Source organism: Eublepharis macularius, chromosome 15 (assembly GCF_028583425.1).
Source record: "Eublepharis macularius isolate TG4126 chromosome 15, MPM_Emac_v1.0, whole genome shotgun sequence".
NCBI classification, from domain to species: Eukaryota; Metazoa; Chordata; class Lepidosauria; order Squamata; family Eublepharidae; genus Eublepharis; species Eublepharis macularius.
The window spans coordinates 50,425,270-50,497,358 of NC_072804.1; the positions used below are offsets into that span (position 1 = coordinate 50,425,270).

Genomic DNA, 72,089 nt, shown 5'->3' on the forward strand with positions numbered 1-72,089 from the left:
ACAGCTTTTGTTTTTGGATTTTTCAGTACTCCAAACTGGGGGAGGGGGGAGTAATGCTAGATGTGTTGTTTACTTGTTCATAGAGAAAGACAAGGTGGTAAGAGGTGCCACACAATCTGCTTTAGACTACTCACGGTCCACTGTGCAGTCTGGAGAAACATTGGTTGGGATGGGGCCAGGAAAAGATGCTTGCCACAGTTTCATGGCGTGCTAGAAAAACACATCAGCTGCTTTCCACTTTGGCATGATGACCCTGATCGTGTTCTTTATTTTGATTTCAAGCCGTTCCCGTATCCCACTGAGCCTGTTTCCAGGTGCTGCCCTGGAGCTCCTCTCTTTGGCTTATAAATCTCTCCAGGTCAGCCCCTTGTTCCAGCATCCATCGTCTTGGTGGATTCCTCTCCGATCTCAGTCCGTCTTGCCTCTTTCTCTCTACTATGAAGGCAGTCCTCAGCACATGCTTCCTTTGGGGCCTCTTTTCTCCAGGTAAGTTTAAAAAACAGACGTTATGAACTCTTTATTGTTTCTGGAAAGGGAATAGCAACTTCAAGTTATTTACAGTGAAATTCTAAGCGGGGTTATGTCATCAGAATTTGTTAGTGGGTCAGAACCTTTTTGGCCCATGTTAGAAATAGAGAACCAGCTATAGTTTGGGAAAAAGAAATCTTCGAAAAGCCCTCGTTCTCTCTGCAGAATAAAGTTGCATTTCCTGGGAAGATTTCACCTTCTGTGACAGGGAACAGATAAGGCCATAAAAGTTGTTAATTGTTTGGGACCTTTGAAGGGTCCTCTGGCCTTTTGCATATAAATCACCAAAAGAGCAAGGTGAGAAGGACCAGGACAAACAGCAAACAGCTTATCTCCAGGAAGAACAGGATATCTCAAACCTATAGCTAGTGAGGTGTGAACATTCCTTTGTAATTTGCAATGTAGCCAAATGCATATCAAAGATGCAGTCTATCTTAGAGGTAAAGGATGTATATACTTGTGTTTACAAGAAAGACCCTCAACGGAACTGTCTTTCAAGAACAAAGACAATGTAATTCATTAGGATGTTACTGAAGCAAGCCTTTAATATCTCCCTATAAAAGAAGGACAAACGAGGCACTTGGTACCATTCCCTTGCCAACACGCAGAGGCTAGCTAAGTCTCTCGGCTATGCAACGGGGGGGGGGGGGGGTCCCAGAGCTCTGGAATGGGGGAAAAGGTTTTTGTAGTTGTCTTATAATATTGCTGTGACTTGCATGCTAACTTGTATTCTGTATCTGTCTCTATAGCGCTCTAGAGGTCAGTGGGCTGGGCCCAGGTCTGGTGCCTTGCCCAACTGCTTGTATTCTTTCTTATTCTTTTAAAAAATAAAATTACTAGCTTTGGTTAAGAACTTTTCTGTGCTGTGTACATCACTTTCAGCCAGATACTTAGACCAGCAATAGGGAAAGAGCAGGCAGGCTTTATTCCATCCCAAGCCTTTGGTGAGGGGCTACCCTAGCAAGAACCGAACTCTGCTGGTGGGACCCGATCCCAGCAGAGATTTCCCGCCGCAGGTTACTCCAGTTTAAGGCCCCAGAAATCAATGGGCTTAGGCTGGAGTAATTCTTCTTAGGATTACACTGTTTGTCACACTAAACAAGGTACAATTTTACCAACATCCCTTCAGTTCCTAAACAGCATGACATGGGTTTGTAGGAAATGACCTACAGCTTCCCAGAGTATGATTTGATTTTTAAATTCTTTAATGTCAAATGAAAATGCCTATTAATTTACAGAAAAGGATCTTAGATGGCAGAACCCATTTTAAGGGGTGTTATAGAGTCCCTTCCTTATGAAGAAGGTTGTACTACCTGAAAAACTAATGGATCAGTTCTAGCATAGTTAACTGCTGAGTAAATAAGGATTACTTAGAATTTGACCCTTTCATTAACCAGGTTTTAAACAGAAACAATACATTTCGCACCCATTACTGATGTTGAACCAATTTAAAATAACTACTCTTCTTTGCCTACCTGTGAGAGTTGAAAACTCTGACAAAACTGTAAGAGCTCAAGGCATTTTATAATAAGAATAAAGGAACATAAGAGCCCTATTGGATCAGTCCAGCAGTCCATCTAGTCCAGCCTCCTGTTTCATACAGTGGCCAACCCGTTACTCTCACGAGCCAACTACAGGGCACAGAGACTGGGGCCTTCCCCTGAGGCTACCTCGAGACACTGGGATTCAGAGGTTCGATACCACTGAATTCGGACGTTCCCTTTAGTCACCGTGGCTAGTAGCCACTGATAGACTTTTCCTCCATGACTCTGCCTAATAGCCTCTTTCAGTGCCAACATCCCATTGCATTTATTTCGGAATGGATTTCAAAAAATAACAAAGGTATAGATCATTCCAATTGCATGCTGCACCATCAGAGAGTGTGCCCAGGGAGCGGCATTCCCCTGCTTCCCCCGCCCCAACTGGCCTGGCCCTGCAAGTCTATGGCAGATAGACCTGAGCTCTATGCATCTGGAGACTAGGTCAACTCACCTTGAAAAGCCATGGCAAATAGATCTGGCCTTCGGATGAGTGTAGATCAGGTCTACCTGCTTTGCAATGACATGGTGAGTAGGCCTGGCTTTCAGACATGCAGAAGCCAGGTGTACTCCCCATGCAATGCCATAGCAAGTAGACCTGGCCTTCAGATGAGTGGAGGTCAAGTCTACCCACTAAACAAAGCCATGATGAATAGACCTGGCTTTCAGACTTTTCCAAAGGCCAGGTCTACCTGCCTTGCAATGCTATAGCAGGTTGTTCTGGCCTCTGCCAGTCCAGATGCCAGGTCTACTCTCTATGCAAAGCCATGGTGAGTTGACCTGGACTCTGCAGGTCTGGCATGCAAGTCATGTTGCCCCCACGCTTCTTCTCACTGCAGCAGATTGAGGCTTGGGGGGAAGCCTTGGGAGGTGGTGCACAAGCAAGTCAGGCATGCCCCATGACTGCCTGCCCCAATTGGGGCTGGGGAGGGCAGAGCCAACCACTATGCAAAGCCATAGTGCTTAGAACTGGCCTTCAGACATGCGGAGGCCAGGTCTACTCCCCTGGGCCCTTCTGAGGCCCAGAGGTTTGCTGGGACTGTGCCTGTGCCAGTGAGTCGTTGGAAACCCTCTAAGATAATTATGTTATAGGATTATCCCCACAACAAAACACCCTGTGAGGTGGGTGGGGCTGAGAGAGCTCTGGAAGAGCTGTGACTGACCCAAGGTCACCCAGCTGGCTTCAAGTGGAGGAGTGGGAAATCAAACCCAGCTCTCCAGATTAGAGTCCTGTGCTCTTAATCACTATACCAAACATGAAAACTGGGTGGGCAGAGAATTCTGAGAGTCATGTGAGAACAAACAGGGTGTGTGTCTCTAATGGACATCAGGTGTGAAAGGAAAACTATGGATAACAATGGAGAGAAAACCAATGTCCTTGTTCCCCCATGAATCTTAGGGTCAAAACACATGATATGCATGGGCAAGAGTTGGATCATGCACTGATCCCTGGGAATTGTAGTTTAAAAAACCATCCACTCAATGTGTTTCTTGGCTGGGGAGGGACAGGAGAGTTTCATACACTCTCTCTCTCTTTCAAAAATCCTCTGAGAACTTGGGGTGGAGGTGGGGGGGAATGACAGAGACAGGGAAAAAGCTGAGGAGAGAAACCCGCCCCTCCAATTCTTCTTCTCCCAGCAGGGACTCATAGCTCAGATTCCCCCCACCCCGCCCCGTCTCTGAAGTGAAGCAAAACCAGCTGATTGGATTTTTGAAAGAGAATCAGTCTCTCTTTGAGAGAATCTCTTTGAAAGACAATCTCTTCAGTTGAGCGGCTGTTCTTTGCAAGAAAATCCACTTCCCTCGGAGAGGGGGGGGGTGTTAGACTACCATTCCCAGGAGAGATTGTGAGACCAATCAAGTGCTCTTCACATGAAGTTTGTCTCGTGTGTTCTGACCTTTAGTTGCAAAGGTGATTTCATGCACAATTGCATCAGTATTCTGACTAGACATGGGCACGAACCAAAAAAAATTAATGAACCAGCGGATCGTGGTTCAGTGCAGACGATGATCCCGAATTAGCGAACCACAATGAACATTTCCCGTTGCCGAACCAGTTTGTGGTTCATGGAGGCCAAAGCAGAGCGCGCCGGTGTTCCCATGATACAGGAACGGTGGGTGCCCACTGAGCTTGGCTCCAGAGCCAGGCAGCAGCCCTGGAACCAGAGGAGATAGATCCCTATCCCCCAAAGCCAAGCTCAATTGTACTCTCTCAGTCTCTCTCCCCAAAGGCTAGCAAGTGGCAAGCAAGAGCTCTGTCCCACTCCACTGCTCGCTGAAAGTGAAACCCACCCTGGGAGCCCACTGCTATTTATAAGCACAGGTCCCATTGAGCAATGCAGGAGGTCTGTGTTTGGCCATCAGAGCTGCCTATCAGGGTTGAGATTGTTCCCGAACCGCGCCTGAATGCAATGAACCAGGCCTCTCCCGACCACTGGTTCATTGGCCGTGGACAAGCACAAACCACCGGGTCACGATTGCGCGATCGCCATTTTCGTGGGTTTTTGAGGTTTGTAATGCAGTTCGTGCCCATCTCTAATCCTGACCCCCATGGAAAACCATCCTGGTTTGGAAGCAACCCAAGAATACCTTTCAATCCTCCCCTTAAAAATTCCAATTTCTACACAGCAAAGAAATGTTGTACCACTGGAGTCTCTTAACTGGAAACATTTCTATTATTTGTCAAGTATTTTGTGATTCACATAGGTAGCAGCGAGGTTTCTCAACCAACATTACCATCTCTCTCCTGTCTGCAGTGGCACTACTGCAGTGTTATCACTGTGTGGGAGAAGGTTGTAAAACACCAGAAATTGAGAACTGCGCAGATGACCAAGATACTTGCCTTGAGGTAATATCTGAACTATCATTAGGTAAGTGAGCTTCACCAAGGGGCATGTTCATTATTTGGAGTCATAAAATGGAAAAGCAATGGCTGTACCAGTGGACAGAAGAAGAAACAACCAAGTGCAAGGTGGAATTGTTTCTTAAGGGATCAAAACACCTTAATAAACTCTTCCACCGTGCACCTGGTTGTTGTTTCATTATTTGGACCCTTCAGCATCAAAGGGTATGTTGTAAATATAAACGAGGCACTGAAGACCTTTGATGTCACCTCACGTTAATTGCATCTGCCACTTCCATCGCTGAGCTTTAGCACACCTAACCACAGGATACACAGTTCTTCGGTGGGGTCGAACTCCGTGTAAGGATTGTCCGAAATGCGCTTGCCATTTCTCCACTTGAGTCTCAATTAGACATGGGCATGAACAAACAAAAAAAGAATCATGGGGTTCGTGGTTCGTGGGTTTTCACGAACCATGAACTCCCACGAACTGGTGCAAATTCATGAACCAGTTCGTGGTTCCTGGGGTTTAGCAGCAGATGCTTAGCAGCAGGGAAAGGGGCATTTAATCATTTAAAGGGCTCTTTCCTGGCACTTGCAAGGGGCAGGTCCCTTTGAACTATCAGCTGGCAGGGGGGAATGCCCCCTGCCGCCTGCCAGCTGATAGTTTAAAGGGACCTGCTGACTGCAAGTGGCAGGGCCCTTTAAACAGCCCAAACCGCAGCCCCAGCCCCACACTTACCTTGCTGCTGGGGTGGTGAAAGCTGCGGCCCCGCTGCCCTGTGGGCCCATGGCCTCCTCCTGTGAGGTGCAGGAAGGCCATTTTTGGCCTCCTCTGCTATCCTGCAGGCCCGCGTAGCAACGGAGGAGGCCAAAAATGGCCTTCCTGCCCCTCAAATGGCTGATGTAATGGCCATTTGAAGGATGCATAGGCCGTTTTTGGCCTCCTTCACTGCCCTGTGGGCCCAAGGCGACCATTTGAGGGGCGAGGAGGCCCTTTTCGGCCTCCTCTGCCACTCTGCGGGCCCATGCAGCAGTGGAAGAGACCAAAAATGGCCTTCCCACCCCTTACAGGAGGTGGCCGCAGGCCTACAGGGCAACTCCACCACTCCAGCAGCAAGGTAAGTGTTGGGCTGGGGGGGTGGGCTGGGGCTGAGGGGGGTGGGCTTGGATGGGGCTGGGGGGTGGAGCTTGAGTTGGGGCCATTTAAATGGCCCTGCCGCTTGCAAGCAGCAGGTCCCATTAAACTATCAGCTGGCCATTTAAACTGCCCCTTTAATACGAACCAAATGAACCAGTAGACCAGTTCATGGAAGTTCGTGGAAATGAGCTTCCATGAACCACTGGTTCACGAACCACGAACTGGCCTGGTTCGTGCGATTTTTTGGTTCATATTTAGGTTCGTCCCCATCTCTAGCCTCAATTCCATAACATACAGGGGCTCATTATAGGAATATGGCAGAAAGGGAGAGTTTGCTTATGCCCTTTACCAGTGCTATTTACCTGAACCCTATTTGCCCCAACAATGAAATCTTTGTGTACCCCCCATCAGCTAGGGAATCCTAAGGAAAAAATTGTACTGCTCAGGAGATTTTAGGTCAGGAAAATGGTGTGAGGGAGAAGGAATGGAAAAGCAATGGCCATACCAGTGGGCAGAAGAAACAACCAGGTGCAAGGTGGAAGAGTTTCAAAAAACCTTAATAAATTCTCCCCTCTCCTTGCACACCGAGGTCCCAGGCTGAATTGGGCCCGACACTCATACACATTAAATCCCTAGTAGGGAACTCACAACTCTATGAGCACTGCACAGACTGGAATGAAAGGTGCCGTTCTCAGCCAAGAGTTTTCAAAGGATGATTGATCAATCAGTGTACATGCATAACCACTAAGTACCACCCTCTAATATCTGAATCTGTCTCATTTCATGATCTGTCCTCCACAAGAGAATCTGTAGATCTCTGGGGAAATGCAAATGAATTTGAAAAAGACAACACACCCCAGATCACAACTCCTCCCTCTTCTGCTAATTTCTTGTCAAAGAGCAAAGGTGACACAACATCATCATGCTCGGAAGACCTGCCCCAACCACTCCCAAATTAAGTGGAGTGAAACGGCATCCTGCCACTCAAAAGGTTGCTGGAAATCAGACAGAAGTTGCTGTTCTCAGCTAATAGTTTGGCCCTGATCTTGTGTATGTCCAGCTGTTGCAGCTAAAAGACTTCTTTACCTAGCAGCTTCCTACACTTCTAGTTTGGCCCTTTGTCCATGCCATCCCAGCAAAGCAGAGTAAGTTATACAGATTGACTGCACCATCTCTCTTGGTCACCTGCTTCCACTGATCAATTAGGTATCCCAGGTGTCCGGCGATGTCTGGTGACCTGGGGGAGGTTTTTGGCCGGCTGGAAATCGCCCACCACTGGCAGACAAACTGGGAATACACACAGCATGCTCTTAGTGTACATGACAACATCACTTCCAGAGGTGGTGTTGGCCAGCCAGGGGGGTGCTCTCATGCTTCATTTGGGGGCAATTTCTGCCCCCAAATGGGCCGATTCTCAAAGAATTAGCTCCATGCATAGTGCCAGAGTGCTCCCATGGCTTTCCAAAGTGACATCATCTCCCAAGTACCAGAACCATGCATACTTTTCACACGTGCATGACAAGAAGCATACAACAGACACCAAGTAAGTACCAGGCTTCCCCCCTCCCCATACACATACACCGAGAGGGTATAGGGACCTGGCAACCATAAACTAGCAGGGTCAGCTGTGCACAGGATTGATAATTGCCTGGATGCTTGGTCACACGTCCTCTAAGAGCCAAGCTACAAGTGACAAATGACACTTGCCTGACAAGTGAACAGACTCACGTTTATTCCTTCCAGTTCACTTGCCATTCACAAGTGAATGGCAAGTGAACAGAGAGGAATACACGTGAGTCTGTTCACTTGCCAGGCAAGTGTCATTCGTCACCTGTAGCTTGGCTCTAAGCTTTAATGTGATTGGAGGAAGCCCCAACTCTTCCTCCCATTCCATGCATTCCTGGACAAACACAAGGAAAAGAAAGAAACAACGTGCCCCCAATGGCTCTTCTTTCTCTGTGAAAGTGGGCTGGGTGGAAAGCAGAGACAGATAAAGCTGCTGACGCCTCCAGCAACAGACACCAGAGCACTTTTTCCTTCCCAAACCATTTTGAAGGTGAGTGCGATCACACGTTAAACTTAGGTAGAGTGAGTCCCCCCACCCCATCACACGTAAGTTTAGAGCATGTGTGACCAGGCCTAGGGTTTTGGGGGGCAGAAATTTAAAGCAGCTGCTAAGAAACTGAACAGATCGACAAAAATTCTATTTATGGAATGAACAATCTGGGGAGAAAAGAGGAGATAAACTAGCTGCCTTGCTAGTGGAGGGACTTTGCACATAGTTTTTGAATAGTTTTCTACAGACAGTCAAAGAAAAGCCCCTTTTGAAAGAAAGTACTCGCTTACATTCCTGTCTAACTAAGTCATGCTACTTCTTACATGATCTTCTTTTCTTCTTTGTAAACAAGAGGTTGCTATACCTCAGCAGATTTTACTACCCAGATTTCTGGAGCTTCTTGAGTACTGCAGTATGCTGTCTTGCCATTGCCAAATTAGTGCCCCAAATAGTGTTTTGGCATCACTGATGCCTAGAGTTGCCATTCCCCACCCAGGGTAGGGGATCCCCTGATCCCACCTTTTCCACCCACACCCACTTACCTGGCTGGCAGGGGGGCTTGCTTCCTCGGGTGCCTCCTGCCTGGGTGACGTGGCATGCCCCCATGTAGGGGGCGCGCTTCCACACCATGACTGCAGGTAGCAGTGGTGGCAAGAGCAGGCCGCTCTCACCACCACCACTGCCACTGCTGCAGCCCGCTCTCACCACTGTAGCCCGCTCTTGTTCCATGCACAGGGGCCGCAGCAGTGAGAGTGGGCCACAGCGGCAGGGGGAGCAAGCGGCGGCAAGAGCAGGCTGCTCTTGCCACCACCACCACCTGCTCTTGCATGCCACCTCCCACTCTTGTGCGCCACGTCCCCTGTGCACCATACAAGAGCAGGCCGCAGTCGTAGCGTGAGCAGCCTGGATAGGCTGTGACAAGAGCCTACTTTGACCCAGGGTGCCCTTTGACCCTGCATGATGATGTCACTCCCAGAAGTGACATCATCATGTGAACTGGGGCACCCGCCGCACTATGTGCATGCTCAAAGGACACAGGAGTGAGTACCAGCTTCCAATCCCCCATTGGGGGACTTCACGGACCTGGAGATCCCCCATCAAGGGACCCTAGGTCCCTGGCAACCCTACTGATGCCATTTTCAAATGCTCCACCCACAGGAAGCTGTCAAAGATTGCCAGCCATGGGGTGGCAGTTCTAGATGTAACTGCTGGATAAGATATTCTTGGGGTTGTGATCTGGTGTGGAAATGAAGTTTTGGAAGAGTTCACCATTGAATATATTTTCACAATTCAGAGATGAGTGCCCAAAGATATTTATTAACAATATTGGGTCCAATTTTTTAATGATTATTTTTTCTAAAAGCAAAAACTCTAAGCAACACAATCCACATTCTCAAAACTCTGCCTTAGAAGGGTAAATGAACTTATGACCGGTGCGATTTCTTGTGCATTTTATTTTGATTTTTCTAATTTTGATGCTGGATGTAACTGTTTTTGGATGAACATGTTTTTTAATTTTGTGATGGCCTATGGCTAATGACTAGAGATGGGCACGATCCGCATTATGATAAAAAAAACCCACGATAATGGCGATCGCGTGATCATGACCCGACGGATCGTGATCGGCCACGGCCAACAATCCAGCGATTGGGAGAGGCCTGGATAGGGGCGATCGGGCTTGGATCGGGGATCCAGACACTCAGGCACCAGCAATCTATTCCCCTGGCAACGGAGCCAGGGGAATGCCTGAGCTGTGTTTGCCCTCCTTCTGTCACCCTGGAAACCTGAATGGAAGCCCAGCTTTCCTTGATCAGCAGGGCTTCCTTCCAACCACGGAGCTGCAAAGCAGTTACAAGTTGGGAGAAGACACTCAGGGGAGGGAGGGGGAAGGGGGTGTTCTGTAGCCATGGGCACTCCAATCTCATCCCTGCAAACCCTGATAGGCAGCTCTGGCGGCCAAACACAGACCTCCTGTATTGCTGAATGGGACCCATGCCATGGGCTCCCAGGCTGGGTTTCACTTTCTGTTAGCAGTGGAGTGGGACAGAGCTCTTGCTTGCTACTTGCTAACCTTTGGAGAGAGAGAAAGAGACTGAGAGAGTCAGCCACCGCCACAACCCACCTTCCCACATAGCTAGGAATACCAGCGTGCCCCGCTGTGGCATCCACGATTCACGATCCACGATCCATGATCCACAGCTCGAGAACGGGAGATGATCAGTGTGGATCGTCAATTTGGGATCGTCGCCGGCGCCGATCCATGATCAGCTGGATCGTTAATGTTTTTTGGATCGTGCCCATCTCTACTAATGACAATAAATCTTCTACTACTACTACCATTGGACAGAGATGATAACCTTGAAATGTTGAAATGTTGCTGGTCTAAGAAACTAGAAAGAATGTCTGTGTTTCCTTTTCACAGCCAAGAAATATCTACCAAGTTTCAGTGTTATTAACAAGCAATGTGGTACAGCCCAGAACTGCTTGGAAAACCTATTCACGGTTTCTACAGGAGATGGCGGGAGCTATCGTTCGAATATCAAGTGCTGCTACACTGACCGGTGCAATAACAGGAATATCTCTTGTAAGTTGCTTGGTTTTTCTTCAAAATCTTCTCTGAAAAAGCTCTTCGTTGTATTAAATGGCTTTTGTTCATTCTTACATGCAAAATGAAGGCCTCTACTTGAGGATAATGTTTCTATGGGCTAAGAAAACCCTTTACTCTTGACCGTGATTGAGCCAGCCTTCACTTACAACCTCTAGTCTTGAAATAAAAAAGTCTATTTTTGAAATGACACAGCAGGGCTATCTAACATACTTAAGGGAAGCAAATGTTATTCCTCTTTCTAACAGTAAATCTCACAACCATGCTGTGTGGTAGTTTAGCTGAGAAAGAGTTACTAGAAGAGGGGCCCGTATCATTTTTGAGCCCGTGGGCATCTTTCCAATTCTGACACACGGTGGTGGAAGCCGCCACAAAATGTCTTCCACAACAGGCAGAAGCCCACATCCAGAGGAAGCCCGGATGCAGGAGTAATTTAAAAATACACTTGGAAGGAGGCGAAAGAGAATTAAAAAAACACTGTTGTGGCTGCTACAGCTGAGATAATGTTAGTTTAATCCCCACAGCTCATTTATATTATGCATTTGTTTAAAATATTTTAAAGCTCCCATTCAACGCAAATTGGATCCCGAAAGCGGTGAACACAAAAACATTAGAATATTTGAAAAGTAGAACTTTAAAATAATATATAAAATTAATTTAAAACATCTAATCACCTAAGATATCAGATCTTAAGGACTAAATCTGAAGTCTTGATGGGTAAGAGCTCCCCTTTCACTTTCTCAAAACACTTTGTGGGTGCCATGGTGCTCACGGGCACCGTGTTGGGGACCCTGGCAATAGATCTTCCATGGCCATTTGGGATTTTAAACCTGGATCTTCCAGGTCTTAGTCAATCAATCTGACTTCTACAGTACTTTGGATTATTATTATCCTGCTTCCGTATAAACTTATATATAATTTTCCTTTTAATGTTTCTGTTCAATTTGATTCGTAAATAAAAATTTTCAAAAACAGAAGAAAAAGTACACTGACTGGGTTGATTTTTGCAGTGCCAGAACATACGGTACACCCTCCCAATGGGATAAAATGCCCAGGCTGCTTTTCCATCCATTCCACCGAGTGCCCGGAAGGGGAGAACATCACCTGCACTGGTGATGAGATGAAATGCATTGAGGGAGCCATAGAGGTCTCTACAGGTGAGCAGCATTACTTTGCATGTTCCGAGAGTTGATAGGTGCTTGCAGGGCTTTTTTTCAGAGGGATCTCCCAGGATCTGAGATCTGGCACGTCTGGGAAAAAAAATCACTTTACTGGTGGCCCCACTCCCAGCACCCAAAAACCCGTGGGCCATCTCCCCGGGTGGAGCTTCTCCGGGGCTGCCTGCTTCCCCGGCCTCTTCCCCAGGCCTTCCCTCTCTCCCTCCCTCCCTCTCTCCCTCCCTTTCTCTTTCTTTCCTTCTTTCCTTGCTTCCTTCTTTCTTTTCCTCCTTTCTCTTTCTTTACCTTCCTTCCTGAGCCTGGCTGGCTGAGGGCCAAGCTACAAGTGATGAATGACACTTGAACGGCAAGTGTATTTCTCCCTGTTCACTTGCCCGCCACTCAATCCACTTGCTGTTCAAGTGTCATTCGTCACTTGTAGCTTGGCCCTCAGAGGCAGACCAGGAGGCAAAAAGAAGGAAGAGAACGCCGCCCTCCTGTGACGTCGTCATGCATTTCTGGTGGCGTGCGCATGCTTTGCGCACGCACATGTAATAACAGAGAGATCCACTACCTCTTTTCCCAGGAAAAAAAAGCCCTGGGTGCATGTTTGTGTTTTTGTCTGAGAGGCACAATGGTTTGTATGTGCCCTACCTGTTGCATATGACAATATAAGTCAATTGGGTTGTGCTCCTCCTGCAGGGCTATTCTAGGCTATGCACCTCCAGGTACTGAGTAAAGAAAGGGGAAGCAAATGTCTTGTGAACATATGCACCTGCCTTATACAGAGTCAGGCCAGTAGTTTATTGAGACCAGGGTTGTCTACTCTGAATGGCTTTCCAGTGTCTCCAATTAAAACCTTTAAAATCACTGACAGCCATGAGCTTGAAGTCGAGTCCATAAAACAACAGCTGTTTCACTCCAACTGAATATGTCGGGGACTGAATCTTGGACCTTCTGCCAGCAAAGCAAGTGCTGTATCACTGGCTCGTGGCCTTACCTTCAAAATAAACGGAAGACGAAATTTTCCCTTAGCAAGATGAAATACCACTGTGTCCCACAAACCACCCCCAAACACTCTTTCTTAGGGGTAGGTGGGATTGCTGAACCTCCAGATGGGGGTCTGGAAATCTCTTGGAATTCCAACTAACCTCCAGACTACAGAGCTTAGTTCCCCTGTTGACAATGGTTGCTTTGGAGGATGGACTCTATAATGTTAAACCTATTGAAGTCCCTTCCTTCCGCAAACCTTGCCAATGTCAGGCTCCGTCCCCAAATCTCCAGAATTTACCTACCCAGAGTTGACAACCCTAGGAATAGGGAACCCTGAGAAATGTCATGAGGTGAGGCAGTTGCAGGAAAGAGGAATCAGCAGAAATTAGCAGATTCGTCCGGACCAAATCAATTTTTTTAAAAAAGTTGATACGAATTTCTTATCCGACCACATCTGCACAATCTGAATCTCTCACGGCATGCCCAGAAAAGCATCCCAACTGAGTGCCATCTCCAGATTCAGAGGTCTGTACCTAGGGTTGCCAGTTTCCTGGAGATTTGAGGGTGGAGCCAGGAGTGAACTGGGCTTAGGGAGGGGAAGGACCTCAGTGGGGTATAATGTAGAGTTTCCCTTCCAAAGCACCCATTTTCTGCAGGGGAACTAATCTGTGTAGTTTGGAGACCTGAGTCTAGTTCCCTGCTGGTCTGATTGGAAAGGATCCATTTCTTGAGTCCCGATAACTTCTCTAGGGGCCTGGGCTTTGATCAAACTCGTACAAAGGATGCAAAAGATAGGAAATTCACTGGAGGCCTGGAAGTATAGGACTGAAGTATTGTGCAGGAGAAAATTCCCCTCCTGAGTGGGAAATTTTTGACTTTGGGGTTTGTTAGATACATCATTCCTATTCTGCTCAATGCTATCCTCAAGGCTTTGGGGGAAAGAGACTGAAGTTAATGTGTTTTTTTCTGTCACAGGTATAACAGATGAGGTAATAGACATATCATTCCAAGGCTGCACAACACCAAACATGTGTTACCTTCCACTTCCAGAGACAGGTGTATCCGCTCATCAAATGCAATTCACCATCAAACGACTGCAGTGCATGAAAGGCTACCAAGTCTTGACGGGGTAGATGGGAGACTCCAAATCCCTCCCTTCTTAAGGGTCCACAATTTTTGGAGACAAAGAGGATATAGCGGGGGTGGGGCAAGTGATTGACACACAGAAGGGATGGAACTCAGGACTCCTGGGCTGTCTTTTCTGTAACAGGTGGAGGTGTGGGACACAAAGGGGAAGGGGGAAAGACTTTGGGGTTTGGAGGCTGAAGCTAAGCGCAAGCTGATGTGTGGGATTAGTTTCCACTGAATCATAATCAAAATAAATTGGCATGTCATATACAGCATGTTCCGAGTGTGTGCTTCTGAGATGGTTCATGTGTCAGGGGACAGAAAGGGGGGCAGAAAAACGGGAATATGAGCATTATTGCATACCCAGTCCAGCTTCATGCAAATAATGGGTGAGTGAACAAGCCACTTAACTGATCCCCTCTCTGTGAGGAAGCACCAGAAGATCCCTCACCAGCTTTAAGCAGACTTTCAAGGGATTATCAGGGAGAACCATAGAGGTGTGACACAATAGTTTTATTTATTTATTTATTTCACACTTCTATTCTGCCCTCCCCGCAAGTAGGCTCAGGGAGGATTACAACCCACTAAAATACAGTAAAATTCCACCTCCATAAAACATTTAAAACGTCATTAAAATAAAAGCATATTTCTAATTATACAGCAATCAGCCTTACAAATTAAAACAGGATGGTGGACATACTTCACAGAGAAAGTTAGATTTTATACACCCCTTGGTTCAGACCAGCAGAAGCCCAGACCTCAGCCATGTGCCTGGAGGAACAGCTCCGTCTTACAGGCTTGGTGAAAAGATAGTAGGTCTTGCTGGGCCCTGGGCCATTTCCACACGTCTCACCTTCTGCCGGAACATTGTGGAAGACAGTGTCTTCTCGTGCGAAATCATACCAGGAAGACGCAATTTCGTACAAAAGTCCCGGTCGACAGCTTCTTCCTGGTGCCATTTCGTGCGAGAAGACGCTGTCTTCTGCGATGTTCCGGCAGAAGGTAAGACGTGTGGAAACGGCCCTGGTCTCAGTAGACAGAGCGTTCCATCAGGTGGGAGCCAGGACCGAGAAGGCCATGTCTCTGGTCAAGGCTAAGTGGGCTTCCTTAGGGCCAGGGACCACCAATAGCTGTTTGTCCCCTGATTGTAGTGTCCTCCAGGGAATATATGGGGAGAAACAGTCCCGCAGATATGCTGGTCGCAGTCCACATAGGGCCTTACAGGTCAGTACCAAAACCTTGAATCTGCTCCACTGGAAACCAATGCAGCTCATGTTATATCGGTGTTATATGTGCCCCACTTGGCACTTGAGGGGATCAAGGACCACAGAATCCTTTGCTATATTTCTATTTGGGGTACATTTTTATCCTGCTCTTATTCCAAGGAGCGCATGGCCATAGATATCATAGTCCTCTCCTCCATTTCATCCTCAGAAAAACAACCCTGTGAGGGAGGATAGGAGAGAATGCCTGGCACGAGGTCGCCCTGCCCTTTGTAAGGTCACCAGAAAAGAAGACTCCCAGAATGAGGAATGCTTTAAAAAACTTTATTATGAAGAGCAATTCACAGTGCAGTTCTAAGCAGAGTTACACGCACCTGATCCCATTGACTCTGCTTAAAGTTAGGATTGCACTGAAAGCCAACTTTAGAAAAGCTGCCGCACGGATTTTGTGGTTGAATTTTGCTGTACGCCAAACCTGGGGGCAGGGGTGGGGGGGAGGGTAATGCTAGACATGTGTTGTTTACTTGCCCATAGAGAAAAGCAAAGATTGTATAAAGTAAACCTACTTCAGAAAAGCTACTCCAAGGCTTTTGGGTTTGGATTTTGCTGTAGCTCAAATGGGGAAGGGGGGTAGTTCTAGGCATGCGTCATTTACTTGCCTCTATGGAAAGAGAAGATTATATGAGGTGCCATGCAATCTGCTTCAGATTGCTTACCCTGCAGAGTTTGGAGGACTGAACGGATTCGAGGAAGGATGCTTGCCAAATTTTCACGGAGTGCTGGATAAACCTATCAGCTGCTTTCAGCACTGGCATAATGATTATGGTAATAAACTCGGTTATGAGCCTTTCCCGTATCACATTGGGCTAATTTCCAGGTATTGCCCTTGGGTGCTTTTTCTTGGCTTATAAATCTCTCCAGGTGAGCCCCTTGGTCCAACATTCACTGCCTTGGTTCATTCTCTCTGATCCGAGTCCTCCTTGGCTCTTCAGTCCTCCTTGGCTCTACCATGAAGGTGGCCCTCAGCATATGTTTCTTTTTGGGCCTCCTTTCTCCAGGTGAGTTTAAAAAACAGACATCCGGGGATCTTTATTGTCTCTGGGAAGGGAATGGGCCACATCTAATCTGATGCATTTAGTCACCCTAAAGAGGGTACAGTTTTACCCTCATCCCTTCCATTCCTAAACGGCATGATATGGGCTCCTGGAAAACAACCTACCATTTCCCAGAGCATGATTTTTAAATTCTTTAATGGAAAAAGAAAATGCCTATTAATTTGCAGGAAAGGATCATAGTTAGATGGCAGAACCCATTTTAAGGAGTGTTGCAATAGAGTGCCTTCCTTATAAAGGGGTTTGTGGCACCTGAAAAAGTAACTGATTGATCAAAAACAACAACAGCATTCGATTTATATGCCACCCTTCAGGACAACTAATGTCCACTCAGAGCAGTTTACAAAGTGTGTTGCTCTTATCCTCACAACAATTACCCTGTGCGGTGGGTGGGGCTGAGAGAGCTCCGAGAAGCTGTGACTGTCCCAAGGTCACCCAGTTGGCTTCAAGTGGAGGAGTGGGGAATTCAACCTGGCTCTCCAGATTAGAGTCCTGCCGCTCTTAACCACTATACAAAACTGCTGTATAAACAACAATGATTCAGAATCTGACCATTTTATTATCCTAGATTTAAATAGAAAGAATGCATTTCTTGCCCATTATTGATATTAAACTAATTTAAAATAACTAGCGGTCCTGTGGGAATGGTCAATGTGTTTTCCTTAAAGATTTTTGAGAAACATCTCAAACTATATCTGAAAAATATATTTTTCTTAAGTCTTCTTTGCCTTTCTGTGAGTGTTGATTGTCTGGATTGTAAGAGGCCAGGGCGTTTTATAATAAAAATAAAAGAAAATAAGGAGAGCTCCGCCAGGTCAGTGGTCCATCTACTCCAGTATCCTGTCTCACACAGTGACCAACCAGTTATTCTAGAGGGCCTCAGAGGTTCACTGCCTCTGAATGAAGACCCCTTTAGTCACCATGTCTATTAGCCTCTGATAAACCTATCCTCCATGACTTTTTTAAATAGTGTCTTTTAGTGTCAACATTCCATTGCATTTATTTAGGAATGTATTTCAAAAAATAACAAAGGTAGAGATCATTCCTGATTAATTACAGTTCAATATTTATAACAGTGTATTTATTGTTCAAATGATGCACCCTCAAGCAATAGCTTCCTCACGAAACCTGAATCGCCCCATTCAGAGAGAGAAAATCTGTCGTAATGGGCAAGTTGGTTCTTCTGGCACTTCGAAATTCTTCTGTCTGCTTTCCTCAGCGACTCTCGCAACACTGGTTGGCCTTTTCAAAGGACTATCTTTTGATTCCCTCTCTGGTTTTCTCCTATACTTTGCTGTGGGTTATCCAGCTCACAAGGCTGACATTTTACTGTCTGGGATGTGGTGGGATTTTTGATATCTTTCTAGTCCCTTCACAGTTTCCTCTCGTCTACAGCATCCTTATTCCTCCCCTTCCCTACAACTTTTCCCCCAGAGTTCCCCTCCCTTTCCTGTCCACACACCTCCCTGGTATGCTCCCACCCCCCACCCCCCACTTCTTGTTTCATTCTCCTCTGGCCATTTCCTATTCAAAGTTCACTACCCATCTAATTTCCATGGAACAGGGAAGCAGGGAGGGAGCCAGGGGCCTCCTGCCAATTCTCTTAAATGAATTTATTGTAGGGTTGTTGCCTTGCTTGTCTCAGTAACTGATACGATCAATATTTATACAGGGAGGGCAAATGAGGGCATGTTTTTTGGTGTTTATATGGAACTGTGTCTTTTCAAGTGGGTAGTTGTGTTCATTTGTAGTGGAAGAATAATATACATGAAAGTATTTTTTTAAGTATTGCGTTATTCCTATGATAAGCTCATGTGGTGTTTTTTTTAACAAAACAGAAATGCCCACATCTTAGAGCCAAGCTACAAGTGACACCTGACACAGGTTGGACACTTGTCAGCTTCCTTCAAGATTTGATGGGAAATATAGGCATCCTGGTCTTGCAGCTTGGCTCTCCATTTAATTGAAGTTTACAGAAACCCTCCCGCCTCACACCCAGCGGAGGGGAAGGGGGGTGCCCGGTGAGAGCTCGATGCCTGCACTCCCCTCCCGACCGCATGTTCTTCCTCCCATAAACTGCCACTCTGTAAACTTCAATTAAATGGAGAGCCAAGCTGCAAGACCAGGACGCCTACATTTCCCATCAAAACTTGAGGGAAACTGACAAGTGTCCAACCTGTGTCAGGCATTACTCATAGCTTGGCTCTCAGCCTACTCTTTAGGCATTGGGAAATGAATTGTGTGGTGGTATGTCTGTAAACTCATGGAGGCTTTTTCCCTACAGTTTTAAAGAGTTATTGCATTATTCATAAGCAATGTGACCCATGGTCCTCAAAATGAGAAAAAATAAAACTGGGTGGGCAGAGAATCCTGGGAGTTACACGAGAACAGAGTATAGGGGATGTCTCCAATGCACATCAGGTATGAAAAGAAAACCCTGGATAACAATGGAGAGAAAACCGATTTCCCTGTTCCCTCTAGAATCTTGGTTGCAAGGGAAATTTCATGCACACTTGCATCGGCAACTTGACCACCATGGAAAACAACCCTGGTTTCGAAGTAGCCCAAGAATACCTTTCGACCCTCCCTTTGAAAGTTCCTATTTCTGCGCAGCAAAGAAATTTTTGTACCGCTGGAGTCTCTTAACTGGAAATGTTCCTCTTCTTTGTCAAGCATGGGGGGGAAGTGAGGTTTCACAACCAACATTATCGTCTCTCTCCTGTCTGCAGTGGCACTGCGGCAATGTTATCACTGTGAGGGAGAAGAAGACTGTCAAAATCCAAAAATTCAGAACTGCACAGCTGAGCAAGATGTCTGCTCTTCGGCACTTACTATAAACTCACAAGGTAAGTGAGAGGAACTTCACCAGGGACAAGTTCATCATTTGGACCCTTCAGCATCAAAGATATATTGTAAATATAAATGAGACAGTGCAGAACTTTGATCTCAACTCATATTTGTTCCAATCTGTCTCTTCCAATACAGAGTCTTAGCTCATTTAGGGTCTAATCACAGAAAATACAGTTTTGGGGCGGGGCCCAAATTTGATAAGGACAGTAGCCCAGCCACAAATAGAAGCATGAATAAAGTTCAGAGTATATAGCTGAAAGGTACAAATACTGCACTGTTAAAACAATTTGTCCACTTGTGAAATAAATACAAAGGTTCCCCTCCTCAAAAATAACATATCAAGTATGGAAAATTCACATATTTCTTCCAGTGGGAATGAAACTCAAGGCAGTAACAATTCCAGTTCATAACTCTTCTTACAACAATAACAATTCAGTATACAACTCTTATAACCACAAATCTTCTTTCAGCAGTAAAAAATCAGTTCACAATGGGTTGTTAATTTCATTCCCATTTTGAGTTGATCTTCAGCAGCGTTTCCCTTATCTTCAAACAAAATATACTGCCAAAAAACAATCCCAGAACTATAAAGTTTATATGTAATAGCAAAGAATAGCAAAAACACTAACCCTACAATTCCAAGTGTACCAGTTCCATGCTTGGGAACTGCAGATAGATCCAGGAGGAACAACAAACATGGCCTGCAAGTATTCAGAACTCAGTTCCCAAAGACGTTAACAATACTGCATAAAACATGTTTACAGTTTTTTCCAAAAGCAAAAAGTTTAAGCAACAAAGTCCATATTTTTATCCCAAACAACAACAACAATCGATTTTTGTGTGTGTGTTATGTGCCATCAAATTGCCTCTGACCTATGGTGACTAGACATGGGCACGAACAGCATTACGAACGAAAAAACCCACAAGCCGTTCGTGAGGCTCCATTCTAAATGAACAAGTGGTCGTTGCAAGCCTCGTTCGTTGCCTTGGTCAGCCGTTCGTCAAGCCAGACAGTCTGGGGCCTTTCAATCAATTCCCCTGGCAACGGCAGGGACTGAACTCTGTCTGAACTCCTTCTGGCTTTCCTTCTGGCTTTAACTCTTCAAAGTACTTCCAGCAGAGAGTCCCGATTTTGCTACTGTGAAGAGAAAATAACAACAAAGGGGGAGACCCATGCATCATGCCTTTCCTGGGGTGCAATATCTCTGAAACCTGGGGGGGGGGGGGTCTTTGGAGGACAGTGAGGACTATGTCCCCTGCAAATTTGGTGGGTATTGGACATTGGGAAGGTCAGTTTGTGGGGTGTTCGAAGGGTTCTGCCCATTGCACATGGCAGGAAAGGGCCCTTTAAACTATCAGCTGGCAGGCGGCAGGGGGGGAATGCCCCCTGCCACCTGCCAGCTGATAGTTTAAAGGGATCTTTAAGGGGCCACAAACAATGAACATATTTGTGAACAGGGTCATGTTAGTTACTGTTTGTTGTTCATTGTTCGTGGATGGCAACGAACAACTAACAGCTTGTTCGGTTTTTTTTCTGGTTCATGCCCATGTCTAATGGCGACCCTGTGAATGAAAGACCTCCAAAACATCCTCTCATTAACAGACTTGCTCAGATCCTGCAAACTGGAGGACGTGGCTTCTTTTATTGTTTCCAGCTATCTTGTCTTAGGTCTTCCTCTTTTCCTACTGCCTTCTACTTTTCCAAGCATTATTGACTTTTCCAGAGAATCTTGTCTTCTCATGATGTCACCAAAGTACGATGGCCTCAGTTTTGTCACTTTAGCTTCTAGGGAGAATTCAGGCTTGATTTGATCTAGTACCCATTTATTTGTCTTTTTGGCCATCCATGGTATCCACAAAACTCTTCTCTAGCACCACATTTCAAATGAATCCATTTATTCCTGTCAGCTTTTTTCACTGTCCAGCGTTCACATCCATACATAGCTATGAGGAAAAGCACAGTTTGGATTATCTTGATCTTGGTTGCCAGAGAGACATCTTTATCTTTCAGGATCTTCTCTAGCTCCCTCACAGCTGCTCTTAAGAGTCTCAGTCTTCTTCTGATTTCTTCATTGCACTCTCCCTTTGGGTTGATGATTGAGCCAAGGAAGAGAAAATTTTGAACACTTTCAATTTCCTCATTGTCAACTTTAAAATTGTGTTGTTCTTCAGTTGTCGTTACTTTTGTCTTCTTGACATCCTGCTTTGGCGCTTTCTTCTATAACTTTTTAAAACTTGTATAATTGTAATTGCCTGATAAAATTTAAATAAGAGAGATTATTGCCTGGAAATGTTGCTGGTCTAAGATATTAAGAAGGATATCTGCTTTTCCCCCTCACAGAGAACTCCGATAGTTTGGGCTTCCCTATTGCTGTCAAAAAATGTAGTAAATCTCAGGAATGCATGAACAACTACTACAGCATTTCTACATCAGATGGTAACAACCTTCGTTCGAATGTCATGTGCTGCCACACCGACCTCTGCAATCATGAGCAACTCAATTGTACGTAGCTGGATTGTTCTTCAAAACCTTCTGTGTCTATGGAAAAGCTCATCTTTATATTAAATGGTTGCTGTTCATTCTTACAGGGAAATGAAACTCTGTGTTTGGAGGACACTTGCATTGGGACAGGAAAGTGCCTGAAACTGGTTGAGCTAGCCTCCATTTATAAGCTTTAGCATGGAATCAAAATTATCTAGTTATTTCTGAAAGAGAACACTTAAAGGAAGCAAACATGACCCTTCCTCCAGTTAATCTCACAACAACCCTGTGTGAGGCTGAAATAGAGGATGGAGGAATGGAGAAAATAGAGGATGGAGAAATAGAGGATTCTTTTGAAGCCTGTGAGGTTCTTTGGAATCCTGACACAGGGTGTTGGAGGCCACCACTCAATGACAACCACAGGCGGGGGAGCCAACACAAAATTACCACCATAGGAGGCAAAGCCACACACCCAAAGGAAGCCCACATGCAGGAGAGAAGAGGGGTAATTGAAAAATATACTTGGGGACAGGACAAAAGAGAAAAAAAACCCTAAGACTGGTGTGATAGCTGCCACTGAAAGTATTTTAAACTGAATAGGCAATCAAGTTGATTTAAAATAATACTGACAATAATTCACTAAAGACATGGAACTGCTTAAAAAACCAGATCTTCAATGCCAAATAAGAAGCACTTGCCCCACCCACTTCATAGAAACATTGGTGGGCAACAAGAAATGTATTGAGAGGCTCCATGGCACCATGGGTATTATATTGAGAACTGCTGTACTAGATCGTCTATGGCCCTGAGCGATTTTATTTATGCCTCCTTCGTCCTAGTCCATTGCTCTGATTACCACCTTTCACTGGACTATGGGGAGTCTACTGTGTCTGTCTTACCTTGTCTTTCGGTTTGTTCCTTCTTATGTTTGTGTTCATTTGAATTTGTAAATAAATTTCTTAAAAACAGAAGATTAAAGACTAGTTCAGTGGCACCTTTAAGAGTAATCAACTTTATTTTAGCATAAGCTTTCGAGAACCACAGCTCTTTTCATCAGATGCATCTGACAAAAAGAGCTGTGGTTCTCGAAAGCTTATGCTACAATAAAGTTGGTTAGTCTTAAAGGTGCTACTGGCCTCTTTACTATTTTGCGACTACAGACTAACATGGCTAACTCCTGTAGATTAAAAACAGAAGAAACCGTGTGCTGACTGGATTGATTTTTGCAGTGCCAGACCGTGGGGGAAATCCCAACGGTGTGATATGCCCAGCCTGTTTTGCTGTTGACGAAGAGTGCAACGCAGTGAAGATCAGCTGTACAGGCGAGGAAACTCAATGCCTTAAAGGAACTGCCAACATTGCTATAGGTGAGTTGCATTACTTTGCATGTTGCAGAGTCTGTGAGTTTGCATGCGAGAGACAGAACAGCTTTGTATGTGCCCTACTTTCTGTGTATGACCATGTTAGTCAATTGGATTCAGCACTTCCTGGAGGGCTACTCTAAGTAGGGATTCCATTCCCCCAGTGGGGGGGGCAGAGATCCCGTTTCCACCTTTCGCTCCTTGCCACTGCTTACCTGGCCAGTGGAGGGACAGGTGGGGAACGGACCTCCCAGGTGTGCTCCTGAGACCAGTGAAACGATGTCACTAATGTCATCGCAGCACCCTGAGAGTGCTCCTGCACTTCACAACAGGCTGATTCCAGGCCAAACGGGCCCGGAAGTGATGTCATTGCACCCAGCATGCGGGGAAAAAGAAGAAGGGAATCCCCAGGTCCCCCTCCCTCTGAGAGGGTAAAGGGACCTGGTAACCCTAACCCTAAGCTATGCATGTCCAGGAACTGAGCATAGAAAGAGCAGGACAAAATTCTCATGAAGAGCAACTTTATACTGAGTCAGACCAATGGTTTCTCTAAGCCAATTTTGTCTGCTTTGACCAGAAGCAACTCTCCAGGGTCTCAGGTTAGGGCTGCTAATCCCCCAGTCAAGGCAACAGATCCCCCACTCAAAGTCTCTGCCCCCCCACACCACTCACCTGGCTGGTGGGGGAGAAAGGCATAGAGAATGTGCCCAAGGGGCAAAATACCTCAGTGGGCATGCTCCCAGCACGTCATGATGACATCACTTCCAGGAGTGACGTCATCGTGCTGGCTGCAGGAACGTTCCTGCGCTTTGTTTGGGGGTAATTCTTTATTCGGCCCTGTGAGTATCAGGTTCTCCCCTGTTCCCACTGGGAGGATGAGGGGACCTGACAACTCTGTTCCAGATTAAAGGCTTTCACATCACCCACAATTTACGGCCTGCTTGAAAGACAAAGGCTGACTATAAGTAAAGAAATAGAGAGGTGCTTAGGTTCAGCTGAATATGCAGGGGGCTGAATATAGGGCCTTATCTGTGCAAAACAGATGCTCTGTCACTCACCTTCAATTATATGGATGGCAAAATTGTCCATTAGCAAAAGGGAACTGTCCTGGCTCAACTCTGCCACTGTATCCCACTGACCCCCATAAAATCTTCTTTCTTGGGGGTAGGGAACCCTGAGAGATGACATGAGGTGCAGCCACAACAGGAAAGGGGAATTGGCAGGAATTGCCAGTTTAGTCTGAATCCAACCAATTATTCTCCTCCCCCCCTCAAATAAAAGTCATATGCATTTCCTATCTTTCCATATCTGTACAATTTGATTTTTCATTTCATGTTCAAAACAAGCATCCCTAATGACTGTTAGCTCCAGGTTCTGAGGTCTGTACTAGAGATGGGAATGAACCGGAAAAAAACCGAACCGTGAGGTTCGTGGTTCATCACATTTCATGAGCCACGAACTTTCACGAACCTGCCCCGGTTCACGAATTGGTTCGTTTTGGTTTGTGACAATGTGACTTCTGAGCCAGCAAATCACAACTTCCAGGCCAGCAAAAGGCCACTTCTGAGTCAGCAGAAGGTGCAAGGAGTCCATCCCCTGTTGCCTAGGAAACTGATTAATTGGTGCCAGGCTGTTAGCAGTGATGAATGAAAAAATGAACCAAACGAACCAGCCTAAAGTTCATGGTGATTCATCAGAAATGGGCTCTGACAGACCGCTGGTTTGCGAACCATGAACCAGTGCAGTTCATGCTGAATTTTGGTTCGTATTTCGGTTCACGCCCATCTCTAGTCCGTACCTATGGAGGGCCCCCTTGGCATGGTGACAGCTCTTTTGGCAGCAGCTTTTGTTTCTCCCTGCCAGTTGCTCCACTATAAGCTTCTCCTCCCTGGGAGAAAAAGAGAGAGACTGTACAAGTGTGCATGGAGCATGAGGAACAGATGCCTAAGAAGGGTCATATTTGGTGGGGAGTCTTGAAAGACATGATTCTGCCAGGCAAGGGGCCACTGCTCAGGAGCTGTTGATGCTGGAGTTTCCACGAGGTGTTTGTACCAACTCTAGCCCTCGATCCAAGCCAATATTTTAGACCCCCTCAGGATTCAGCACATGTTAACTTAGTCTATAATTTACACCGGGCTTGAAGGATGAAAAAGAAAGTTCAGTTAGTTATTGCTGTAGGGCTGTATAGATAAGGAACACCTGGATAAAATCTCTGCATCAGTTTCCAGCTGTGCTGCCTCCCAATGTTCATACCTGATCTTCTGGATAAAGGCCAGAGTTTGGTCCAGAAAGCCAGTCTGGTGTAGTGGTTACGAGTGTGGGACTCTAATCTGGAGAACCGGGTTTGATTCCCCCCTCCTCCACTTGAAGGCAGTTGGGTGACCTGTAGTCACTCACAGCTTCTTGGAGCTCTCTCAGCCCCACCCACCTCACAGGGTGTTTGCTGTTGTGGAGATAATAACATACTTCATAAACCACTCTGAGTGGGTGTTAAGTTGTCCAGAAGGGCGGTATACAAATCGAATGTTGTTGTTGTTGTTGCTGCTGCTGCTGTTGTTGTTATTATAAATCCCAAATACATGGGAACAAGGTGTGCTAGACTCGAGATTGGTTCCCTGCCTGTCTGCTTGGACAGGAACCATTTCTTGAGTTCCAACTGGCCTCTGCCTTCTAGCATTGCCAAACTTGGGGAACAGGAACAGGGGCTGGAGTTCTCCCAGGATTATAACTGATTTCCAAACTACAGGGATCAGTTCCCCATGAGAAAATAGCTGCTTTGGAGAGTGGACTGTATGGCATCACATCATCAAATGCCACCCTCCTCAGGCTCTACTGCCAAATCTTCAGGAATTTCCCAACCCAGAGTTGCCCTCTCCTGTATGGCAGCATGCCTCCATATTGGTCTCAGCTTGTATTACACTCATACAAAAGAAACAAACAGTACAAAATTCACTGGAGTCCTGGAAGAATAGGTCTCAGCTACTAAGCGGGAGCGGGAGGGAAGGCAGCATGGGATAGCCTGATCTCGTCAGATCTTGGAAACTAAGAGCCAAGCTACAAGTGACGCCTTACACAGGTTGGACACTTGTCAGCTTCCCTCAAGTTTTGATGGGAAATGTAGGCATCCTCAGGGGCGGCGCAAGGGTTTGCCACGCTCATGGCTGGCCGGCCAGGCACCCCCGCACGCGCACAAGCACACGCGTGCACCAGCCTGTGTGATGACGTCACGCATGCCGTCATCACAGGAGCGCGTGCGCCGCCACCGGCCGGATTGCTGCGGCGGGCGGCCTCCGAGCTCTCCCGCTCAGTTGTCTACATCGCCGCAGATGCCTGCCCGCGGTGGCTGCACCTGGCTGGGGACTTGTGCTGGCGGCGGCAGCGGCACGGGGTGGGAGGGATAGGAGGCTGGTGCTTTGTGGCACGCGCTCCCACCCGCCGTGTCTCCTCCGGCGCTCCCTCCGGCACCCTGCGCCTGCAGCCACCGCCGACCTGGCCTTAATAGGTGCGCCAGCCCCGGGCATCCTGGTTTTACAGCTTGGCTCTCCATTCCAGCTGCAAGACCAGGATGCCTACACTTCCCATCAAAACTTGAGGGAAGCTGACAAGTGTCCAACCTGTGTCAGGTGTCACTTGTAGCGTGGCTTTAAGCAGGGCCAGTACTTGGATGGGAAACCACCAAGGAAGCCTCTGCAGAGGAAGGGCCTGTCAAACCACCTCTGCTTCTCTCTTGCTTTGAAAGCCCCAGCAGGGGTTGCCATAAGTCAGTTGTGACTTGATGATACTCTACAAGTAGAGACGGAAAAAATTCTCCATCTGATGTTATATTTTTTACTTCAGAGCTTGCTAGAAACGTATTTCCCATTTGGAGCAATGCTGCCTCTCAGCATTGAAACTGATGCCGACGTTCTTTTCACTTCCACAGATTTACTTGGGGAGGAACTGCCTGTATATTTCCAAGGCTGCACAACGCCAAGCGCGTGTCACGTTCCACTTTCAAAGCTAGATTTAGCCAACGATGATATGACATTTACCGTTGTCGAAAGGCAGTGCTCCAACGGCACTGAAGAATTGATGGTGTAGATGGGAGAGTCCACATCCCTCCCCTTTGCTGAGTCCACTATTCTTGCACAAGGAGAGAGACGCTGGAGGCCAAGTGATTAGAACATGGAAAGTGTAGCAAACAGGATTCTTGGGGTGTCTTCTCTGTAGAGGGTGGAGGTGAGGGGGCAAGCAAGGTGGGTTTGGATGCTGGAACTAAGCACAGGCCGATGTGCAGGATAAATTTTCCCTGAGGCACAAACAAAATAAATCTGCATGTCCAATACAGCACATTCCATGTGTATGTTTCTAAAATGAATCATTCATGAGTTGGGGGCAGAAGGGGGTTTGCGGGTGTGACACAAAATGGGAATCTCATGCCTTTTGCAGGCCACACCCAGCTTCATGAAAATAAGGGTTCTTATCAAAGTCGAATATGTTATTCGGCACCACGCCTGTATAACTTACATCTAAAAACCAACAGGGAGTAATAAAATAGATTAAAAGTATATAGCAAGCTCTGGACCCTTTTCACACTGCATACCTGCTTCCAGAACATCGTGAAACACAGCGCAAAAAACACGAAAGATAGCATCTTCTCGTGAGAGTTTTGTGCGACGTCACGTGAGTTTTGCGTGACATCATGCAAAACTCCGCGTTTTTTGCGCTGTGTTTTGCGATGTTCTGGAAGCAGGTATGTAGTGTGAAAAGGGCCATAAACAGTTAAAATATAGGGTAGGTACATACATGCAAACATGTTAAAATACCTAAGCAGGACTTGCAAACAGGCCTCATTCATTAGCCAACTTGAGGGAATTTTACTGATCTTTTCGGGTGATGTAGCAAGCAGCACAGAATTTGGTAACATTAATGGGAACATTCTGTGATTTGTCAGATGGCAGATAATTGATACGGTTTGATTCTGACCAGTGTGGCAATGCCTTTGTTAGCTGTAAAATATATTTGGCACCTGAAATCAGGTACCAAGGGCATGCCACACCTGACTTCATGCAAACAAGGATTCATTGACAAAGGCAATCAATTGAGGCACCCTCTCTGGTGCAGCCATGGGAGACTCCTCCCTAGTTCTCTAAGCAAACAACCTAGGAATAGATCCAGAGGAGTTAGTCGTGTTAGTCTGTAGTTGCAAAATAGTAAAAAGTCCAATAGCACCTTTAAGACTAACCTACTTTATTGTAACATAAGCTTTTGAGAACCACAGCTATTTTCATCAGATGCATCTGACAAAGAGAGCTGTAGTTCTCAAAAGCTTATGCTACAATAAAGTAGGTTAGTCTTAAAGGTGCTACTGGACTTTTTTTACTATTCTGCAACCTAGGAGTAATTAGGGGAATCAAAGATAAACAATAAAAATGAAATTTGAGGGAAATCAGGGGCCACAGACTCCTTTGCTATGTTTCTTTCTTTTGCAATTTTATCCCATCCTTCCTCCATGGAGCTCAAGTCCATGTGCCATGCTTCTTCCCTCCTCCATTGAATCCTCATAACAATAACCCTGCGAGGTAGGCTAGGATGAGCAAAAGAGACAGGCACAAGCTTATTCAGCCAGGCTTATGGCAGAGCGGAGACATGAACCTGGGTCCTCCAGACACTTTAGCCATCTTCATCTTGCCCTTCTTCGATGAACCTCAGTTAGGATAGCACACATGTTTCTCCTCATCTTGAGGACTAGAGCTGTGGTCATATTTTATCATTTGGGTACGGCATATTGCAACCCCCCCCCCCCACAACTTCCAGCAGAGAGAGGCAAAATGTGGGTGCAGCAGAGAGAGAAGATCCCCTTTACAGTAAAACAGAAATTGGTTGTCACACCAGAAAAATTTCATATTCTTAAAAAAAAGCTCTTACTGTGAAATCCTAAACAGAGTCACTCCAGTTTAAGTCTATTGAAATCAATGGGCTTAGACGGCAGTAACTCTGCTTAGGATTTTACTGTTAGTCTTAATTTTTTATTTTTTTTTTACTGGCAAAGCAAAACCAAAAAAAAATTCATTTTCAAAAACGAAGTTGTCGGTGGGGTGAATCAATGTCCTTATTGGATGGCTTCAGCATTTGCACCCATCACAATGATAAAGCACAGCAAGACCGTTCAGTTCCTGTCACATCTCTTAACCTAAAGAAGAAACAGCTCCCTGGTTTTCCAGATGCTATAAAATAAGCTGGTCTGAAATCTCAGCAGACTTACAGGATAAAGCAAAGGATGGCAGCCATCAACAAGTTGTAATAGTGTGTGTGTGTGTGTGTGTGTGTGAATGTGGGGGAGATTGGATAGTCATCAAATTCCTATTTGTGAAATGTTTGGATGGGCACTTTTCTCTGCCCTACCCAAATGGCTACCAACCCTCCCAAGTGCCCAAAGGTGGTAGTTGCACCATTGCAGCTGCTTCTCCCCTCCTCCTGGGGGAATACCTCCGCCTGTCCAATCCTGTCTCATGTCAGAGATGCATCCACAGGCCTGCACAGATTCCCGCCTGGGCCTGGACTGGCTGCCACCACACTCATCACTGTGTAGGTGTTGAAGGGATAATGCAGGCTCATTCCTGCCACTTCTTTCTCCACCAGGCCTGGGTGAAAGTGTCGCATCATTCTTCGCAGGACCACACTGGTCTTCATGGCCTGCAGCAAGAGGGACTTGGCAATTGCTGGCCAAGTCCTTCTAGTAGTTGCCCTCCACTCAAGAATTGCCTGGGCCATTGGTTATGCAGGATGCATGTCAAGCAGGGAGCCCCTTGGCATCACCGGGCAGCTTAGGGCTGCTGTGCCCCTAAGGGAGAACAGAGTGCCTTTCCCTGGTACCTACTTCCAGTGTCAGCAAAGCACTCCCAGTACATTTGAAATGTGGTGCTGGAAGAGAGTGTTGCAGATACCATGGACAGCCAAAAAGACAAATAAGTGGGCACTAGATCAAATCCAGCCTGAATTCTCTCTAGAAGCTAAAATGACAAAACTGAGGCTATCGTAGTTTGGTGACATCATGACAAGACAAGATTCTCTGGAAAAGTCAATAATGTTATGAAAAGTGGAAGATCCAAAATGAGATGGTTTAACTCAATAAAAGAAGCCACGTCAAGTGCAAGAAGTGCCAACTATTGAGGATTGGATTTACAAATTGCTGTACATGGCGGAACTGTGGCAGTTTGAAAATTACTGAAATACAATAAAAGTAGAGGGAGGTGACTTTACCGGGGGGTGGAGAGTTAAATGAGAATTTCTAAGCAACTATTTTATTTGACTATTATATATAGTATTAAGTATCATAGGTATTATTATAAGAATTATAATGATAGAAATTAATTAATTATAAGAATAGAAACTAATTAATTTCATTTTTGGCAATAATTGTATAATGGAGATATTTTATAATTGCAATGAAGAAACCTAAGCAAAGGGGGGAAATACATAGTAATAGACTATATGTATAGTATAGACTACATGTTAAATTGACTGACTGAGGTATATATGGGTCAAATTGGTTGACTACTTTTGGTGGATAGCTGCATAATGGAGGAATTATATAATTAAAATAGTACGAAGACAAGATGTGCAGAAAAAGTAATATATAGAATATAAGTTAAATTGGTTGACTTATATTGAATGTATTGTTTATAGAAGTACCTAAAATTATGCTAAATGAGGGATAAATTGTTTGTCCCATATTGAAGATGAGATTATAAAATAGAGAATAGGGTACCAAAATTAGTTAAATGACTATTATTAAAAGAATATATGCCAAGAATGTATTATTTAGTTATGCATTATTTAGTTGTTAAAGTAAGTAAGAAGACAGAGGATACACTGTGTTATATAGATAAGCTTAGAAGAAAGTGAAAGTTAATGTTTGACAGATATAATAAATTTGAAATGAGTAAGGGATAAGGGACAAGGGGTTGGAAAACTGTTGGAAGTCAACAAAAGGGGGGGAAAGGGAGGGGGTTAGAACTGGGGAAATTAAAGGAAATTGACTGTAATGTACAATTCAATGATTTCTAATCCAATAAAAAATTTTTTAAAAAAATAAATAAAAGAAGCCATGTCCTCCAGTTTGCAGGATCTGAGCAAGGCTGTTAATGAAAGGACGTTTTGGAGGTCTCTCATTCATAAGCTTTCCATAGGTCAGAGGTGACTTGATGGCACTTAACACACATACACACTTCCAGTATCAGCAAAGCATTCCCAGCCTTGACAAGAACAGAAAAAGGGCAAACAATATATTCCATCAGTCCCCATGCAGACAGACATAAAGGCTATTATCAGCTCTTATATTTTGTGGGTAATAGAACCATTTTATGACTTCTTTCCCGCATGAAAAGCTGGGCATGGGGGGGGGGGTCACTGGATACGAGCATTAGAATTGCATCTGATGTCTAAACACATCACAGACAACATCAGGACTTACACCATCGTTCTTCCCACCCATCCTCCCCCTTTTTTGGGGAAGGGTATAACATACTTCCTGAAGAATAATTCTGGAGAATTCAGACATTGCACATAGTTATGTGTGGGCTTGGAACTGGTTTTAAAAGTCCATGAAATTAAGTCACTGGGCCATCCTGCATACCTCTTCCATTACGTCCCCTGCAGGGTGTTGTGCTCTGCAGACAAGCAACTCTTGGTGATCCCCGGCCCAAAGGACATCTATCTGGCCTCAACCAGGGCCAGGGCTTTTTCTGCCCTGACCCTAGCCTGGTGGAACGCTCTCCCGCTGGGGCCCTGAGGGACCCGTTACAGTTCCGCAGGGCCTGTAAAACGGAGATGTTCCGCCGGGCCTTTGGCTGAGTGCCAGCGGGTATCCTCCTTCTTCCATCTAAGACCACCACTTCTTCTTCAAGGTTTGTCGGGAAGTGTAGGCGTCCTTGCAGCTTAAAGTTTAGCATTTACAGAGCAGCAGGGAGAGAAGTGCAGGTGTCCTTGCAGCTTAAAGTTTAGCATTTACAGAGCAGCAGAGAGGGATGTGCGGGGGTCCTTGCAGCTTAAAGTCTCCCGGTGCAGCCAGGCATCGCTCTGCAGGGCCAGGCCGGGTGAGGGGAAGGGAAAATGCCGTGATGCACCTTGAGAGTGGGAGGAAAGGCGCCCCACGCCTGCACTTCCCTCCCTGCTGCTCTGTAAATGCTAAACTTTAAGCTGCAAGGATGCCTGCACTATAAATGCTAAACTTTAAGCTGCAAGGACAGCTACACTTCCAGACAAATCTTTAGGTAAGAGAACACGAGTTGAATCTAGGTATTTCGTCATGTCTGTTTTGAGTCTTAGTTCACCTATGTTTTATCTTTACAACAACTATCTAAGATAGGTTAGAGCGAGAGACGGCGATTAGCCACACTTATCATGTGCATGTATTGTGGCAAAAATATTTAGCAAGCTGAATAGATTGGGTTATTAAACTACAATGGGAGGAGAATGCACACACATGCAAGTGTGGTTGGTAGGTTCTAACCAGTTGCAGATATCATTTTGATGACATAGACAAAATTTTTGTTATTGTGGGCTAAAACCTTGTGTCGTGCAGCTTATGACAGGTTACAGCCTAAAAGCTCTTTTTGATCATGTCGGCAGAGTTCAAATAAAGCAGAGAAGTTACACTGTGCTGATTAAAGAGGCTAAAGGTTTATTTAAGAAATACATACTTGAGAGTGAAGAAGAGAGATAGAGATAGGGTCCTTGCTATCTGACTAGATCTTGTAGAAGAGTGGATAAGGCAGGAGAGAGAAGAAGCAGGATATTGCCTTGTTTAGCCCAATAGGAGACAAGACAAGGAAATGACCCCCAGGAAACAAGAGAGATGCTGCTCTCACTGGCCTAACTAAGTGATTCTTGCTGCCCCCTGCATAGAAGGCACCTCTTCCCTTATTGCTGCTGCAGTACACCAGACATTGCAATTTCCAACAGATCATGTATGAGGAATAATTCTTGCTTCGAACAATAGCAGCATAGAACACTCTGCTACTTCTTACCATTTCAAGGCTGGTATGCAGTAGCCGGGTAGTTTCTGAGAAGCACATGCAATTAGGCCAACTTCTGAAACAGACTGGAGATACAACATTCCAGCAATCCCTTTTGTCACATACAGGGTCTTCCGACAATGGAATTCTTCTCCCACACAGGTCACATCTGTTCCCCCCCCCTCCACTGGCTAATTCACAAAGCCATATTTTGGGGTATACCTGGAGATACCCCTGAGTATGCACAGACCCCCTACTTGTTCCATTTGCGTGGCTTTGATCATCCATACAGGAGCCAGCCATTTGCTGTTAGGTATAGACACCACTGGAAATAAGGCACATAACAGTTGTTCAAACAAGTATAATTGCAAAGAGAGAGTCTGTCTTTTAAGAGTTCTTCCTTATCACAGTAAACCAACACATCCAAAATGCCTGTTATTGGTTAATAAACCATAAGTGACTGTGATGAGCACTAGCCCCTGGAAACACCCTCAGATTAGTTGTCCTGGACACAGCTAAGGACATAAGACTGGAAAAAGACTATAAGTATAGTTGTCTACCTCCATGTGGAACCTTGAGATCTCCAAAAATAACAACCGATCTCGAAACTACGGAGATCAGTTCCCCTGGATATAATGGTTGCCTCAGAGTATGGGTCCCATTTCCCTGGTGAGGGCAGGGAATTCTCTAACCAGCCTCTACCCCTCCCACCACCATTAACGGTCTGGCGGGGAGGGAGGTGCAAAGAATGGACCTGGGAATTCCTACATGCTTCAGAGGTCTTCCTGGTTGTGCCAGCAAAGATGTCCTTCCTGGCGTGACAAAGAAGTGAAGACCCACACAGGGCCAATTGGATAAAAACCACCCCTCAACATTCGTTTGTGGACTGATTTTTGTCAAATCAGCCTGGTGCAGGGGGTCTCAACTTCCTTGTCATGCCAGGAATGGCATCAAATCCCTACTGAGGTTCCTCCCCTTCCTCAACCCAACCACCTCAGGCTCCATCCCTCCAAAGCTCCAGGAATTTCCCAACACAGAGCTGGCAATTACAACTATAGGCCGCCACCACTGTTTTTAACCCTGTTCTTTCTTGGGCAGGAAGAGGCCACAAGAGGGTTGAAAGGGCTTCTCTTGGAAAAGATTAACCGGGAGAATAGATCTCAGTTGCTGCTGAGTAAGTGCTTCTTTTTCATTAGTATGAGTGAAGCTGGAGGCAACGTAGGGCCAAGCTACACATGACGAATGACACTTGAACGGCAAGTGAACAGGGAGAAATACACTTGCTGTTCAAGTGTCATTCGTCATGTGTAGCTTGGCCCATAGTCTCTCATAAGCTACAAGAGTTCTCAAAAACAGCTGCTGTTTATGAAGCATACTTAAAGATATGGAGAAAAAGGAGAGGCGGGAAGTAAATACAAGCTAAAATGAAAAACATTATGAAGTTTAAAGGCTTATTCATAATTCAATGGGAATGCTTCAAGACATCATTCAAGACATCTGACATCTTGGGGGTAGGTGGCAAAAATCTCACTTTTATGGAATATTGGGGTGGACATTAGGGGGGTTGATCTGGGGTGGCCAACCTCCAGCTAGTGGCTGGAGATCTCCTGGAACCACCTGTGGAATTTCTCCCTGTTCCCTAATGGATAAAGGAGGTCTTGTTTTTTTGTCCTCCCCTTGCAATTGTTAACGACAGCAAACACACACACCCTTGATACACTTACCTGTGGAATTCCAGTTTTGTCTGAAGCAACTTCTTTCGGCTGCGGCTCTTATATTGAAAAAAAACCTTACCTTAGAGTCTGTGGTTTATTACTATATGTAGCTGACACTATCTGGATACGATTTTGTGACGACTATTTTGTATATTGGATTTTATATCTGTATTTATATTTATGAATTATCCCTATTTATATAAGTATTTATGTAAAAACACTAGCATTTTGCACTTGAATACACTTTATAAATTTTGGTTTTTGTATTTCTGTACTGTTTCCCTCTAGTTGTGGTTTATCCACCTAGTTATTGGGCCCCTGGAGAAAATGGCTGTGTTGGAGGGTGGACTCTACGGTCTTATACCCTGCTGAGATCTCTCTCTTCCACAAACCTTTTCCTCACCAAGCTTCACCCTAGAAAACTCCAGGAGTTGGCATCCCTAAAGTGATCAGGATTTCCCTCCAATGAAGGGAGTCGAGAGGAAGTCACCCTAGATTAGGATCAACCAATGGGAGGAGTTATTCTCCTGCCTAGGGGAAAGTAAAACTGTGTCTACATCTTATGCAAAGAGCGGTGGGACCCTTTTGCAAACATGACATTTATACCCACAAAGCTGCAGAACAAAAGAGATGTGATTTCTGAAATCTGGGCAATAGTGCAATGCAGTGCAGTTTTCCTGGGCAGAATGAGCCATTGACTGAAATCCCATCAGAAGTTCATTGGAACGGATCTTGCTAGGAACAGAGCTGGCATCCTTTCCATATCCTCTGGGTGCAAGCATGGCCATGGATCAGGCAAAATAGGCTGGAACTGCATGCCAAAGGACACACCAGGCCTCCAGCCCTCTTCTGCTAGCCCACGTGCCAATGGCTTCTTTTCTTCAGGAAAAGAACAATTATGCTGCCTGGCTGGTTCCTCCCCGCCAGGCTTTCCAATGAACATGGGAATGAAATCTCAGAGCCGAATCATGCAATACAAATTACACAAGACTGAGCGAGTGTCCGGAGTCCTGTCTTACCCCAAATGCCCATGTCCAGCATTCTCTCAATGAGAAAGTGTTCTGGTCCAGGCACGGATTCTTAATGTTATGCTCCAGGGTGGCCACAACAGCTCGTGTTCATAGTCACAACCAGTAAGTCGACAATCCAGAGTGTCCTTTTTTCCTGGATCTTCCACTTCCTATCTGCAGCTCACTCAACCATGCTCTCAGAACTGCAGGTAGGTGGCGCTCATGTCTATGCGCAGAGTGCAGATGCATGATGGGATATCCTTCCTGCGTTTTGGAGGAAAACGGAGAAAACCCGTGCCACCGTGAACACGAGTTCGATGGAGGTCCTGCATTCCTGGTGCATGTAGTTGAAAACAACGTTGGAACACGTGTAAGTGCGTTTTTGTGTCATTCATGTGTAATTCGTATAGTGTGGTTCAGCTCTCAGTAGTTGGCTTTTCCAGCAATTTTGTTTCAAAGCAAAAAACAGAAGAGACATTTCTGGCTCACTGCAGCCCATCCTGGCTAGTATGGTGGGTTTTGGAGGAAGGGATAGCTTTGGGCACATCAACTACAGGCAGCCCCAGATAACTGCCTTCTGCATCAAATCCTACAGTTATGGCGACCGGGAAACTTGTGCATGGAAAAACATGGAAGCAGTGGAGGAGTGTTCAAGAAGAGCCCTAGATGTTTCTTTCATGACAGTTCTGCACATGTGCAACACCCAGGTGGGATTGCACTGTGACCATAACAAAGGCTGTGGGGGGAAAGGCACAGAATAAAAGCCAGGGACAAGATCCTTGGAGTCTGGTCCTTGGCTCATGGTTGCACACCCATCTGTCAAGGCAAGGCTGAAAATGCCTGGAAAAAAATGGAGGCCAGATGCTCTGCTACAGGTGGCCCAGATGTTCCCCATTCACTTCCATCCTTCTATACATTTCTACTATGTCCTCTTGGAACTGAATGGAGTTTTCATACCTTCTTAAAAAATGTATTATCTATGGCTAAAAAATTACACACCCAAAGCAGCCTGACTACAAGGTGATAAAACAGGTTATCAGAGCTCCCAATTGTTGGGAAGAGACAATTATGCAAGGTACATATTGATCTTCTTCAGAATATTTTTAGACTGGTTCTTGCACATTACAATTACAGTGTGACATTATGGGTCTTCTAGGGAAATGCACAGCTTCAATTTTCGGCATTTTCAGCATCTCAGCAAACCAGTTGTTCCCAGCTGTTGCCTGAAGGCTCCAGCCATTGGCTTATAAATGCCTCCAGTCTTTTGCATTGGCATCAGCTGCCTTGGTCGATCTACCTCTGATCCAAGACCTCTCTGGCTCTTCCTTTCTCTACTACTATGAAGGCACTCCTAAGCACATGCCTCCTTTGGGCCCTCTTTTCTCATGGTAAGTAGAAATTCAAAATTCTGGGTTTTTAAAAGCATCTCTGGGAAGGGAATATGCCGTGACCTACAGCATGGAGGCAGAGAAACTCTTGAGTGCTCCAAAGAGGAAAGAGATTGAACTAGATAAGAAGAATGACATCTATGAGGTAGGAATCTGAGCTTCTTGGGTGGGAGATGTAGGCTAAGTAGGAGGCAGAAAGCCAAGGCCATAGGGGTTTTTCAGAGATGGGGAGAGTGTCAAAGGTGGGTGGAAGGAGCCAGGAGTATCCACCTGAAACACAATAACGATGGATTCAATGGACATATTGAGGAGAAGCCATTCCTCTTGATTAGGATCAATAGCATACATGGCGAATTTCCAATCCAAATGGAAAGTTTATTTGCTCTGGGATACCATCCACGGAGACCAGGTGGGGAATCAAGTCTAAGAGTCTCTCTAAACAAGATGAAGAACACGTGGAGGCTCAAGTGAAGAAAGGTGCAATGCGAGCCAGGAAACATAGGAGTTTAAAAGACGGAGCTGAAGGATTTATAAATTTCCCTCTCTACAGAGCCCGCGTAGAAGATTGCTGCTCAGGGGGTCTGTTTATTTCCTCTCTGCCTCTCCAAAGGCTCTGTCAGTTTCACCTCCCCAAGTAAATGATCAGGTGGGAGCTTGGGAGGAAATAAACAAGCTCCCTGAGCAGCCATCTTCTCCAGGGGCTCTGTAGGGAGGGAAATTGACAAATCCTTCTGATCTGTACTTTTAGAACTCATCTTCCCGGCTAGCATTGCACCTCTCCTCACTTGAGCCTCCGCATGTTCTTCATCTTGTTTAGAGAGACTCTAAGCCAGGCTCTTCTAGGGCCCCTTCTCTAAATTTACTCTGAAGGAGTAAAAAGAGTATAGGGTTACCAAACTCAAAGTAAGGCCTAGAGTTCTCAGGGAATTAAACTGCTCTCCAGAGTACAGTGGTTAGTTCCCCTGGAGGGCAGCGTCAAAAGAGTAGACTCCCCTCTCCAAATTCCTCCCTTCCCAATCACTGCTTCCAAGAGCCAAGCTACAAGTGATGCCTGACACAGGTTGGACACTTGTCAGCTTCCCTCAAGTTTTGGTGGGAAATGTTGGTGTCCTGGTTTTACAGCTTGGCTCTCCATTACAATGGCAAGACCAGGATGCCTACATTTCCCATCAAAACTTGAGGGAAGCTGACAAGTGTCCAACCTGTATCAGGAGTCACTTGTAGCTTGGCTCCAAGTCTCCAGGATTTTTTTCAGTCTGAAGTTGGCCATCGTAAGGCAATGTTATACTCCGATTCTCATAAACCTCTCTCAGTTGCCAGTATTGTGGCTAATGAAATGTAAAGGGTGGTTAACATCTAGTTTGTTGCAAATAAATTACTTTTATCCAAATTATGGATTAAATTTAGTACCTTTTAAAATATAGAATCATAGAATCATAGAATCATAGAGTTGGAAGGGGCCATACAGACCATCTAGTCCAACCCTCTGCCCAGTGCAGGATCAGCCTAAAGCATCTCTGACAAGCTTACTAGTGCTTGGGTTTTCACTTTATAATGTGAAATTGTACTCCCCTCTAATGGATCCTTCAATGATGTTCTGCCCAGAGCCAAAAAATTCAGTTCGCAGAAAGATAAAATCCATTGTAATGTGGTGGTTCTAGCTGGAAATACTGGTACTGCTTGTCGAATGTTGGTGAAATTACAAAGGTGGCCCTGATTCTCTCTTTCCTGTTTGCAGTGGCATCATTGAAATGTTTTTCATGCCAGGGCTTCAAAGCACCGTGTACTGATCCTTCAGTTCAGGAATGTGAAGTTGGTGATGTTTGTCTTACCTCCTTTTTAGAAATTCCATTGAGTAAGTAAAACAGTCTATCTGCTTAAGATGTGGCTTGCCTCCCAATTGGTCTGTAGCATGAGCAGACAATTTGCGCATACATATTGGGCATCTCCAGGGCTTTTTTTCTGGGAAAAGAGGTGGTGGAACTCAGTGGGTTGTCAGCACAGGGGTCAACTCTTGGCAGGAGGTGGTGCCCATGATACCACATGTGCGTGTGCAAAGTGCATGCATGCTCCCAGGGCCAATGACATCACTTTGGATCCGCTGGAACAAGGGGGGGGATTTTTAAAAGTTTAAATTGCCCTCAGCGAAAATGGTCACATGGCCAGTGGCCCTGCCCCCTGATCTCCAGACAGAGGGGAGTTTGATTGCCCTCCATGCCACTGGCGCAGAGGGCAATCTAAACTCCCCTCTGTCTGGAGAGCAGAGGGTGGGGCCACCGGCCATGTGACCATTTTCAAGAGGTCCTGGAACTCTGTTCCACCGCGTTCCCACTGAAAAAAAGCCCTGGGGATCTTTGTACAAGGTTGCTGAGAGCTACCCGGGAGGGGGGGAGCCAAATTCAATGCAGAAACTTCTGACACACTGAAAGTGCAATACTGAAAATACTTTCCTGAGAATAAGCACTGCTAAATACAGCTGTCACATAATAGCAAACACTGTCTCCAACTCCATAAGACCATTTTTTACATCTCACTGTGAGATCTCTTCAAGAAAGTGACAACAGCCACTTATATTTCACCCGGGTGTTTCTGACTATTTATGGGACTATGAGGCAGTGGGATTGTCAGCTGCTGCTGAAATTACAGCTAATACTCATTTGAAATGGTCCGAAAAACTCCAACAAAAAGTGCAAAACATGGACCCATTTCTTGGATTTAGGGAAAGGATTCTTACAACTCAAGATGCTACTCCCAGTTGGTCCATTTATGAAAAGACCTAAGTAGGAAATGAAGTAGGTCTGCTTAATATGGTACTTCAGAGGAAGTACCATATTACTAGGGCCCCGTCCAAGATGCAGAATTTAATCTGCTGATTTTGTGCCCCTTTCCCACTGCATACATTCAGCTTTAAGCATTTAGTTCACCAACAGAGGGGAAACACTTCCTCACCAGTAGAACCAACAAAAAAAGGGAAGAAACCCAAGGCATAACGAAAATACAAATTGTAATATAAGAATTAATCCGCAATGGTTACAACTTACAATACTTAATTATCACATTCAAAGGGGACTCCAACAATGTCCAGATATAATTTTTCTAGTCCAATAAGCCTGTAGTAAGTGGCTGGTGTGCCGAGATGATAGTCGTTGATGATAGCTGTAGCTGGCTATAACTCAGCCATGTAGTCCTACAGCGCTAAAGAAATTATTTCAAGATGGTAACAGCCAACCGGCTGTAAGGATCTTCAGCGGCAATGTCGAGAATACAATATCAAAACGGCAATGAGCATAAGCCGGCAATTTTCCACTTTCTCATTTCAGAACTTGTTCCAACTTGTTCCAACTTGTTGCTTATTATTGATAATTAAGTATTGTAACCATTGCAGAATAATTCTTATATTACAATTTGTATTTTCGTTACACCTTGGCTTTCTTCCTTTAAGCATTTAGTTGCCAAATTCAATGCATTCCATTTGTAATATACATTATGGGGAATAATGGCATATACCATTCAATTAAGAGTCAAGGGAACTGAACTTTTGGCGTGCTAAATTTTCTTTCTGATTCCTTTTCACAGTGGGTCTCAGCAGTGTCACTTGGAAATCTTGTGTCCCATCATCAGTTTGTCGTCCAGGCAATTACACTGGCACTACTTTTGACAATACACATGTCAGAGTGGTACTGAAATGTTGCAAAACAGACGGGTGCAACGATGGCCCTGATCATTGTAAGTATCTCCATCTTTTCAAAATCTCTGGGAAACCCAGTTCAGTTTATCATTGTGAATAAGGGCCATGCGTTCCCATGGGGAAAATGAAAGTATTGCAATTCAGGGCTCTCAAGTCATTTCCGACTCATGGCGGCCCTATGAATTAATGACCTCTCAAAGATCCTGTCATTAACAGCAGTGCTCAGTTAGGAACTGAAAATGGCATCCGAGAACCCAAGAACACCCTTCATTCTTCATGTATGATCCTTAGAAGTCTTTTGTTCCTTAAAGTGTTTTTTTCTAAATTATCGGAAGGAGGGGATGAGTGTACCATTTTTGCAAGACACACATTCCTTTTGTTTTCAACACACCTCGTGGTTTATTCTATCGTGCAGGCAGAAACATGTTGTGTGCATTGTCCAAAAGTTAGCGCACTGTGGAATAAATGTGCGGAGGACCAAAGGGGAATCGACTGGGCTTCTGATGCCGCCTGCTCCAAGCTTGCTTCATCTCCTAAAACATAGATGCAGAAATTATTCCAGGCCAGGAAATTAGAAAAATCTGATTTTTTTTTAAGGGGCAGGAAGACTGTTGCCTTTTGCCACATGGGGCAAATCCCTGTGATCTGCAGTACAGTGGGGTGAGGGTGAGTTCCTCAGTTAGGTTTTTTGCAGGGGCAGGCAGTCTCAGCATTCATATAGCATAGACGGTTGTCTTTTGCAGGGGATCCATTCATGGGATCGCCACAAATGGTGAAATGTTGGGAAGCAGGGGTCTGCCACCTCCCAGTAGCAAAACAACCACATTTCCTGCAAAATTTAATAATGTCAAAATTACAATGGGGAGAAAAAACAGGGGCTGGAGACATCGCATGATCAGACCACACCCCTCAAATAAGTGATATCACAAGTCACCAATCCATGAGCTGGATATGTTAACTGGATAAGTTAAGAAAGGGAGATCATCTCATCATCATATAGCTGAGGTGGCTTTCCTCATGCTTCTTCATTCCTTTATTTTTCCTGTTTCCTCTTTTTCTTTCTCAGTTTTCTTGCCAAGTAGGCCCCCTCCCCTGCATTAAGGCCTGCTGTGGACTGTGTCAAAGTTTCCTGCATTGCTGTTTTATTGCTACACAAAGATTGCTTTGCACGTGTGTGTTCTGGTACACGTGTCAGTTTCCTGCCTGCGTGTCAATTACTTTACTGCTGCTATGGACTGTGTAGTTTACTGGCTCCTTGTTTGGTTAACTGCACAAAAGGACTCTCTTCTTGGGCAGCCCTGCCCTGACCTATATCTGGATTTCCCAGTGAGTGTCTGGACTTTATTAAAAGTATGCCCCGTGCATGCAGCGCCATCTGCCACGGACCGTGCCTGTTCCCTGTTTTGGACTGTGTTTTGAGTACTGCTCCCCCTGCCTCCATGGAAGCCTGCCTCATCTGGGCCCAAGCCGCTGTTAGCAGCCGGGCGCCTGCCAGGGAATCCTCCAGTGAGCCTGGCTAGGCGTTCCCTGGTCAGTTCCCGCCTGGAGCCTCCCGCGGGGCGGTCCCCGAGCTTGCCCTCGCTACCGGGCAGCCTGCTAACCAGCCCCAGCTATGTCCCGCCGGCAACCATGCTCTTAGGCAGCCAGAAGACCCAGGGAAGAAGACAGCTTTGAGAAGCCATTTCGGCGAAGCGGGCACACCACGTCCACAGCGAGAGTACCTCGCCCCGCTCTGCATATCTTAGGAGCCGCCCCGGAGAAGGAACTAAGTGCCGACCATCCCAAGCACTTAGAGAATGCATCTCAAAGAAACCTCCGCATTCCAGAGCTGATGACATCAGGACAAGCCCTGTCCGCTGGAACATCCATTCCGCCCACTCGGATTTCCCCCTCCCTCCTTTGTCCCCTTTTCCTGAGGTGTCACTTATCACAATCAGATTACCAAAGTGGCCCATCCAAGCCATTCAGCAACCCATTAGAACCTTTGTTTTAACCTGTGAGAACCACCAAGTTCAGCACCAGCCCCAGGGTATGTTTTGGGGTATTTAAACCGGTCTCCCAGACCGCATTGGGCCATCTCGCTGTTGTGTCTCTGCTTCGCTTCAGGATTGTGAGTATTCCCCACCAACGTTGGGAACCTGCTAATGCGAAAGTCTCTATATTTCCTACTCTGTATTTCCTAGACCTTGTGTGTCCTTTGTATGTATGTGCAAGTTCAGGCTCACACCACACTATTAGTAAATACACGTGTTTGAACCTATTTGTAGTCTGCCTCTTTTTCACTAGGGTGTCTGGAATCGGGAACTCTGTAAACATAGGTCAGATCCGCGCTATTTTTAAGTTACAGACTGCTAAAGCTAATTTCCCCCATTAATAAGAGCAGTTCTGGTAACAGTTTCCCTACCTTCCTCTTTGTTTTTTTCCATTTTGCTTTCTTGCCTGCCCATCAATTCTTCCTTATCACATTTGCTGTTTGTGTTCTCCTTCAGTTTCAAAAAGTTGGAGGGGGGGGGTTGTGGGGAAATGTGCTGAGGCAGAAGGGTATGAAAATTTTCAATAAATATGTAGTAACTAGAAACAAAGCCCGTTGTGGGAAAAAATACAACGAGCCCTAGAAAGGGGAGAGCGGGCAGGCAGGCATTCCCTCCTCCTCTGTCACTGATTCTGGCCGGTGAAGGAAGGGGGTGGGCATTGCCACCTGCTCCATACCTGATCTCAGCAACATGAAGGGGGGGTAGGCTTTGCTACCTGCTCCACTCCTGATCCTAGCTGGGTGAAAGGAAAATGGGCATTGCCTTCTGCTCTGCGCCTGATTATGGCTGGGTGAAGGGGGACAGGCACTGCTGCATGCTCCGCTCATCCCAGCTGGGTGAAGGGGGTGGGCATTGCCACCTTCTCCACTCCTAATACCAGCTGGGTTAAGGTGGGGGGTGGACATTGCAACCTGCTCCACTCCTAACGCCAGTTGTGATAAGGAGGGGGTGGGCATTGCGATCTGCTCCGCTCCTAATACCACCTGAGTTAAGGTGGGGGTGGTCATTGCCACCTCCTCTGCTCCTGATACCAGCTGGGTTAAGGCAGAGGGTGGACATATCTACTTGCTCTGCTCCTGGGTTAAGGTGGGAGGGTGGGCATTGCCACCTGCTCCACCTAATACCAGCCTGGTTAAGGTGTTGGGAGGGCATTGCCACCTTCTCTGCTCCTGTTCCTTGCCTCAGTTTCCCACCACAGCATGTTTTCTGGAGTGATATGGTGAGTTACCTGGGCTTTCCTCTGTGGCAGCGCCCTCTGGTGGTGCACCAGGGTATAAAGTGAGTTGTCTGAAACACGCCTACTCAATTATATAGTAAGATGTGTGAAGGAATGCTTGGCCAATTGTAGGGGTTGCAATTTGCAGTGCTGCAAAATACAAACGTTGCACCAAACGGGCTTCAATGTCCAGCCTGCTATGCCATGAACTCAGATGATTGCCAGGAGAAAGAGATGGTCGCCTGTGTTGGTCAGGAGACGAAATGCATCCACGGAAGTGCTTCCTTCCATCTCAGTAAGTGGAGTTGCTTTCATATTTATTTATTTATTTATTTATTTTCGATTTTTATTCTGCCCTCCCCACATTTCCAGCAGGCTCAGGGCGGATCTACCTCTGACCTCAGTGATAATTAAACTGCACACACACAAAGCCCCAGTTCAGGTTATATCAGTTCCAATACCTGAAAGTATACTCCAAGCCTTCTTATATTGCATATTAGATATCTCCTCCTACTGATTGCCTTGATATATACCGGATTCCCCAGTGTGGATTTGGGACAGGAGCTCTAGAACTTCACAAGGTGTCCACTAAATCTTTTCAGAAAGTAGGCGGAGCCAGGTGGGGTCTTGCCTAACATGGCATCTGATAGGCCAGGGGAGATCTGATTGGCTGTGCAAATTAAAATAACATTGCTTTGCAGCAACGGCCACAGCAGTTCATTTTGTCCTCCCTCGCTCCTCTTTCCCGGTGTATTTCATCATTGTTTAACCCTTCAGCCTCCATTCAATTTGGAAATCAAAACAGAGCTCCCCAGGATGATTTTAATGGGGGGGGGGATGAGTTGTTGAAGGAGAAACAAGTAAATGATCAGGTGAGAGAGGTTGATTTCCCTCCCTGCAAATTGCTATTCCATCACCTGCCAGGTGAGGGAGTCACCCAGTGACAGGTCAGCAATGGACCTCAGGCGAGGCCATGGACCTGAGCCAAGGATGCTGAAAGCTGAATGGACAAATTCCAGATGTTCATAGACAGTATATGCTTTGCTTAGGGCTCCTCTGGCATTTCTACATCCATAGCATCCTACAGACAGGGCTCATTTTGAGGGGAAACATGCAGAAATGCAGTTCCAGCAGTTCCCCAAAGAGATCACATCAGGTGGCCCCACCCACCTGACTCTCGGCCATTTTGGGCCTGTTTCAGCCTGGAATGGGGCCAAAATGGCCTCAATTGGGCCTCTGATGGGTGGTGAATTACTCTCCCACTCAGCAGGAGCCTGATCCTGACCATTTTGGGCCCCTTTTCGGACATTTTCAGCCCCTTTTTGCCATTTTGGGCTCAATTTCAGCCCTGAATGGCCAGGATTGAGTCCAAAACAGCCAGGATAGGTGATGTCAGGGCATGTGGCATATGCAAATCAGTTATGCTAATGACATACTTCTGGTGATGTCAAGAGGTATAGCATTTGCTAATGAATTATGCTAATGAGTTGTGCTAATGTGTTCAGCTCTACGAAATGACCCCACCTACAGATGTAAAAACAGTCTGGATTTACATGGGGTGATGTTCTCTTTTTCAGCCTCTGGAATTTGGAGATGACTTTGTTTAGTGACATGATCTTTTCTAATTGTTCCCTCCCACCTAACACAACTCCATGGTTAATTTGTTGGGGGGGGGGACTGATAAATGGGTGAGGAGTCAGCTGAAGCGTTGATCAGGAAAGGTCAAAGCAAGCACACAAGACAACTCTTCTCCATCACCTCTGGGTCTGAATAAAGTCCTCTAGATTCTAGATGTTACCTAGACTCCTATACACCTGGAGGCCCTATAACAAGCAAAGGCCTAGAACTAACACATGTACAGTCTGCTTTGCTTAGGGCTCCTAAGCACAGTGGGGTAATTAAAACAATATTTTGGGATCCTTAGTAGGAATCCCATTCCCCCAGTGGGGCAGGCGGTTCCCCGCTTTTACCCTTCCCCCCCCAACACCACTCACCTGGTCAGTGGGGGGAAAGGCACAGGAAGGGGCCTCCTGGGCACACTGTTGGGGCAGCATGAAGACGTCATTTGCAGGAGTGATGTCATAGCACTACCCCCAACAGCACGCCTGCGCTTTGCAGCAGGCCAATGTGAACCCCAGTTGTGCCCGTTTAAGGACCATATTGGCCCGCTGTGAAGCATGAGTGCACTCCTGCACCCACACAATGATGTCATGGGAAGTGACATTACTGGAAATTATTTCATCACCACATAGCAGCATGTATGGGACAAACATGAAGGCAGAAAGAAGGAGGTAAGCACCAGTTCTCCCCCGCTCCTGCTGGGAGGGTAAGGGGACCTGGCAGCCCAAATCTTTAACCGGTGTGTACCAAAGTCTAGATCCAGCCCTGAACTCAGAATAATCGGGGAGGGAAGGAGGGAATAAGCACTCTTAAAATGAAAAAGGTTTTTATTGAGATAACATAAGCCAAATTAAACAATTGTTACCCGAAATGAGAAAGAGGGAGAAAGAGATTGCAAAACATCAAACCAAAAGCCTTCCCTTACAGCTACCTGTCTAAAAAGAAAAACAAAAGAGGGTGGGGCAGGGGTGGGAATGAGAGCATATGACCTGTCCTGTTGGGCGTAGAAATCTTTAAAGTCCTGATGTGAAAAGCAGAAGACAGGAGAAGGACTAGATGGGACCATCCATTGCTCATTGTCTCGGAGACTGGGTTGTTCATTAGGGTTAGATTATTCAGGGTGGAGGCTCCAAAGTCCTTGGGGAGGGTGGCCTTCCAATAGGAGTGCTATATCATAGGGAGGTGGTCTCAAAGAGATGCTTCACTAACGAATTAGGTACCGTAGACTTCGCCACTATGTTGCTGTACGTCCTATCTGTTGCTTTTAAGTAGGTGCTCCTATGTACACTACCTATTGCTTTAAGTATGAGCCTACCGGGTAGCTCTATGTTGTTTAATGTCAGTCTTAGAACCGCTTATGCTCTGTTTCAGCATTGCTTCAAATCTATACTGGATTTTTATTAATGTTATGTCTTTTAAACTTGCATTTATTTACCCTACACCATTGATTAAAATGCCCTTGATACTTACTGTACTAATCTCACACTATGTAATCCGCCTTGAGTCTCAGTGAGAAAGGTGGACTATCATTGACACAGACAGACAGACAGACAGACAGACAGACAGACAGACAGACAGACAGACAGACAGACAGACAGACAGACAGACAGACAGACAGACAGACAGACAGACAGACAGACAGACAGACAGATAGATAGATAGATAGATAGATAGATAGATAGATAGATAGATAGATAGATAGATAGATAGATAGATAGATAGATAGATAGTGACGTGATGGTGATAAATTATTCAGCCTGAGGTGAACTTTAGGGAAGAGCAGGTCTACATTCCATTGTTGCTTAATGACTCACCACCTTCTCGATATGGAACATTGCCACGGCTGTTAGCTTAACTTTAGCAGGACTCAGAGCCAAGCTACAAGTGATGCCTGACACAGGTTGGACACTTGTCAGCTTCCCTCAAGTTTGGATGGGAAATGTAGGCATCCTGGTCTTGCAGATGTAATGGAAAGCCAAGCTGTAAAACCAGGATGCCTACATTTCCCATCAAAATTGAGGGAAGCTGACAAGTGTCCAACCTGTGTCAGGCATCACTTGTAGCTTGGCTCTCAGACTCCATTTTCTAATGCAAAGCCCAATTTAGAACCAATGTGAGGGCTCAAAAATCCACCCCCCTCCCCTGGAAGGCTACATAGAAGAGCTCTTCGGCATTGTGTGTACTGTTTTTCAGTTGAATCCTCAGGATGGTGAAGTAAATCCCTTAATCCCTCCCTAAACAATCTATTTTGTGCAGACTCACTGCATAGAAAATTCACTGGAGGAAGGCAATTAGAGGGCTGAACTAGTCAGAAGGAAAAGAATTCACCATTTAAGGAGATACTATGTAGTTCAGAGACTGGTAACATAACTCACACTCTGTTCACCGGTAGGCTCCTAGTACTGAAATTATGAGAATATTCTTGTTGTTTCCCTTTGCAGGTACCGCATTTCTTCCTTTTGGACAAAAGGTGGTTTACCGAGGGTGTGCTACAGCAAATGTGTGTACATTTCCAGCAGGACCAATAGCATTATCCAACAATGAAATAACAATCAACACCACCAAACTGGAATGTAGCGATGGTATCACCACTAATACCCCAGTGACCAACCCCACAACTCCCTTACCAGGAAGATAGGAAACAGCAATGCTGCCCCCCTGAATATCCCCCCATTCATGGGAGTGGGAGAAGAGGCAGGGGACTAAATGATTGGAGCACAGAGGGTCTGGACTCCTGGGTCTCTTGTTAGGAAGGGTAGAGCTGTATGGCTTGCAGGACGGTAAAGGAAACCAGGGCAGAAATTTGGGATTGGGAGCTTTATGGGAAGAAAATCAAGTTATGAGCTGAATTTTCATTGAATTATAACCAAAATAAATTCATATGGAAAACAATATCTGTGTTCTTTTTATGTGTTTACAAAATGAACTACTTGTTGATGGAGACTGCGGTGTTTCCTGGTGGAAGCAATGAGATCTACAGAATATTTGAGTAGGGGGCAAGTTCATTGCCAATATTAGTACAAAAGGTGGAATACCAAAGGACGCCATGAAGTACTTTGGGGCGTTGCCACAGACCTCAGAAATCCTTAAGCAAAAAACAAACCTTCCAGACAGCATAACTTACACAGATATTATTTCATCTCAGATACACAGCACTAAGGAGCTCAGGCATAGAATGCTTTGGGCTGACTGTGACAAACCCTGGAGATGCTATGAATTGTGGGGTGAAGGGGTTCAGATAATCGGTGCTACAGGTTTTGAGTGGGGAACCTCATGCTCTGAGAATGGGGCGGGTGAAATATGAAGAAATGTGCACTCAGGAACCACAGCTAGGGTTGCCAACTCTAAGTTGCGGAATTTCCTGGAGATTTGGTAAAGGAGCCTTGGGATGGTGGGGCCTCAGCAGGGTATAATGCCATAGAGGTCACTTTCCCCTGCTGTCATTTTCTCCAGGGGAATTGATCTCTTGTCTGGAAATTGGATATGGGGGTGCTCACAACACCAGCTGTGGCCCATATATCACTTTGAGTAAAAACCTGGAAGTGACATAGGGTAGCTCTAGGAATCACTGAAAACTCTATCATTTCACTATAGAGTTTCTGGTGATTTCTAGAGCTACCCTGCCTCACTTCTGTTTTTTTTTACCAGAAGTGACATCTTGCCACACATGATGCTTGTTTTGTTTTGTTTTAAAATATATCATTCTTTTATTCTTTAGCTTCACAGTCCATGCTACAGCCCTCAAAGACCAGATTGTGACCCCACAAAGGAAGTCAGCTTTTGGTTTAAGAGCCCTGGATGTTTCTTCCATGGCTGGACTGCATATGCCTAACATCCATGGCTGATTCCGCACACGTTGGATAATGTACTTCCAATTCTCTTTATAGATCATTTGGAACGGATTTTTTTGTTTGCGGAACAAAAAACCCACCTCAAATGATTGATAAAGTGCATTGAAAGTGCATTATCCAACGTGTGTGGAATCAGCCCATGTGGGACTGCACTGTGTGACCATAACAAGGGCTGCTGTCTGCAAGGCACAGAATAAAGGCCAGGGGCAAGGCATGTTTGACTCTGGCTTTCGGCTGTGGCTGCACACCCATTTGTCAAGGCAAGGCTGAAACTGCCTGGAGAAAAGGGACAGCAGGTGCTCTGCCACAGTTCTTCTACAGGAAGCTCAGTTGTCCCTCATCCCCGTCCATCCTTCTGTACATTTGTACTATAGATATGTCCTCTAGGAACAGAATGACGTTTTCCCACCATTTTTTTAATAAAAAACTTCTATCCTTGGGGGTAAAAAATTCTTCACCCAAAGTAGCCTGAATCCAGGATGATAAATGGGTACCAGGGCGCCCAGTTGTCTGGAAGAGACAATTATGGGAGGTACATATAGATGTCTTTTAGAATATTTGTAGACTGGTTCTCCCACATTTCAAGTACAGTGCGACATTATGGGACTTCTAGGGAAATGCACAGCTTCAATTTCTGGCATTTTCTGCATCTCATCAATGCAATTGTTCCCAGCTGTTGCCTGGAGGCTCCAACCCTTGGCTTATAAATGCCTCTGGTCCTTTGCATTGGTATCAGCTGCCTTGGTCAATCCTCCTCTGATCGAAAACCTCTCCGGCTCTTGCTTTCTCCACTACTATGAAGGCACTCCTAAGCACATGTCTCCTTTGGGGCTTCTTTTCTCAAGGTAAGGAGAGTCTCAAAATCCTGTTTTTTTAAAAAGTATCTCTGGGAAGAGAATCTGTTGTGACTTTGAGCATGGGGGCTAAGCAACTTTTGAGTGCTCCAAAGAGGAAAAGGGATTACAGCAGATAAAAGGAACGACATCTATGAGGCAGGATTCGGAGATTCCGGGAGGGGAGAGGGGAAGTCTGGTAGTCTTCTGTAAGGAGGTTGAGAGCGAGGGTTATGGGGAGAGTGTCAAAAGTGGGTGGAAGGAGCCGGGGGTACCCACCTGAAACCCAGTAAGGATGGATTCAATGGGCATGTCCAGGACACACCCTGCTTCTTACTTAGATTCAGCAGCAAATATGCTGAATTGCCAACCCAAAAGGGACAGTATCTTCCCTCTGGGATACCTTCCATGGAGACCAGGTGGGGAATCCAGACTAAGCCAGACTCCCCCAGTGCCCCTTCTCTGACTTTTCATTAAGTCTTCAGCCCTTAGAGCAATAAGGAGTGAAAACAGCACAGACTTACTGAACTCAAAAAGTAAAGCCTAGAGTTCTTGTGGAATTTAACTGAAGAGTACAGAGATCCTTTCTCCAGGCGGGCAGCGTCAGAGAGAGCAGACTCCCCGCTGCCGAGTCTCCAGGATTTTTTCAGTCCGAAGTTGGCAATCTCGAAGCAGCATCACGCTTGGATTCTCATCAACCTCTGCTCAGTTGCCAATATTCTGGCGAACATCTAGTTTATTGCAAGTAAATGTCCTTTTGTCCAAATGATGGATTAAATTTAGAACTAGGGGTGTGCAAGCCAAAAATTTTCGGCTATAGCCGAAAGTAGAAAGCCGAAAGAAGATTCTCTATCGTTAAAGCCGAAAGCCGAAACAAGAATCTCTTTCGGCTTTCGGCTTTCGGGATTCTTTCGGCATTATTTCAGCATTCTTTCGGCTTTTTTCTATGGGAAAATGCCTCCGTCTTCCAGGACGCCTGGAGGAGGCATTTTCCCACCGAATAAGCCCAAAATTGGTGGGGACCTTCCTCTAACCCTTCTCTAACAACCACCCAAGTTTCAGACAGATTGAACTTTGGGGGGCCATGTTATGGCCCCCCAAAGCAGGTCCCCCCATCCTCCCATAAGAAAGCGAAGGAGCAGCATATTGTTAGCATGCTGCTGCTCATCTTTCTTCATTATTTCCTATGGGGAAAAAATGAAGAGGCAGGCTTCCTTTGCCAGGGGTGGCATTTTGCATGCAAAATGCCCCCTTACCCTCAGGGGCCCTTCTCCCACCCCTCCTCCCACCCCCCACCAAGGCTCAGCCTGCTCCCACTTGGGGGGGGCATTTCATGGCCTCCCCAAGTAGGTGCTCTAATCTCTACCACTGACAGCTGGGGGAGGCTTGTGTTGCCAGGGGTGGCATTTTGCATGCAAAATGCCCCCCAACCCTCTGGGGCCCTTCTCCCACCCCACCTCCCACCCCCCACCAAGGCTCAGCCTGCTCCCACTTGGGGGGGCATTTCATGGCCTCCCCAAGTAGGTGCTCTCAGCCCCTAAAGTCCACCCCTTACAGCCCCACACAAACCCAATTCCCCCCCAGCTGCCACACACAGACCCCAATCCCCACATTAGCCCCTCACAGACCCAAATCCACCCCCACCTGCCCCACACCCATAACCCCAGGAACAGGCTGGCAAAGGCCAGCCCTCTCCCTTTGTTCCCTATGCTGGGAACTTCTAAACTCTCTTTCCCTGGGCAATTCTGCACAGCCCAGGGGTGCCACAATGGTGGGCACACTTCTGAGTGCCAGCTGGTCCCTGTGAAAGAGCACCTGAACCACAGACACCCTCCCTCAAATTCCCCCACCACCTACAGAGATGGCTGGCCAGCCAGCCCCATTGTTCCCTATGATGGGAACCAACTGCACAACAAAGAATAAAACAAGAACAACACAAAATAAAGTTTTAAAAAAATTATATTCTCCCTTCCAAAGTACAAGTAGGCAAAGCATTATGACACATTACACCAGCAGTCCCCCACACAGAAAAATTAAAACAAAACTCACTTAACATCAGAGAATCACAAAGCATGATTCCTGTCAAAAACACTTTATTTCTTGAACAGCTTTAGGTTACACAGCAGGGGGGAACAACAAAGGGCATGGCAGCACTATCTTACACAAAAATAACACAACTCACTTCACATTAAAGAATCACCCCAAAAAATTGCTGTCAAAAGCACTTTATTTCTGTAACTGCTTTAGGTTACACAGTAGGAAGGCACCACAGAGCAGGAAAGCAGTGTACTACACAAAAATAACACAACTCACTTCACATCAGAGAATCACACAAACACAATTGCTGTCAAAAACGGTGAAGTGGGTTGTATTATTTTTTGTAGTACATTGCTATCATGCCCTGTTGTGCCCTCCTACTGTGTAACCTAAAGCTGTTCAAGAAATAAAGTGTTTTTGCCAGGAATTGTGTTTTTGTGATTCTCTGATGTTAAGTGAGTTGTGTTATTTTTGTGTAAGATAGTGCTGCCATGCCCTTTGGTGTTCCCCCCTGCTGTGTAACCTAAAGCTGTTCAAGAAATAAAGTGTTTTTAACAGGAATCATGCTTTGTGATTCTCTGATGTGAAGTGAGTTGTGTTATTTTTGTGTAAGATAGTGCTGCCATGCCCTTTGGTGTTCCCCCCTGCTGTGTAACCTAAAGCTGTTCAAGAAATAAAGTGTTTTTGACAGGAATCATGCTTTGTGATTCTCTGATGTTAAGTGAGTTTTGTTTTAATTTTTCTGTGTGGGGGACTGCTGGTGTAATGTGTCATAATGCTTTGCCTACTTGTACTTTGGAAGGGAGAATATAATTTTTTTAAAACTTTATTTTGTGTTGTTCTTGTTTTATTCTTTGTTGTGCAGTTGGTTCCCATCATAGGGAACAATGGGGCTGGCTGGCCAGCCATCTCTGTAGGTGGTGGGGGAATTTGAGGGAGGGTGTCTGTGGTTCAGGTGCTCTTTCACAGGGACCAGCTGGCACTCAGAAGTGTGCCCACCATTGTGGCACCCCTGGGCTGTGCAGAATTGCCCAGGGAAAGAGAGTTTAGAAGTTCCCAGCATAGGGAACAAAGGGAGAGGGCTGGCCTTTGCCAGCCTGTTCCTGGGGTTATGGGTGTGGGGCAGGTGGGGGTGGATTTGGGTCTGTGAGGGGCTAATGTGGGGATTGGGGTCTGTGTGTGGCAGCTGGGGGGAATTGGGTTTGTGTGGGGCTGTAAGGGGTGGACTTTAGGGGCTGAGAGGACCTACTTGGGGAGGCCATGAAATGGCCCCCCCAAGTGGGAGCAGTCTGAGCCTTGGTGGGGGGTGGGAGGAAGGGTGGAAGAAGGGCCCCAGAGGGCTGGGGGGCATTTTGCATGCAAAATGCCACCCCTGGCAACACAAGCCTCCCCCAGCTGTCAGTGGTAGAGATGAGAGCAGAGCACCTACTTGGGGAGGCCATGAAATGCCCCCCCAAGTGGGAGCAGGCTGAGCCTTGGTGGGGGGTGGGAGGAGGGGTGGGAGAAGGGCCCCAGAGGGTTGGGGGGCATTTTGCATGCAAAATGCCACCCCTGGCAACACAAGCCTCCCCCAGCTGTCAGTGGTAGAGATTAGAGCACCTACTTGGGGAGGCCATGAAATGCCCCCCCAAGTGGGAGCAGGCTGAGCCTTGGTGGGGGGTGGGAGGAGGGGTGGGAGAAGGGCCCCTGAGGGCTGGGGGGCATTTTGCATGCAAAATGCCACCCCTGGCAAAGGAAGCCTGCCTCTTCATTTTTTCCCCATAGGAAATAATGAAGAAAGATCAGCAGCAGCATGCTAACAATATGCTGCTCCTTCGCTTTCTTATGGGAGGATGGGGGGACCTGCTTTGGGGGGCCATAACATGGCCCCCCAAAGTCCAATCTGTCTGAAACTTGGGTGGTTGTTAGAGAAGGGTTAGAGGAAGGTTCCCACCAATTTTGGGCTTATTCGGTGGGAAAATGCCTCCTCCAGGCGTCCTGGAAGACGGAGGCATTTTCCCATAGAAAAGCCGAAAGAAAGCCGAAAGAATCCCGAAACGTTTCGGCTTTTTTCTTTCGGCTACCCGAAACGTTTTGGCATTCCCCGAAACGTTTCGGCATTCCCCGAAAGAAGCCGAAACACTTTTGTTTCGGCATTCTTTCGGCATTCTGAATGCCGAAACGCACATCCCTATTTAGAACCTTTTAAAATATATAAGCTTACCTGTGCTTGGATTTTCACTTTTAAACATGAAATTATACTCCTCTCCCACTTCCCAATGGATCCTTCAATGAAGTTCTGTCCAGAACCAACAAATTCAGTTTCCACAAAGATAAGATTCCTCCCAGTGCTGTGGTTCTTACTGCCAATAGTGGTAGTACTTCTCAAATGTTGGTGAAATTAGAAAGGTGGCACTGTTTTTTTCTTTCCTGTCTGCAGTGGCACCGCTGAGATGTTCTTCATGCCAGAACTTCCTAGCGCCATGTATTAGTTCTTCAATTCACGATTGTCAAGCGGACGAAGATGTTTGCCTTTCCTTCTATACAGAAGTGTGTGAGTAAAAACAGTGTGTCTGCTTAAGATGTGTGAGTAAAAACAGTATGTGAGTAAAAACAGTGTGTGAGTAAAAACTGTCTGCTTAAGATGTAGCTGCCCTCTCAATTGGTTTGTAGCATCAGTAGGACTATTATATTAAGCCTTTAATTTACCGACCGTCCCCTTACACTCCAGAAACTCTGGCTATTTTGCTTAGCAATAAGGATCCTAAATTTACTTTAGCAATTGCAAACTATGAGTGTCTCTAGACACCTTGGCATGTGTTCATCCAATGTAGGGAGATGCAATGTTAGCTAGGAAACAGTTTAAAAAAACAGAGCAGGAGGATATCACTCCTCTAAGAGTTTGTTAATTTCATCTTCGCCTACCCCAAGGGTCTGTCAATTTCACCTTTCCTTTTAAAACTGTGTGGGGTCGCACTCAAAACCAGAAGGCAGCAAAAAATGGAAATGGGCTGGAGCTGCCTTCCAGAGCCAGAGTTGGACCCAGAGAGGTTATAATAGGCTGAAGTTTCCCTTCTGGCATTTCACAGCCCCTTCACACAGCTCCAGTGTCCTGCTGTCAGCTCTGTCTTTTTAAACTGCCCTTCCCAGCTACCATTGCATCTCCCGACACGTGTTCTTCATGTGTCAGATGACTCGTGCTCTATGTCTCAGTCCTTTTAGCACTTGCATCCCCAAAATAAGGAATAAGTATTTTCTGCTGCTCAAGATTTATGAATCATTGAACTTCTAAAGGAATAAAAGGAAAAAGGGAAGGGAAGGTAACATCAGTAGACAACTTGCAGTTACAAATTGGGGTGATGAGAAGTACTCCGGGGGATCCAATTTCAATTCAAAGACCTCTGACACACTGAAAGTGCAGTACTAAAAAACTTTCCTGAGAATAAGCTTTTCTAATAACACCTGTCGAAGAGCAGCAAAACAACCATCCATTTCTTGAATTGAGGGAAAGGATTCGTGTGGCCCAAGATGCTGCTACCAGTTTGTAAAGACTGAAGTAGGATATGGAGTCGGCCTGCTTAATATGGTACTTCAGGGGAAGTACCATTTTACTACGGACCTGTCAAAGATGCAGAATTTAATCTGCTAATTTTTGTGATCCCCCCCTCCCCTCCCCACTGCATACATTCACTGTTAAGTATTTAGTTGCCAGATTCGATGCATTCCATCTGCAATATACATTACGAGGAATAATGGCATACACAGTTCAGGGAACTGAACTTTTGGTGCTCTAGATTTCTTTTCTGATTCCCTTTCACAGGGGGTATCATCAGTTTCACTTTGAAAGCTTGCGCCCCATCAACGATTTGTCATCCGGGAAATTACAGTGGCACTACCGCAGGCAATACACGTGTCAGGACAGTCATGGATTGCTGCAGCACAGACCTGTGCAACAAAGCCCCTGTTAATCGTGAGTATCTCCATCTTTTCAGAATCTGCAGAATATGCAGTTAATTCATTTTATCACTGTGAATAAGTGCCATGCATTCCCATGGGGAAAACAAAAGTATTGTACTTGAGGGCATCTTTTCAGTGGGGACAGCCCTAACTAAGGGCCAAGCTACATGTGACGAATGACACTTGAACGGCAAGTGGATTGAGTGGAGGTCAAGTAAACAAGGAGAAATAAACTTGCCGTTCAAGTGTCATTCGTCACTTGTAGCTTGGCCCTGAGAGCCAAGCTACAACTGTATTCCTCCCTTTTCAGTTGCACGCCACTTGATCACCACTCGCACTCCACTTGATTGAGTGGAGTGCAAACGAACAGGGAGGAATACATGTGAGTCTGTTCACTTGCCATTCAAGTGTAATTTGTCCCTTCTAGTTTGGAGTCTCCATCTTCCATCTAAAGGACAGGTCAAGGAAGTCAACGGCCTTGAATGATACCTATCCTGTCCCTATAGACACCCACCTGTTGTAACTATGTCATTCTGTTGCATGTGTCAGGTCCTCTCGAGTCGTTTCTGATGCATGATGGACCTATGAATAAATGACCTCAAAAATGCTCTGTCCTTAACAGTCTTGCTCTCTTAGGGATTGAGAGTGGCCACTGAGAACCCAAGAACACTCTTCATTCTCCATGTATAATCCTTAGAAGCCTTTTGTTCCTCAAAGCTTTCCCCCCCTAAATTCTCGGAAGGAGGGGATGAGTGTACCATTCTTGCAAGGCCCACGTCTCTCTTGTTTTCAGTACAACTCATGGTTTGTTCTGTTGTGCAGCTAGACACATGTTGTGCAGTGTCCAAAAGTTAGTGCACTGTGGAATAAATGTGCAGAGCAGTGGAGGCTTTTGATCATGATCGCCCCACATTTACTGCGTCTCCTAAGGCTAAGATGAAGAAATTGTTCCAGGCCAGGAAATTAGAAGAATCTGATTTTTGAAGAACACTTCCCCCTTTTGCCACATAGGACAAATCCCTGTGATCTGCAGCGCAGTGGGGTGAGGGTGAGTTCCTCAATCCTCAATTAGTTTTTTTGTTTTTTTATGGGGGAAGCTAGTCTCAGCATTCATATAGCATAGACTGTTGTCTTTTGCAGGGGATCCATTCATGGGATCACCACAAATGGTGAAATGTTGGGAAGCAGGGGTCTGCCGCCTCCGAGCAGCAAAACAACCACATTTCCTGCAAAATTTAATAACGTCAAAATTACAATGGCACATTAGGAACAAAAACAGGGACTAGAGACATAATCAGACCACACCCCACAAATAAGTGAAATCACAAATCTGTGAGTAGGAAGGGTCTACAGGATATGTTAAGAAAGGGATATAATCTCAACCCCATATAACGGGGTGGGGGGCTGTTCCCATGCTTCTCCGTTCCTTTAATTTTCTTTGCCTCTTTCTTCCATTTTCCCTTCTTGCCTGCCTGTCACTTTTTCTCTTCTCACCTTTGCTTTTTGTGTTCTCCTTCATTTTCAAAAAATTAAGGGTGTGATTTGTGGGGAAATGGGCCCACTCTGCTGAGGAGGGAGGGGGTTATGAATATTTTCAATGTATGCAATTAAGTGGGAAGGAACGCTTGGCCAATTGTAGGAATTGCTTTTTGCAGCGCCACCAAAAACAAACATCACCCCAAATGGGCTTCGATGTCCCGCCTGCTATTCCTTGGAGTCGGGTGATTGCCAGGAGACAGAGATGGTTGCCTGTGTTGGTCAGGAGACTAAATGTGTCAACGGAAGTGGTTCCTTCCACCTCAGTAAGTGGAGTTGCTTTTGTATCAACCTTTGACCTCGGTGATAATTAAACTGCACACACAGAGCCCCAATTCAGATTATATCAGCTCCAATTCCTGAACCTGTACTCCAAGCCTTCTTATATTGATTATTAGATGTCTCATCCTACCGATTGCCTTGATTTAAAATGGGATCCCCAATGTGGTATTTGGAAGCTCTAGGGCACCTGCCAGCACTTCACAAGGCACCCACCAAATCTTTTCAAAAACTGGGTGGAGCCAGGTGTGGTCTTGCCCAGAGAGCCAGTTTGGGGTAGTGGAGTGGTTAAGAGTGCGGGACTCTAATCTGGAGAACCGGGTTTGATTCCCCACTCCTCCGCTTGAAGCCAGCTGGGTGACCTTGGGCTAGTCATGGCTCTCTGGAGCTCTCTCAGCCCCACCCACCTCACAGGATGTTTGTTGGGGGGACAATAACATACTTTGTAAACCACTCTGAGTGGGAATTAAGTTGTCTTGAAGGGTGGTATATAAATTGAATGTTGTAGAACAGTGGAGATCTGATTGGCTTTGACACCAGTGTTCGTTTTGTCATATCTCTCGCTCCTCTTTCTCATTTTATTTAACCATTACCCCTCCTCTCCCCTGCACTTGGACTCCCTCTGGGTGTGTGTGGTGGCCATTTTGTGTTTGCACATACCACCCCCTGTCAGAATTCAAAAGGTGCTCACAAGATCGAAACGGTTCAAAATGGATCAATTTTTTAAAACTAATTTCTACTGCGCAATCCCTGCCCTGAGTCTCAGTGAAAAAAGGCAGAGTGTAAATAATGATATCATGGCCAAACAAGGAGAGCTGGGCAGTTCTACCCTTTGACCTCCATTCAATTTGGTAATCAAAACAGAGCTTCTCAGGCTGATTTTAATGGGGAAATGATGAGTTGTTCAACAATTATAAACAAGTGGGTGATCAGATGACCACAGCTGATTTTTCTCCTTCTGAATTACTATTCACTGGAGGAAGGCAATTAAAGAGCTAAACTATTCAGAAGGAAAACATTCACCATTTAAGGGGGAACTGCAAAGTTCAGAGGTTGATAACATAAGTCATGCTCTCTTCACTGGTAGGCTCCTAATACAGAACTTATGTGAATGTTCTTGGTTTTTCTCTTCACAGAGACTACACTTTTTCCTTTGCGACAAGAGATTGCCTTCCGAGGGTGCACTACACCAAACCAGTGTATATTTTCAGAAGGGCCAGCAGCATTATCCAACAATGGAATCACAATCAATGTTAAGAAAATGGAATGTAGCGATGGCATCAACGCTAACACCCCAGTGATCAACCCCAAATCTCCCTCGCCAGGCAAATAGGAAACAGCAAATTGTCCGAGGAGGCTGAAGGCTAAATGATTGGCTACAGAGGGCCAGGACTCCTGGGTTTCTTCTTAGGAAGGGTAGAGCTGAATGGGTTGCAGGAGGGCAAAGGACACCAAGGCAGAAATGTGGGATTGGGGGCTTTAGCTGAAGAAAATCAAGTTTATTGGCTGAATTTTCATTGTATCATAACCAAAATAAATTGGCATGGCAAACAGTATCTGTGTTCTTTGTGTATGTTCAGAAAATAAACAATTTATTGAAGGAGGGTTTCCTGCTGGAACGAATGAAATCTACAGAATATTTGAGCCAGAGGGCAAGTGTATTGCCAACATTAGTACAAAAAGGGGAACATTGAAGGAAGCCATGAAGTACTTTGGGGTGTAGCCACTGACCTTTGGAATCCTGAACCTGAAAACCAACCTTTCAGACAGGGTTACTTATTCAGATGTTGTTTCATCTCAGGTACGCACAGCACCAAGGAGCTAGAGCATAGAATGCTTTGGGGTAACTGGCAGAACCCAGGACATGCTATGAATTTTAGGGTAAAGGGATTCAGGTAATTGGTGGGGAACCTCGTACTCTGAGACAGGGGCTGGTGAACTATCAAGAGATGTGCACTCAGGGCACCACATCTCTATGCTTGCCAACTCTGAGTTCCAGGATTTCCTGCACAAAGGGAGGATGGGGACCTTAGCCAGGTATAATGCCATAAAATCCCCCCTCTCAAACTGCCATTTTCTGCAAGGGAACTGATCTCTGTCCTCTGGAGATAGGGACAGCTGTCACACTACATCACTTGGGGTGAAAACCTGGAAGTGACATAGGGTAGCTCTAGGAATCACTGGAAACTCTATCATTTTACTATAGAGTTTCTTGCGACTTCTAGAGCTACCTTGCATCCTTCCTGAAGTGATGTAGTGCCACATATGATGCTGCTATTTTTTTTAAAAAAAATGTTATTCTTTTATTCTTCTACTGCTACTTTGTCCTTTCTGTAGCCCTCGCAAAGAGCCCAGCCTAGTGCTGCCCTCCATAGTTCTGCCAGACCCATGGTTGTGGTTGCGGTGCTGGCAAACTATCCTGCCCACCTCGCCACTGTGGTTGTTCTGATTTGTTCTGCCCTGCTCACTTCAGTCTCGGCGATCTGCCATGTCTTTCCCCACAGTGATTAAGCATACCTGCCTGATTTATATGCCAAATGCCCCACCTTGGAGTAGCTCTGTTTAATTGTGTTTATACTGTATTTATGTTGTATTTTATTCTATATTTATTGTCTTGTTTTTATATATTTATGTACTGTACATGATTATTGACCCGCCCTGAGCCTGCTTGTGGGGAGGGCAGGCTAGAAATTAAATGAATCAAATCAAATCAGTCCTAATAAAAACTAATGTGTAGGTTGGGAACTGGTTTTAAAAGCTGATGATATAAACTCACAGAGCCATCCTACACAGAATAACACACTTCTGAACTTATTGTCTTCAATGGGCTTTCTCTATGGACCTAAGTATAGCACACCTACAGTCCACTCCTAAACAGATTTACTTTTGTAGCACACATTTTATCCTTGCGACAATCTTCTATGATAGATTAGAGTGAGAGACAGCGATTAGCTAAGGTTATCATGGGCAGGTGTAGTGGCAAAAATATTTAGCAGGCTGAAATGATTGGTTTATTAAACTGCAATTGGAGGATGGCTGGTAAGTTAAGTTCTAACTCCCCTCTGTCTGGAGATCAGGGGGTGGGGCCACCAGCCATGTGACCATTTTCACCGGTGGCAATTTAAACTTTAAAAAACTCCCCCCCTTGTTCCAGCTGACCCAAAGTAACGGCACTGTGTGGTCCTGGGAGCGTGCATGCACTTTGTGCATGTGCATGTGTTACCAGGGGCACTACTTCCTGCCAAGAGTTGCCCCCTGTGCTGGCAACTCACTGAGTTCCACCACCTCTTTTCCCAGAAAAAAAAAGCCCTGGCCACTGGGAAGACCCTCATTCCAGCTGTCCTAGACTCAACCAAGAGCCCAGAACTGGATAAGAACAATAAGTAGGACTGACTACTTACGCGTCGGTTCTGAAGAGCTCCCAAAATGACAACTGATCACCAGACTACAGAAATCAGTTCACCAGGAGATAATGGCTGCTTCAGAGGGTGGAGTCTATGGCATCACATCTCTGCAGATAGCTCTCCCCTGCCCAGACCCCACCATCGCCATGCTTCACTCCCCCAACCTTTAGGAATTTCCCACCCCCTCTTATTAACCCCTTCTTTCCTTGTCTGGAAGATGACACAAGACAGTTGGAAGGGATTCTTTGGGAGAAGATTAACACGTACGCTCGATCTCAGTTGTTGCTGAGCAAGAACTTCTTTCTTATAAGTAGACCCTATACCATGGCCATTTCCACACGGCTTACTTTTGCTCATAACGACCTGGAACATCACACAAAAAACGCGGAACATCGTGTTTTCTCACTCGAGATTTGTGTGACGTCACACGACGTCTTTTTCTACCCCTGAGCTGTGGATTGTCCACTACTTTTTTGCTGGGGGGGGAGCTGGCACTGACCTGGTAGATATTTTGGCATCAATATGATGTCGTCAATTGCAAGAGTGCTGTCATCAAACTGGATGTGGGAATACTCGTGTGATTTTCATTGGGCGGTTTCTTTAAGGATCGGCCCATTCGGGGCTTTAATCGCCCCCTAACAAAGAGTGAGGGAATTTCTGCAACAGGTGTGATGATGTATCTCCTGGAAGTGACATCATTGTGCCTCATTGGGAGTGCATCTTCTGAGGGCTTGAACAAGAGTTATTTTGCCTCACAGGCCCATTGCCTGCAACTGCCCTCCCTTGCCAGGCAGGGGAGTGGCGGGCAGCGGCAGGGGTGGAAGTTGGGAGTGGGGCATCCTTGCTTCCACCGGGGGCCTGGCAGCCCTATTTCCAGAGTGGAATGAGTCCTAAACTGAAATCTCATTAGAGGTTCACTGGAACTGATCTGGGCAAGAACTGAGCTGGCATCTCTTCCATATCCTCAGGGTGCAAATATGGCCCTGAATCCAGTGGAATAGGCTGTAACTGCCTGCCAAGGGAGACACCAGCCCCCCAGCCCTCTCCTGCTAGCCCACATGCCAATGGCTTCCTTTCTTCAATGGAAGAACAATGATGCTGCCTGGCTAGTTTCTCCATCCCAGGCTTTCCAATGAACGTAGGAATGAAATCTGATTAGTTGGTTTTTCCAGTCCTCTTGCTTGGAAGCAAAAAAACCCAACAACAGATATTTAATCCTTGGAGTTCTGGCTCATCCCACCACATCCTGGCAAATGTGCTAGGCTTTAGAGCAGGGCATGGACACCTCAGCCTTCAGCATCAAACCTTATAATTATCCCCACCCCTGTTGTGAAAGGAGAAAAGTGAGAAACTTCAGCTTAGATGAGAAGTGTTCAAATTGCTTTAAGAACTTTAGATGTTTCTTCCATGGCTGACCGGCACATGCAAAATACCCATGCGGGACTGTACTGTGACCATAATGAGGGCTATCAATAATGCAGATTTGGTTCAAGACACTTCCTCAGGTGCACAACAGTCCACCTTGTTGCATGCTGAGCATTCCTATAACCCGGAGGGTGACGGCGGTATCGTCAATTGCACACTGGCCCCAGGTTGGGCGTGGAACTTCTGGATTGTCATCTTTCCACCAATCCAGCTACATAATTAGAGGAGAGAAGCATTATGGAACAAGAGACTTTTTGATATTATATATTTATTTTCCCAGAGTTACCTCCTCTGCATGTTCATTGAACATCCGCACAACATATGGGGAGGAGAATGCTGCTTGTGATATTTCTATTTGCATTGTACTGTATTGGAATACTCTTATATGAATGGTGATAGAGTTTCTTGTAAATTAGCACTTGAGCACTTTAAATGTTGAGAATTACATACACAGTGTGCAGTGCATTTTTCTCCCGTGGGATTTTTTCCTCTTTATCACATCTTACTTACGTATCGGGAGAGCCATTGGTGTATATGCTAAAACAGGTCTTGTTTAGGCCGCTCAGATATTCTCCATTCTCTTCCATCCTTCGATAAATTTGTACTATAGATATGCCCTCTAGGAACAGAATGGTGTTTTTCCACCGTTGTTAAAAGTTTATTAACTAAGGCTAAAAACTTCTACACCCAGAGTAGACTGACTCCAGGGTGGTAAACAGGACGCACGGTGCCCTCTTGTCGGGAAGAGGCAATTACGTGAGGTACAAATTGAGCTCCTTCAGGATATTTGTAGACTGCTCCTCCCACATTTCAATTACATTGTAACATTTGAGACTTCTCAGGAAATGCACAGCCTCAACTTTCAACATTTTCAGCACCTCAGCAATCCAATTGTTCCCAGCCGTCGCCTGGAGGATCTGGCCCTTGGTTTATAAATGCCTCTGATCCCTTGCATGGGCATCACTTGCCTTAGCCCGATCCAATCCTCTCTGGCTCTTCCTTCGCTACTATGAAGGAACTCCTAAGTGCATGCCTCCTTTGTGCCCTCTTTTCGCAAGGTAAGTAGAAACTCAAAATCCTGGTTTTTAAAAACATCATCGGGAAGGGAATCTGCCGTGACCTATAGAGTGGAGGCTAAGGATCTCATGAGTGCTCCAAAGAGGAAAGGCATTACACCAAATAAGAGGAACAAGGCAGGATCTGAGATTCTTAGAGGGGAGAGGGGATTTCTATTAGGCTATGGCTAGGAGGATGAGAGCCAAGGTTGCAGGGCTTTTTCAGAGATGTGAAGAGTGTCAAAATATTAAGTACAGAGCCTCGTGCTCATAGTGATTTCAGCTAGGCAGTGATTTCAGATCATTAGAGTAACTTTATTGCAAATACTGAATACATGTGCTCCCGAAGGAGCCAGATATATGCACCCCAAACCTCGCACCCTTTCAGTAACCCCCCAATAAGTACACAGATAGCTAAGACCCTTCATTTGCATGCACTGAACAAAAGGTATCATGTTTACGGGGCAGCAATGGGCTCGTATCCCAGAGGAACAATTGGCTGCTGCTAACCCTATTTCCCAATAGGACTGTATACCTGAGGATCCCTGCTTTACTCGAAGCTAGCCCAATACATAACACAAAAGCAGGTGGAAGGAGCCAGCAGTACCCACCTGAAACCCAGTAAGGATGGATTTACTAGGCATATCGAGGAGAAGCCCTTCCTCTTGGTTAGGACCAATAGCATACAAGCTGAATTGGCAACCCAAAGAGACAGTATCCTCCATGGAGACCAGGTGGGGGATCTCATCTAAGCCAGCTCCTCCAATGCTGCTTCTCTGGATTTTCATTAAGTCATAATAAGCCCTTAGAGAAAGCAAGTAAAAGCAGCATAGAATTGCCAGCCTCAAAGTAAGGCCTGGAGTTCTCATGGAATTACAACCAACTTCCAGACTACAGAGATCAGTTTCCTGGGAGGAAAAGGCAGCTTCAGAGGGAGTGGTCCCTATGGCATTACAGTTTTACTGACAGGCTCCCTCTCCCCCGCCCCAACCTCCTGCCTGTCTCCAATCACCGTTGCCAAGTCTCCAAGAATTTTTCAATCTGAAGTTGGCCATCCCAAAGCTGTGTTAAAACAGAATTCTCCCCCCCCCCAACTTTTATTGGCAAGTTACATATAACAATTAACAATCAACAAATAACAGATCAACCAATATTATACGTATACAAACAATTTTGGGATTGTCCAGTGTGATAACATTGTCTATCGTTAGTGATTTACAGAGCTGAATAATACAACAATTAGCATTATCATAATGTCCCTTAATGGTTAGGTGAGATATACATATAATTACAATGTAAAATAACCAAAGTTTGTTATAGTTTGTTAAAGTTTTGATTTTGGCTGAAGATTATTTCTTTCTATATAAGTGAAAAAGGGGAACCATTTTTTGACAAAATTTATATCCGCAGGGAAGTGTTCGGCTTTATGTATGTCGTCGGTTACTTTGTCAAGAATAAAGTTATTCCATATTTTCCCCAACCAATTCTCAACTGTTGGTATGTGATTAGCCTTCCAGAACGTAGCTATGACGCCTTTTGCTGCAGCGAGGAAGGATGCTATAAGCTCCCTTCTAATTTTGGGGATTGTCAATTCTTATAATTATAATTATATATATATATATATATAATTCTTATAAACCTGGGCCATTTCCACACGGCTCACCTTTATCTGGAATGGGGCACAACATCGTAAAAAAACGCGGAAGATAGCGTCTTCTCGCGTGAGTTTTGCACAACGTCACGCAAAACTCTCGCAAGAAGACGTTATCTTCCGTGGTTTTTTCGCAACGTTGTGCCCCGTTCTGGATGAAGGTGAGTAGTGTGGAAACGGCCCTGTTCTTATTTTTGAATATTGTAGCAAATGAAATGATAAGGGTGGTTAACGTCTCGTTCATTGCTAGTAAATTTTCTTACATCCCTACTAGGGATTAAATTTAGTATCTCTTAAAATGAAATATATATGCTTATTGTGCTTAGCTTTTCACTTCTTAACATGAAATTATACTCCTCACCCTCTTCCCAAGGGATCCTTCAATGAAGCCCTGCTTAGAACCCAAGAATTGAATTCCCAGAAAGATGATGCATCGTAATGTTGTGCCCACTGAAAATAATGGTACAATTTGTCAATTGTCAAATGTATGAAATTAGGAAGTCGGCCCTGATTCTCTCTCTCTTTCTTATCTACAGTGGCAGCCCTGCAATGTATTTCTTGCCTGAAGTTCAGGATTGTCAGCCTCATGAAGACACTTGCCTTTCCTACGAATTGAAAACTACATTCTGTGAGTTATGAAGGCCCGTCTGCTTAAGATGTAGATTTCCTCTCAATTGATCCCTGTAGCATCAGCAAGCAACTTGCACTTATGAATAGGGGATCTCGGTACAGGGCTGCTGAGAGTCTCCCGGGGAGGGACCCAGTTTCAATGCTGAGACCTCTGATACACCGGCACGGGAATCTTAAGAATATCCCTTTAAACACACCTTTCAGAGAGCAGCAAGCACGATTGATTATGTAACAGTGTCCGTTTCCTCATGACTTACCTTTTGCCGAAACACAGCGTCTTCATGCGTGAAATTGCACCAGGAAGATGCTGTTATTGCACGATTTCGTGCAAGAACACGCTGTGTTCCAGCAAAAGGTAAGCCATGTGGAAACGGCCAGTGTCTTCAGCTCTCCAAGATGATAGTTTAAATTTTATACTCCATGATAGTGACATTTTATATTTCACATGCTTACGTCTGAATCCTTATGGGACTATGGGCCAGTGAGATTATTAACAATGGCTACTGTTGAACTAACAGCTGATCTGCATTTGGAATGGTCTGATACACTCCAACAGCAAGTGCTAAATGAGGACCTACCTCTTAGATAGCAAAATCGAAAAGAGTCCAGTAGCACCTTTAAGACTAACCAACTTTACTGTAGCATAAGCTTTCAAGAATCACAGTTCTCTTTGTCAGATGAGAAAAATGAAAGAAGAGAACTGTGCTTCTCAAAAGCTTATGCTACAGTAAAGTTGGTTAGTCTTTTTTTTAAAAAAATTTTTTATTGGATTAGAAATCATGTAATTATTCAATACAATCAATTCCCTTTAAATATTCCAATTCTAACCCCCTCCCTTTCCCCCCTTTGTTGACTTCCAACAGTTTTCCAACCCCTTATCCATTTTATTCCCCTACTCATTTCGAACTTATTTTATTCTATTAAACATATACTTTCGCTCTCTTCTAAGCTTATCTATTATAACACAGTGCTATCCCTGTTCCCTTTCCCACTTAACTTATCAACTAAATATTACATTCCTGGCATATATTCTTTAGTAATGATAATCATTTATCTATTTTTTATACTCTGTACTCTATCTTACGCATTCTAGTCTCATCAATGTGGGACAAACAATTTGTCCCTCATTCTACATAACTTTAAGTACTTCTATATACATTGTATACATTCAATAGTAAAGTTGGTTAGTCTTAAAGGTGCTACTGGACTCTTTTCGATTTTGCTACTACAGACTAACACGGCTATCTCCTCTGGCTCTTAGACTTAGAGAAAGGATTTTTGTTGCTCCTACTGTCTTGAATAGAACTGAGTAGGATTTTGAGCAGGCCTGCTTAATATGGGACTTCAAGGGTAGTGCATACCTCTATGAATCAGCCCTAGATGCAGAATTGAAGAATCAAAAATGCAGAATTAAATCCACCCATTTTGGCATCTCCCCCTTCCCCACATAGCCAGCACTAGGATAAAAAGTGCGTAGTGACCAATATGGCCTCCAGAGGGCGCTGTGCTGGGACCGCCAGGCAAGCCTGCCTGTCCCTCTGGTTCAAGCTGCCTGCCGCCCTTCACAGCCCTGCTTGAGTTGGGGAACGTGCGGGAATGGCGAACCATCAGCCTCGGCAGCCCTGCTTGAGCTGGGCAAAGAGCGAGAATCTCTACAAGCCCTCCCCAGCCACCACCCCCCAACTTTCTAGAGCATGTTGTATTTATTCCCACAATGGGCTTTATTGCTAGTGGGAAATAAACACATATACACTTAAGTTAGGAGCCAAGGTAACTGAAATTTTGGAGCTCTTGAGTCTTGACTTTCCTTCTGTTTCCATTTCACAGTGGGTGGCTTCGGTATCACTGTGAAAGCTTGTGCCCCATCAGAGGTTTGTAATCCAGGCACTTACACTGGCACTACAGTGGATAATTCACATGGCATATTGACATTCCAGTGTTGCAAAACAGACCTGTGCAATGGTGCCCCTAGTAACGGTAAGTATCTGCATCTTTTTGGAACCTGTGGAAAATCCAGTTCTCTTCCAATAGGGGTTTGCTGCCTCCCAGTTGCAAAACAACCACATTTCCTGCAAAATCGAATAATGTCAAAATTGCAATGGCACAGCGGGTGGAAAAACAGGCTGGAGACTATATCACACTATCAGACCACAAACCAAAAAGAAGTGATATCACAGATCCATGAGTAGCGAGGGGCTACTGGACAGGTTAAGAAAAGGAGATCATCTCATCTCCAAACAATTGAAAGAAGGCTGTCTCGATGCTCCTCCATTCTTTCTTTCTTTCTTTCTTTCTTTCTTTCTTTCTTTCTTTCTTTCTTTCTTTCTTTCTTGCTTGCTTGCTTGCTTGCTTGCTTGCTTGCTTGCTTGCTTGCTTGCTTGCTTGTTTGCTTGCTCATTTCCCCCACCTTCCTCTTTGTTTCTTCCTTATTTTCATTGTTCCTTCCTTAATGCCTGCCTCTTTCTCTTCACCCTGACCATCACTTTTTGTGTTCTTCCACAGTTTCAAAAGCGGGGGGGGGGGGGAGATGTGTCCACTCTTTTTGAGGGGAAGGGCTATGAATATTTTCAATAAATATGTCATAAATTGAGAAGAAATGCTGTGCCAACTATAGGAATTGCTTTTTACAGTGTCACTAAACCCAAATGTTGCCCCAAATGGGCTTCGATGTCCAGCCTGCTTATCTGTGGGGTCAAACGCTTGCCAGGAGACAGAGATGGTCGCCTGCGTTGGTCAGGAGACTAAATGCGTCAATATATCTGGTTCCATCCATTTCAGTAAGTTGCTTATTTATCTGTCTTTGACCTTGCTAACAAGTAAACTGTGTACGTATGAAGCTCCAGTTGAGATCATGTAATATCCAATACTTGAACCTTTTTTTCCAGATTTCTGTTGTCCTAGTCTTATTACATTTCTTATTAGATTCTGTTGATTGAATTAACATACACCAAGCTCTCCACTGCGGTGCCCGTGGGCTCTAATAGCACCCATCAACATTTTACCAAGTGCTCATCATGCGACGTCGCGCAAAACTCGCGCGAGAAAACGCGATATTTCGCGTTTTCCCCACAAGATGGCGCAACGTTCCGGAGCCAGGTAAGCCGTCTGGAAACGGCCCAGGGGTCAAACTAGACATGTAAGGTTTTATAAAGTTGGGTCCAGGTTCCCCAGACATAACTCCACAGCTCTGTAGCCCCACAGCAGCTGTGGGGAACGTCTTTTAAAAAATAAAGGACAACCCAAACGGACTCAGAGAATGCCATCGCAGCGGGAGGAAGAGCTCCTGCCTTCCTGCTTGAGCTGCTTCCCACAATAATGAGTCAGGGGAGTAGTTTCAGGTTTTGCTGCCCACATGGGATGGGATATTAAGGGAGGAGGCATTCGGAGGGCATTTGGGCTCTCCTTTTTTTAAAAAAGAGCCCTTCCCCACAGCTGCTGCATAGCTGTGGAAACCTGAGTTGGGTCTGGAGAACACAGACCCAACTCTTTAAAAACCTGCATGTCCAGTTTGACCCCAAGACTTTTCAGAACATGGTTGGAGAGAGGTGGGGCTCTTGCCCAACATGGCGTCTGAGAGGCCAATGGAGAACTGATGGGCTGTGCAAATTAAAATAATGTTGATTTAGCCGCAGCTGCCCCCAGTGTTGGTTTCATTCTCTCTCACACTCCCTCATGTATTTTAACAATTACCCCTCTTCAACTCTGCACTTGGACTCCATCTGGGTGTGTGTATGACTCCACCTCCTGTGGCAGCCATTTTGTGTTTGAGCACACCAGCCCCTGTCAGAATCCCAGAGCTGCCCTCAGGCTCAGAAAGGTTGGGGGACCCTCTCTTCCACTGTGCAATCCCCACCCTGAGCCTCAGAGAGAAAAGCAGACTATAAATTAATATATCATGGCCATCCAGGAAGAGCTGGGCAGTTTAACCCTTCAACCTCCATTCACTTTGGAAATCAAGAGAGCTCCCCAGGATGATTTTAATGGGGGAAAGATGAGTTGTTGAAGGACAAACAAGCAAGTGATCAGGTGAGAGCTGTTGATCTTCCTCCTTGCAAATTGCTATTCCATCCCATGCCAGGTGAGGGAGACACCCAGTGAAAGATCAGCATCTGCTTTGCTTAGGGCGTTGCTGGCATTTCTACATCCATAGCATCCTACAGATGTAGGAAGAGCTTCTTGTTGACCTTCGGTGGTAGAGTTCTCCTCTTGAGGCTCTAGAATTTGAAGATGATCTCTCCACATCAAACACAGCTCCGTGATTTATTTGGGTGGTGTGGATCAATAAGTAGGCGAGGAAGACAGCTGAAGCCCTGAGCAGGAAATCTCACAGAAGCCTGTAAGATAATCCTTCTTCATCGCTCGTGAGTCTAAATAGTTATCTAGATTCCACAAGAGTTCTTTGGCAATGTGCTACTGTTTTTCATCTGAATCCTCAGGAAGATTCCACACACGTTGAATAATCCACTTTCAATACGCTTTAGTGCACATTTGTAACTGATTTTCCATGTGTGGAACAAAAAATCCACTTCTAAAGGATAACTAAAGTGCATTGAAAGTGCATTATTCAATGTGTGTGGAAACGGCCAATGTATATTACTTAATTACTCCTGAGATGATGTATTTCATATAGACTCAATGGATAGAAAATTCAATGGAAGGCAACTAGAGGGCTGAATTATTCAGAAGGGGGGAAAAATCACCATGTGAGGGGAAACCATGGAGTTCAGAGGCCTGGTAACATAACTCACATTCTCTGCAAAGGTAAGCGCCTAGTCAATAACTTCTGTGAACATTCTTGTATTTTCCAACTGCAGATACTATGCTTTTTCGTTTTGGAAAAAATATTGGTTACCAGGCATGCACCACAGCAAACGGGTGTACATTTCCATTAAGACCAATATCATTATCTAACAACGGAATCGTAGTCAACGTCACAAAATGGGAATGCAACGATGGCATCGACACTAACATCCCAGCGATCAACCCCACGACTCCCTTCCTAGGCAGATAGGAAAGGGCAAAGAGTCCTGCGATCACAGGAGTGGAGGAGGAGACTGAGGACAAACTGATTGGCCACAGAGGACTAGGACTCCTGGGTCTCTTCCAGTGCTTTTTTCCTGGGGGTACGCAGGGGTACACATACCCCTAAACATTTTGTGAATCTAACGGGAGAAAGTAAAAATTTTAAAATGTTGGAATTTGTTAAGTTTTATGTAGTGTATGTTGGCAACAAAGATGTTTAGTTATATTTAAACTCAATAGGAGTTTGTCCATTGACTGCATTTTTTTTCCCAATTTGAACTATAAAATGGTGATTTTCTTGAGTCAAACTGAGTACCCCTAAACATTTTTTTAGAAAAAAAGCACTAGTCTCTTCTAAGGAAGGGCAGAGGTCAATGGGTTGTACAGGGGCAAAGAAAACCAGGGCACAAATAAGGGATTGGGGGCTTTAGCTGAAGAAAATCAAGTTTACAGGCTGAATTTTCATTGAATCATAGCCAAAATAAATTGATATGGCAAAAAATATCTGTGTTCTTTGTGTGTCTTCATAAAATGAATAAATTGCTGAAAGAGAGCATGATGTTTCTTGGTGAAAGGAATGACAGTTATAGAATATTTGAGTCAGGGGGCATTGTCAATATTAGTACAAAAAATAAGAATACTGAAGGATGCCATGAAGTACTTTGGGGTGTCACCACTGACCCCAGGAATCTTTAAGCAGAAAATTAACCGGCCAAACAAGAACCTTGGGGATGCTATGAATTGTG

General features: G+C 45.4%; 1 protein-coding gene across 1 annotated transcript; it reads left to right on the forward strand.

The window, feature by feature from the left end:
• Positions 1-396: 396 nt before the first annotated feature.
• Positions 397-27,331, forward strand: LOC129343589 (uncharacterized). Its single transcript, XM_054999881.1, has 8 exons — positions 397-486; positions 4,823-4,936; positions 10,528-10,689; positions 11,721-11,867; positions 19,053-19,169; positions 21,515-21,676; positions 22,885-23,022; positions 26,939-27,331. Exons 1-8 carry the CDS (start codon positions 438-440, stop codon positions 27,094-27,096), a joined length of 1,047 nt encoding a protein of 348 aa, XP_054855856.1. The 5' UTR covers positions 397-437; the 3' UTR covers positions 27,097-27,331.
• The last annotated feature ends 44,758 nt before the right edge of the window (positions 27,332-72,089 follow it).

Excerpts from the sequence above, each read along its gene's own strand:
- LOC129343589 (XM_054999881.1), top strand. The coding sequence starts at position 438 with ATGAAGGCAGTCCTCAGCACATGCTTCCTTTGGGGCCTCTTTTCTCCA. Across the intron at positions 4,937-10,527 it reads AATATCTGAACTATCATTAG|CCAAGAAATATCTACCAAGT; the intron begins GTAAGTGAGCTT and ends TCCTTTTCACAG. Across the intron at positions 11,868-19,052 it reads AGCCATAGAGGTCTCTACAG|TGGCACTGCGGCAATGTTAT; the intron begins GTGAGCAGCATT and ends TCCTGTCTGCAG.